The sequence below is a fragment of the Malus domestica genome, chromosome 12, assembly GCF_042453785.1.
Source record: "Malus domestica chromosome 12, GDT2T_hap1".
Classification (NCBI taxonomy): domain Eukaryota; kingdom Viridiplantae; phylum Streptophyta; class Magnoliopsida; order Rosales; family Rosaceae; genus Malus; species Malus domestica.
In genome coordinates, this window is record NC_091672.1 from 30,310,634 (window position 1) to 30,380,366 (window position 69,733).

At 38.2% G+C, this 69,733-nt stretch overlaps 8 protein-coding genes across 8 annotated transcripts in view; 4 read left to right on the top strand and 4 right to left on the bottom strand.

The window, feature by feature from the left end:
• Positions 1-6,670: 6,670 nt before the first annotated feature.
• Positions 6,671-20,504, bottom strand: LOC103451047 (myosin-11). The gene is made up of 39 exons (XM_008390474.4): positions 20,327-20,504; positions 16,959-19,171; positions 16,224-16,352; positions 15,938-16,081; positions 15,681-15,826; positions 15,431-15,587; positions 15,245-15,303; positions 14,940-15,099; positions 14,691-14,840; positions 14,470-14,606; positions 14,238-14,384; positions 14,013-14,114; positions 13,774-13,831; positions 13,499-13,600; positions 13,288-13,325; positions 13,036-13,162; positions 12,778-12,948; positions 12,477-12,608; positions 12,277-12,386; positions 12,093-12,153; positions 11,825-12,002; positions 11,485-11,690; positions 11,260-11,379; positions 10,905-11,003; positions 10,434-10,655; positions 10,087-10,226; positions 9,740-9,851; positions 9,616-9,663; positions 9,254-9,505; positions 8,996-9,151; positions 8,694-8,900; positions 8,445-8,588; positions 8,239-8,309; positions 8,045-8,144; positions 7,914-7,970; positions 7,781-7,837; positions 7,608-7,688; positions 7,388-7,470; positions 6,671-7,110 (listed from the first exon to the last, which is right to left on the bottom strand). Exons 2-39 carry the CDS (start codon positions 16,959-16,961, stop codon positions 6,987-6,989), a joined length of 4,590 nt encoding a protein of 1,529 aa, XP_008388696.1. The 5' UTR covers positions 16,962-19,171; positions 20,327-20,504; the 3' UTR covers positions 6,671-6,986.
• LOC103451049 (F-box protein At5g03970) lies at positions 17,927-19,144 on the bottom strand. The gene has a single exon (XM_008390476.4). It carries the CDS (start codon positions 19,142-19,144, stop codon positions 17,927-17,929), a length of 1,218 nt encoding a protein of 405 aa, XP_008388698.2.
• A 791-nt stretch (positions 20,505-21,295) lies between the features above and the next one.
• LOC103451050 (uncharacterized) lies at positions 21,296-23,555 on the top strand. The gene is made up of 5 exons (XM_008390477.4): positions 21,296-21,496; positions 21,596-21,668; positions 21,900-21,948; positions 22,668-22,791; positions 23,194-23,555. Exons 1-5 carry the CDS (start codon positions 21,479-21,481, stop codon positions 23,290-23,292), a joined length of 363 nt encoding a protein of 120 aa, XP_008388699.2. The 5' UTR covers positions 21,296-21,478; the 3' UTR covers positions 23,293-23,555.
• Positions 23,556-23,571: 16 nt separating this feature from the next.
• On the bottom strand, positions 23,572-25,304 carry LOC103451051 (large ribosomal subunit protein eL20z-like). The gene is made up of 4 exons (XM_017336088.3): positions 25,005-25,304; positions 24,693-24,813; positions 23,948-24,062; positions 23,572-23,847 (listed from the first exon to the last, which is right to left on the bottom strand). The coding sequence occupies exons 1-4, from the start codon at positions 25,084-25,086 to the stop codon at positions 23,788-23,790; spliced, it is 378 nt and encodes a 125-aa protein (XP_017191577.2). The 5' UTR covers positions 25,087-25,304; the 3' UTR covers positions 23,572-23,787.
• Positions 25,305-26,618: 1,314 nt separating this feature from the next.
• LOC103451052 (AT-hook motif nuclear-localized protein 14) lies at positions 26,619-30,571 on the top strand. The gene is made up of 5 exons (XM_008390479.4): positions 26,619-27,079; positions 27,894-27,946; positions 28,388-28,519; positions 29,516-29,668; positions 29,944-30,571. Exons 1-5 carry the CDS (start codon positions 26,704-26,706, stop codon positions 30,289-30,291), a joined length of 1,062 nt encoding a protein of 353 aa, XP_008388701.1. The 5' UTR covers positions 26,619-26,703; the 3' UTR covers positions 30,292-30,571.
• Positions 30,572-32,465: 1,894 nt separating this feature from the next.
• On the top strand, positions 32,466-36,477 carry ETR5 (protein EIN4). Its single transcript, XM_008390480.4, has 3 exons — positions 32,466-32,787; positions 32,889-35,027; positions 35,766-36,477. Exons 2-3 carry the CDS (start codon positions 33,282-33,284, stop codon positions 36,288-36,290), a joined length of 2,271 nt encoding a protein of 756 aa, XP_008388702.3. The 5' UTR covers positions 32,466-32,787; positions 32,889-33,281; the 3' UTR covers positions 36,291-36,477.
• A 25,733-nt stretch (positions 36,478-62,210) lies between these two features.
• LOC103451054 (AT-hook motif nuclear-localized protein 20) lies at positions 62,211-63,971 on the bottom strand. The gene has a single exon (XM_008390481.4). It carries the CDS (start codon positions 63,361-63,363, stop codon positions 62,449-62,451), a length of 915 nt encoding a protein of 304 aa, XP_008388703.2. The 5' UTR covers positions 63,364-63,971; the 3' UTR covers positions 62,211-62,448.
• A 3,577-nt stretch (positions 63,972-67,548) lies between these two features.
• LOC103451056 (uncharacterized) overlaps positions 67,549-69,733 on the top strand; it is a 2,381-nt gene continuing 196 nt past the window's right edge. Inside the window, exons 1-5 of the mRNA XM_008390483.4 lie at positions 67,549-67,865; positions 68,319-68,611; positions 68,713-68,802; positions 69,088-69,449; positions 69,559-69,733. The exon at positions 69,559-69,733 is cut by the window's right edge and continues 196 nt beyond it. Of these exons, the coding sequence (XP_008388705.2) occupies positions 67,619-67,865; positions 68,319-68,611; positions 68,713-68,802; positions 69,088-69,449; positions 69,559-69,733 (1,167 nt within the window). The 5' untranslated portion in view covers positions 67,549-67,618. The remainder of the gene's footprint in view (positions 67,866-68,318; positions 68,612-68,712; positions 68,803-69,087; positions 69,450-69,558) is intronic.

Sequence of the window (69,733 nt, forward strand, 5' to 3'; positions counted from 1 at the left end):
GAAGAGATAGAGGGGATGGGGTGGTGAATCTGGGTAGTACGGCGCTAGAGAGCGACTGGAGAAAAGGGGGAGGGTGGAGTCCAGAACTGGGATGAAGGAGAAAGAGAGGGTAAGGTTGTCATTTTGAAAAATTCATTTAATGGCAATGTTCACTCGTGTATTGTGATAAAAAGCTGGTTTTACAAAGCTAGGTTTTGCTGCTTTGCCTTTTTAGCTTTTTTTCACTCAAAACTATAAAAAAAATACTAATTTTGAAAGTTTACCAAACACAAAAAAACTGGGTGCTTTTTTTTAAAGTTAAGCAATACCAAACTGGTACTTTTTTTTTTTGAAAGCTAGGAAAGATTCATTCCAGGGCACAGAGGCCAACGAAGAAAACAAGAGAGCCTACGAAGAGGCAAACAGCCAACAAGCTCAAGAAGGAAGGCAGCGTAAGGAGTTACAAACAGAGACACAACAACTAAGCTGAAGCGTCACTCCCCACACTACCACCAACAGCTAATGTGGACACGGAAAACCATCATTATTTAACACGAAAACAAGCGAAGATGGAGGCCTATCGACCCAAATAACATCACACAGCTCTGCACAATCACGCGACGTAAGAGCATCTGCCGCCGTATTGGCTGTTCTTGGAACCCAAGACCAGCGACAGTTCTGGAAGGTTTCCCCAAAGAGCTTTACTCTTGCTAAAGTAGGAATAGCCTCCCAACTGCCATTCTTTATAGAATTTGAAAGGCAAGAAATCGCCTCGGAAGAGTCAGATTCCAGAATAACCTCAGATAGACCCAAAGATGCACCCAGTTCACAGCCCCGCAGCAAAGCCATAGCTTCGGCAGCTGCAGCACAGGGGGCCCGAATGTGGTAACGAGCAGCCGCAATGAAATGAGCCTCAGCGTCGCGTAAAACCACTCCCACAAAACCCGAGCAAGACGTCTTGAACCAGCTGGCATCAACATTTATTTTCGTAAAAGGGGGGGAGGAGGACACCACAACGGAGCACTGCCAGGAACCTGGCCGACACTCTCCCGAAACCGATCAACTTCAGAGACACAGGAAACAGCTAGGAAAGACCCCACAGAATTAGAAATGGCCAGAACAACATTTACAGGGTTGATACGCACCTTATTAAACACAAAAGCACACCTGGCCTTCTAAATATGCCAACAAGTATAAGCCACCAATCTTTGGGTCCATAACAACTCAGAACGATTACCAATATCAGGATTAACAATAGCATGCAGCCAACTAATCCAAGAGTTAATAGCCAGCCTGTTAATCTTATAACTCAAAGCCCTACCAAACCATACAGCTTGAACCCATGGACAAAGGAGGAACAAATGCTCAACAGATTCATCATCACACAAGCAGATAGGATAGGTGGGGGAAGTGGTAGACCGCCTCCTGTACAGATTCGCATTAGTAGCCATAATATTGTGCAGAGAGTTCCATAAAAAATGGCGTATCTTAGGTTGAACATCGATCTTCCATATACAATTCCACAACTTCTCCGGGATGGATCGAACATTAGTCCCCCTCTGTTTCCTCCCCTTCTCACGGGCACATGCATTGCAGTTCTAAAAAAATATGGATAAACCATTTGAGTAAAGTATAATTATGAAAAAATATGGATGATCATTTTAAGTTTTTTCCATGTTGAAAGTAAAAAATGAGTTACTCATGATTATTTAAGGAAAATTAATGAAAATGACTTCAAAAGTTTGCATTTTAACAAAAAACTACTCTATAATTTTATTTAATGATAAGGACAAAAAAAAATAATAATAAAAAATAAAAAATAACCTCACAAAAGCGCGTGTATTGCAAATTCTGTAAACTTACCATATATATTGTAGCAGCCCACACCTTTTATTATTATTTTCTTTAGTAGCTTCAAACCCTAGCCTCATAGCCCCACGTGCCTCCTTTGTCACATCCCAGACCGACTCTGTTGTAGCACGATATTGTCCACTTTGGGCTTACCATTATCTCACGGTTTTGTTTCTGGGAACTCATGAGCAACTTCCCAGTAGGTCACTCATCTTGGGATTGCTCCAACCCGAACTCGCTTAACTTCAGAGTTCCGATGGAATTCGAAGCCAGTGAGTTCCCAAAAAGTCTCATGCTATATGGAGGTGGGCATGTACATATAAGGCACAGAGGATCCACTCCCCTGGGCAATGTGGGATCTAACATCCTTCCTCTTTCTTCATTTCATGTTTAGGAGCTTTAATGATGATAGTTAGTACTTTCAATGCTCCCGTTCTCACCATTTTCAACAAAAATGTAATAAACTATCTCCCATAATAATCTTAATTGATGATTTCCTATTTGAACTTTTTGTGAGAATGGAATAGGCTCTCATCTTTCCTAAAATTAGAGAAATACCTGCTCTCTTTAGACTTAAACAACTAATTGCTTTGGAAGACACTTCCTGAAGATATTCGACCATCATAATACTTTTGATGACATTCTCGTGTATAGGATAATTATTTGGGTTTGCTATTCATTGTTAGAATGTTCATGACTCATCCATTAATTAGTATAACAACTAATCAGAAAACACAACTAATCATTTGTATTTAGTTAATGTTGATGACATGCCTTTTCCAAGTTTATTTTTCAAACCATTGGCCACTAATTTCTTGGCCCCCAAAACCATAGATGCTAGTGTGCATTTTCCAGTTGAGCTTCATCTGTTGTCCATTGTTTTCTCTACCATGGTTAATGAAATAGTGATAGTACTAGTGTTTAGTTTAAGAAATAGTTAGTGTTTAGTTTACGAAATATTGATAATATTAGTGTTTAGTTTAATAAATAGTCAATGTTTAGTTTACAAAATAGTGATAGTATTAGTATTCAGTTTAAGAAATAGCTAGTTTTCAATTTAAGAAATAGTTAGTGTTTTGTTTACGAAATAGTGATAGTATAAGTGTTTGGTTTAAGAAATAGTTAGTGTTTAATTTACGAAATAATGATAGTACTAGTTTATGAATTAGTGATAGTAATAGTGTTCGGTTCAAGAAATAGTCAATGTTTAGTTTACGAAATAATGATAATATTAGTAAGTTAGTCATTATTTGGTTTGAGAAATAGTTAGTGTTAAGTTCTAAATATAATCAGTGTTCGATTATAGAAATAATCAATGTTCAGTTGTAAAAATAACTAGTGTTAACATGACATGACACAAACTTAAATAATTGTCCGAACTAAAGATAAAATCACTATTTCGAAATTAAAATAAACATTGTTTATCAAACTGAAAAATGAAAAATTTTCTTTATTTTTTGTCTTGTAATATTATTACTTAGTTTGTTTAAAAAAAAATTATGAAACAATGATCAAATAAACACACAATAAAATAAAAAGTAAAAATTGTAAAATTTATGGAATGAGAGTAGAGTGATATGAGAGATGAGAGAAAAGAAAAAAAAGTTGATATGAAGGGGTGAGATGAGAGGAGAGAGAAATTTGATAGGAATATGTGAAAGAGAGGAGAGAGAGAGAGGAGCTAAAAACGGTGGAGGGAGGAAGAGGGAGGAAGGGAATATGTGTGTAACTGAGTGATGTGACGCGCGCATATTTTGATTTTGATTTTTTGTTTTTTTAATTATTATGTTAAACTTTTGTCATTTTTATTAAAACTTAAATCATTTTTATTAAAATTTAAGTTTTTTTTATTAAATAAAGTTAATGGATGATTTTTTTGTTAATAAAAAATTAAGAGAAGCTATTTTCATTAAAACTCCCTTAAAATTATTATTTTCTAATTCTCACAACTTCACCTTTTACCTTTGTTTTGGATAAAATTCGACAGTTGTCACTTAGTTTTCCCTTCAATGTGTCTTGTTTCTAGGGTAGACTCCTTTTCTAGGGTAAACCCTTTGCGTTTGAATTCAAACCTTTTCTCGTGAATAAGAATAATTTAGAATAGAACATCGTCTCGTCATAAACAGAATTGGATCCGCTTCGGATTTTACTGTCCAAAATCTAGGGATCAAATCATTTGGACCACTGATTGGTGTGTAAAAAAATCAGAGCCATTGGTTTTGTGTGATGAGCCAGAAAAATAAGTTAATGGGAACCGTTATATTCAATTTGTGTGGTCCAGATGAATTGATTTTTAAGCTCCGAACACTAAGATCCGAAGCGGATCCAATTCCGTCATAAAATGACGTAACAAATACAGAAAGCAAAGCAATTTGGTCACTTTGGACAAGGAGACAGACTTTAGAGGTGATTCTTTTTCCACGCAACACAATACTAATTGAACACATGCCAAATACTATGTTGTGGTCAAGCTATAATCTGCAGTCCTTGTCACAACACAGCACAAGCCCTTCTAGTCAAGTAATGCAGAGAATATCATGTATTTCCATCTTTGACTTTGTCTCTAATTAGGCAATCAATCATTGTAGCTAAAAAATAATATATATATATATATTAAATAAATAAATAACTAAACTAAGATAATATATAATTGTTTTAAGAGAAGTTTAATGAAAAACTCTTGATACTGTTCATTTTAATGAAAAATTACATTTTTACACTAAAAAATCAATCATAGTACTATTCACTTTATCCTTTATTTTGTTTTTATCATTAAATCTCAAAGTTTTCAAGCCATTTTCATTAATTTTCTTTTGTTTTAGGAGAAATTAGGTTCTCATCCTTCATTTTACTACTCTATTGATTAAAATCCTATTCATTTTCAATTTTTGATCAAGTTCCTTGGATATTAATAATATCATTAATTATTTCAATAAGAAAATATTTTTTTTATTTCTAAATATATTCATTTAATGTTAAAAATGTTACAATTAGTATATTTATATTTATGACTAAATTTTTTATCATATATTTTTGTTTTAGTTTGTAACCATTTTTTATTTGTACCAATTTTCTTTTCAATTTTAATTTGAACCCATATATTAGTTTCTTTTTGTGCCTATATTTTTTAAAGTTTGTTTGTATTTGTACCCATATATTTTGTTTATTTATACTTTTTATTTTGCTGAATGTACCCATGCTAATTATATGTACCCATTCATGTAAAACTTTTTAATCTTAAAATGTACTCATTCTTAAATATATCAATTTGTTATATGTAAAATGTACCATTTTTTTAATATAAAATCTATTCAATTTTTTTGTAATCTATTTTTTAACTTATATGGGTACATTCTTTTTTTCTTTGATTTTAAAATGTATCCATGTCAAGTTTAATCGAAGAAATTACTAATGTTATTAAGCCTAATGCCTTTTTTTTTTGTAATTTTGAAGAATGTACCCATGTTTTGATACAATAATTTTTTTGGTTAATTTTGATGAATGTACCCATATTTATACACACACACACACACACAATAGTATATTTATATTTTAATATTTTTAATCCCACAAATTATGTTTTTTATTTAAAATCTCATTTATATAAACAACTAAAATTTCTAATTTTTTTATTTAAAAAATATAGTAACGTACGTAGAAATAAATTATCATATTAATTTCGAGGACCTCGATCAAAAATTAAAAACCAACAAGGTTTCAATAAAAGAATATTCATAGCTAAGGACCGCATCCAAAGTCTCCATTTGTTTTAAAGCAATCCCCAATGGCCAATTAAAAGGGAAATGAATTTTCTCTGGATCTCTTCCTCCTAATCCATCAAGTTCGGAGATTCGGACCATTGAAATTTAATCAAACGACTATAAACAAGGGCTCACTTTAAAAGTTATAATAACTTTAACCGTTAGATCAAATTTCAATGGTCCGGATCCCCGAACTTGATGGATTAGGAGGAACGGATCCGGAGAGGATCCCTTTCCAATTAAAAGGAATTATCTAGATGGATAAGGACATGGATCATCTTTAATTGGGTCAATAATTTGATTCAGATTTCTTGTTGGTTTATCTTCAAAGGTGCTAATTTCTTGGGTTTCATCGTAAATCAATCAGTAATATAGAAAATAATTCAATTATTTATATGTATATGCAAGATCTCTTTTCATTTTTTATTTGAGATTAATACTTTTGCACATACCTCATGTGTGCAACGAATCCTCAAACCTAGCACATGGACAACATAATGACGTAAAGAATGTGGTCGTCAGGCTTCACACATAGTATAACATACTCCAATACCATAAAAGAAGTTGAAGTTATACTGTAAAACCAATTTGCTATAACCTTTGCTAATTAATTGTTCCTTTGTTTCATTTTCTTATTTGGTCTCAACTATAAAATCAATTGATGCTTAAATTTTCAGACCTCCTGACAAATTTTAATTAATTTTTATCTAACAGTTCAACATTCAAAGATCCAACTTATGACCAACATAAGAGTGAAGAATTTGATTAAAAAAACAAAAATATATATAAAAAGTGACATATTGATAAAATAAAATAAAAAGGGAACGGAAAGGGAAGAACATGCCAACGAGTAATGGAATCAATGGACAATTGAAATGGCAGCAATTAATGGATAAACGACGGGTCGTTCTCAAACTGAGCTCTCTCAGCTCTAGCCCTTTTCATGCACCCTGATTTTTTTTTAACGAAAAATGATTTCCGCACATTTTTTGTTCACTTTTTACACGGTATTCTTAGTTTTAGGCCTTTGATTGTCCTTTGATTTGTTTAATCTGATAATAAAAAGGGTACGTCGGAAATGAAGAATGTGTAGTAATCATTTTCTTTTTTGGGATTGTTGTCTTCATCATGGATGCGAAGATTTCTATACCAAAATTATAAATACATGACGAAGTTTTTGGATGAGAATTTGATGAATTTAATTGGAAAAAAAAATTCTCTAAGCTTTTAATTTCTTTCCCTAACATCAGCTAGTTTTACAACAAAAGAAGGAAAAATATATTCAACTTACATTACTAAAATGTAGATTCAAAAGAAAATCTGTGGGGCAAAGAAATGATGATTCATGAACAATGTACAACCCCATAGCTAGGCTCATCGTAGAGAGACCGAGACTCAATCTGCGCGCGGCAACAAGAAACTAAAGCCTGAGTTCTCGTGAATGAGCGGTGGTGGTTCAATGTCGGAGATGTCTATTTGCTCCATCGACTTTGATATGTCGTCAACGGAGAATGGAATGCTGCAGTGTAAAGTCTAGTGTCAGTCGAATGGCTAGGATTATAGGTAAACATGGAAGCTAATGTGTTTAGCGATGATAACAAGCACTATGAAACAATGCAGCGTTGATATACTGTCTCATTTTTCGGATACTAAATTTACAAGTAACCGAAATCTTAGAAAAACACGAACATATCAGTTTGACAAGGAAAAACTAATGAAACGGGATGTAAAGAAGAGGAAGAGTCGATAAAGAATGAATGAATAACGGCGAAGACATGATTGAATGTTGTCATAACCTGGAATCGTCATCCAGCAGGAAAGAATTACTGACTGCGTTGTTGGAATCTTCTGTCATCAGCACTCTCATATTCGATATAACCTGGATGTGCCATTGGAAAAAGGAATGGACAAGTGAGTTTGTGGATGCATGTTTGTCATTGTATTCTAATTTATTTTACTGCCTTGTGACGAAGATGACTCAAACCTAGTTGAGTAATGGCATCCATAAAAACTTACATCCGAGGACACACTATGCGTGCCATATTTGTCATCCCAGTACATTGTACTGATACGATATAGCTGCTGTATACTGAGGACCTGTTAAAAGAGTAAGTTGTGTCAAATGAGATTCGAGGGAGAGTTGATAGACTTTGAGATGTTTATTGTATCCTTATATACACATCACTTACCGGGCATAGGTCATGGCTAATTTCATCAAGCGTCTTTTTCGGTTTTTGATGTATGACCTGAGCAAAAAGACATAAATTTCAGGACAACTTCACCATTTGTTCATTTGTAGAAGTAGAATACAATGAAAGATACCAGGAATCCAATAGCCTGCCGAATATGCTTGAGTTCATCCCAAGCTGATCCTGCATACTGCATTTTCGTTTATTGGTATATCAGTTATTGAACAGTAAAAAGAGGAATTAAATTTAAGGTACGGTGGGTACCTCATCTGTTGCCTTATAGCACCAATGCTCCAGTTCAGCCAACCCAGCTTTAACATATTCACCATTACTAAACGAACAGCATTCTCGTCTTAATAGAAGACTGCGGGTATAGAAGAATACATGGAGGATATTACGAGTTTAGTGCTAAGTAGCATACAAACAAGACAACCTCAAATTTGGGCTTATGACGATACCTGTTGAATAGCTGAACATTGATGAAGGAGAATATTTGCGTGAACACCTTACGAACTAAAAATGGTGGTACCTGTAGAAAGGAACAACGCGTGTCTAAGAAAGGGAGAAAGATCCTAGGCAAAATACTTCACAAAAGTTGCAGAAACGAAAATCAGAAAGATCAAGTGAGTATGAATCTTAAGAGGAGGGGGGAAAGAGTACTAACATGATTTGCTTTTAAAGTATTTAAGAAGTTTCCGAGGCTCTTGACAATCCCCTGCCAGTGAGCAATCAAAGCTTTCTGGGCCTCAGTGTTGGCAACTGATCGCGACGATCCTTTGACCAAGCTTGCCCTGGATGTTCTTGGTGCCTGTTAAAGTTTACAGATTTAGTACTAAGTTTTGACAAATCATGGAAGCACAATTTTTCTCTCCGTAAATTGTTTTCTAGTTTGTAGGTGAACAATTTACTGGACCTGGATGCACAATCCAAGCAAAGGAGAAATCTCTTTCTTCAAATTATCTCGAATCATCCCGTAAATTTTTTCTACATATGCTGTAAGTTGCTGTTTGAAAAGCAAAGCTGGGTACTTGGCTTCAACTTGCCGTAAAGAGTCCACTCCGCCACTCATTCCACCATTGATTAAGGAAATATTAACACCTTGTGGCGCTCCACGGAAACTCTAGAGGAAAACAAAAGAAAACATGTGAAGCAACTGAAGAAATGAAGATTTATGACTAGAAAATATTCAATGTCTGATGAGAGACGATGAATTACTTGTGTCATCCTTCCAAACAGAGTAGCTGATGATGATCGACGTCGTTGGGGTGCCATTCCAGCAGCACCGCTTGCTTTCAGTGTGCGCTGGAGTAGTAATAGAAGTGTTGAGGCGTTGGATAGCCAATAGGCCAAGATATCGTTGTTATCCTGGGTCTAAATTCCAAGTGGTAATATTCAAGTTAAAGAGGTTCGTTTTGTGTTATAAAGAAACGGAAAACCAAAATACCAGAAGGGTTAAGGATGGGAGTTCCAAACCTCAATGGCATTCCCTATGGTCTGAATAATCCTATCGAAAATACTAGTCCGCTCAACTTCGAATGATCTCCACTGCAAAAGGCATTTGTATATGATGCAGGCAGCAATAGGCCTGTTCCCTGCAAAGCCCAGGTGTTGTGCAATGCATCGAATGAGCAACTCCTGGTTCTCTTGCTGTTTTTCATTTAGTGATTTCTGTGGCTTATCCTCCAATTCCGACTCCCTGTGATTTATTGAAGGACTATGCATTTCCTGATCCATTTTATTGGAACATTAGCATAAGTGAAGAGTTAAGAAAAAGCCTTTACTGCATCAAATTGCCTTTTTTGTAGGTTAATACTTGACGTTTAACGGAAACTTACCAGAGCTGTCTTTGCATCCCCTGGAATATGACTACTTTCAGCTGCCCTCTGCCAATTATCAAACAATAAGAAAATCTTAAGCATCTGAACATCATAGAAAACCATGGTTTACATTGAAATTTACCTGAATAGTTGATCTGGACCGTCCAGAAAGGAATTTATTAGGCGTCATGGACACAGCTTGTTGGCGTAAAACTTGATTTTCTGATTCTAAATTGGCAAGCTTCTCTTCTAGCCTAATCAAGGAAGTTTAAATTTTCAGTAAACAAACCATATCAGGAAAGTGAAAGTTGGTAATTCATTTCTCTCCAATATATAATTTTCGGTTTGAACTTAAATACTACATGAGTTTAAAACTTGTTCGGAGTGAGATATTAAGAACAATTTTGTAATTATCGTCTCAAATGCACATATGACGACGTGCATTTTGATGCTCTGCATCAGAAAACTCATGCTTTAGTGTCATATTACCTGGTCAAATTTTCCTGGAGCTGACTAACTTTTTTCTCTGTTTCTTCTAATTTTTTGCGTCGTTCTTCGCCCGATGTTTGAGCTTCATTATATTTTCTTTCATTTTCTTCTGCTCTTTTTTTCTCTGACTCCATAGAGGCCTGGTGAGGCGGGGACATGTTAGGTAGAGAAAAACCAAGGTCAAGAAGAACTAAATGAAAAGATCAAAATCTGTCGCTACATATATGAACAAATAAATGACGATAACGCATGATAGAACAGTCGAAACATGTTAAAAGTCTTTGCAAACACAGAATTATGTGAGACAAAGTATTATAGGTGCTAATTATTGGACAGAACATTTGTACCTTTAAACTGTCAACTTCTGCTGTTAGAGATTCAACTTTTTCAGTGTCCTCGACCATAACTTGGGTTTCCTGAACCACAGGAGGAGCCTCTTCAATAGCTTTCTTTGCAGCCTCTTGTTCCTTCACAATCAATGCGTTTGATTCATCAAGTTTGGTCTGCATTTCTTGCAATGAGTTCTGCAATTTCGTTATCTCTTGTGCCTTTGCTTCTTCTAGGTCAGTCTGCGAACATGACACAAGCTTTTAGCATGAATTTGTTTTGCATAAAATACCTAAATTAGAAGAAAATATTCAACGAAAATATTAAGATGGATGTTGAACAAGGAATTTTCTATCATATTCATCGTGGAAAGTACACCAATGCATTAGCATAATAGTTTTCGGCCATGGGACACGAGATGAAAATATTCATCAGACGTCCACAGCATTTTCTCTGCCAAACAAAATTGCTCTGAAAAACATTGAATTTACCCTTAAACGTTTTTCCAACTGTAGTCGCCAATTTAGTTCCTCCACTCGTTTTTCCAGTGCATCTTTTGCCTCCTTAAGTGCTCCTGTTTCCCTTGCAGCCTGCAGAAAATTGGAGATAATGTGAATATCGTAAAGAAAAAAGAGAAACATACGTAAGAAGAAGATTTTAAGATGTCAGCTTGAAAGGGAAAGTGTACGTACTATTATTTATGGCAATAATCTACAGTATTTGACAGAAACTATGCTCTGCCTGTACACACTAAATTTTATGTATTCCTCTCATCTTGGTTGCTAGCCTATGAATTTGATAATTTTTTCACAAAAACAATACCTATAGAGAGAGTTTAACGCTTACCATTTTTAGCTTCCTAAGTTCCTTCCTTGCGATTTTCCCCCTCATTTGGCACTGTGCGACTACTGAACCCCTCTTGAGCCTCTTAAAGTATTTGGCAGCTTTATGACAACGCCACACCGCCTGCAATTTTCATGTAGATTTTTGTTTGGCAATAGGAAATCAGTAAAGTTTCACATCGTTAAAACAAAACAAATCTTGCAAGTTACAACATATTTTGTATACAACCTGGACAACGGTTGCTGCTTTGGTTTGCCTTTTAAATCTGAATTCTTTACGTCCAGCCATTGCTCTTAAACCTGTCTGCACGACAAGAACTGAGACATGGAGCTTGTTGTAAGTTGTTCTGGCTTGGTGTTTACGTAGGTTCTTCTGAATTTTCACGGCAGCTGACTCTCTTTTCATGCCGTGGAAGACTTTGCCAGCCAGGCTTCCTGTAAGTCATACCAAACAAACATAGAAACAGTTTAAATTCGCCCGTTGATTGACGACCCTAAAATATTGTGTTAGAAAAGAAAGTGCTGGGAAACCATGACTAATCCTTCTGCTAAGATGCTCTCTGGCTCACCTCTGCATATCGATTGCATAACTATGGTTGCCTGTCGCAGTGCAATAAACCGTTTCCTAGCATAATGGGTTCGTACACGCCGCTGTATAGTTTTAGCTGCAGTACTGAGTACTTCGGTTCTTCGTGCGTCTAACTCAGCCATCTGACCAGCCCTCAGGAATACCTTTGTTTTACCTATCTGCAATAACAAATGTCTCTACCATCAGTGTGCGATTGGATGAAGACCATTAGCTATATTTACACCTATATGAGGAACACCTCAAGTTACCTGAAACCCTTTAAGACCCTTCTTTTCGAGAATCCTAGTGCATGCAACCTTTTCGTCGTAGCTGCTCAAAAGTAAAACAGGTTCAGAATGCAGATCCACAGAGTTTAATCAGAAAGTTGAAACGTTATGTCAAAAAAAATTTCTCTCCCCTCTCGAACTGAAAATCCTTAGAGATAATACTTACTTTCCTTCCAAGACCTCTGGTGCAAGAAGTCCAAATCTGTTTATGAATTCGAAAAAGGGTTTTCGAGTAGGGTAGCCAGCGCAGCTAATACGGATTGCCTCTAAAACACCCTACAAGGGGAACTGTCATCAACATCTGGAAGAAAAACATGAAATCTTTTTTTAAGAAAGTAAAAGGGAAAAGGAACACATTTTACTTACACCACAGCGCAGTTGCTGCATAATGTTGACGTTCTCAAACACGGCTGGTTTTAGAAAATTATTTGGCTTTACACATCTGACATAGTGAGGTTCTGTAGAGTTTAGGGTTTCCATTAACGATTGTAGTTGAAGCTGCACAATTTAAAACATACAAAATTTAAGTTTCAACTTCTTGTAGCATAAGTTGACATTCCAGAATATAAAGGAAACCACACGAGAGCTTTGCATGTAGCTTTAGGTTGATAGTTGATTATCCAGGGTTAAGTCGACCTTCATGCTCACCAAGCTAATATCAATGTACCTTAAAACGAGAGCCAATCGAAGAAAACTTGGAAGATTTGGCTGTCTCCTCTGGAAGTGGAGGGAAAAGGCCTGCCACGAAAGGACATTTGGAAACACCCAACAAATCTTGATGTTCAGGAACCACATAGTCCTTGTTTTTGTCCAAAAATTGGTCAGATTGATATTGGACCTGTAACAAAGTGTTCCCAAGTTAAAACCGGAACGTAAAAGTATCATATATTATATTATTAGAAAGTGTTGATTTCGTATAATTTACCTCTCCAGCATAATGAGCGATGGTAAAATCCGTGCGAGAAAGTTTTGGCTTTATAAAGCGCTTGTGAGTTTTGAATGTCTGATAAAGCTTATTTGCAAATGTTTCATGGGTTGACTTGGGAAACATGCTGGAAATAGAAAAGAAAGAAAAGCAGTTAACAAGAATGAAGAAAAGAGAGAAAAATAAAAGTTAAATGCAAAACGTTAACGGCCTTGCATTTAAGGAAGAATGAACAGATGAATAATAGCTCACCAAGCTTCATCAAGGAGAGCAACTATTCCGCCAGGTTTCTGTGAAAGGAAGCATCATATGTGAAAACTTGTAAGGATAAAATTGACTGTTGATTAATAGTACTGAATATCTGAATATTCCAGTAGTGATTGTGTGTGTGTGTGTGTAACTATATATATAGGTAGGTGATTGTGTATGTGGATGTATATGAAGGAATAGGAGAAGGAATAACCTTTTCAATAAGATCCAAAACGTCTTGATTATCGACAAACTCAATGTAGCTCCAATCAATCTGCTCTTTTGTGTATTCTTCTTGTTCCATCTTGAAGACGTGCTGAAAATATACAGGAAAAACTTAATTTAAATTAAAATAATAATAACAGGAACAATAACCCAAACAACAACAACAACAAAGCCTTTTCCCACTAAGTGGGGTCGGCAACAGGAACAATAACCCAAGAGCTAAAAATAGAGAAAGCAAGAGTTCAACATGATCTGAGCCATTACCTGATTGAAATGTTGCTGCAATTTCTCGTTTGTGAAATTAATGCAGAACTGCTCAAAACTGCACAGGTTGATAAGCTAAAATTAAGTTGTGGAATACCATCAACGCATGACGGGTGTTTGATATGAAATGTCTTCATTAGCGCATTTTCAGTTTCTTTTATACTAAAAAAGACACAGAATGCACGTATGTACAGAACTTCAAGTACTCTAAGTGCGGTATTATGCTGAATAGTTGTTACCTATTGGTCTTAAAACTTTCAAAACCATAGATATCAAGGACCCCAATCAGCGATTTCGAGGTAGCATCTTGTCCAATTGAGACATTAATTTTATCCACCAACCTGTATAAATTTAGAACCACATCAACATTTAATTCTCACTCCAATATGCTTCTAGTGGTTAATAGAAAATTTATTCATAAACCAGATGTTAATCTGATGATGTTTTAAGCTATAGTAACTAACCAATCAAACAATCGAGAATATACTGTCTTTGCTAAACCATCGCGGCTAATTGCTGCACTTTGAGGATCAAGACTTCTCTTGATAACTTCTTCAGGTGTGATCATGACACGCTTACATAATGCATCTTCCAATGCATCAGGGTCACACCTGAGGTAATGTTATTATCACACTATAACAATATGAAAACAGACTGGAAACAGATTACATGGGTAAAAGCACGAAGAATACATACATGAGAAGCTCTGAAGTCATCTTAAGATGGAACTTTGCTTTATCATCTTTTGGAACTGACGAATCAACTTCCGAGCCCTTGGAAAACTCAATATTTCCTAGATGAAGAATTGCAGCAACTACTCTAAAAATTGCTTCCTAAGAGAGAGAGAAAAAAGAAGGGGTGTGAGACGACGGTCTTTCTAGGTTCCACGTTAAAATGAAATTAAGAAGAGGCTGTACCTGCTCCTTAGCACTTATTCCAACAATATCCATAGCTCTCCTTGTGGCAAGATAGTCATGAGCATCACTTACACCAACCAGTTCGTAGCAACGTGACTGGTTAAGATAGTGAAATGATTTAGGATTTGCCAACTTGTATTTCTCAATTTCCTGTCAACATAAACAAATATTAGCTCGAAGTTTAAGAGCGGAAATTTGCAGCAATACTTTGATTGTTTTAATCGAAGTCTGGTTCCTACATGATCTTACCTCCTGTGGTGCAGCACAAAGAAGGTAGAAGCAGTGGTAGTTCCGTTCAGGATCAGAAACTTGGCAAACACGAGACCGTTCCAGAAGGTAGGTTCTAATGGCTGCTCCTGAGATTCTTCCTTGCTTATCAAATTGAATTTCAACAAATTTACCAAAACGACTGCACCAATACCAAACAAAGAGAATACCACGTGAATTTATCCGAACATGATAATAATTCAGGAAAAGTAATTTATGCCAGTAAAATGACTGTTCAAACTAAGACAAATTTGACACAAATATGTACTAGCTTGATATCGTCTTGCCTAGAATTGTTATTTCTAACAGTTTTAGCGTTGCCAAATGCTTCCAGAACTGGATTTGACTGCACTCAGAAAAGAAAGAACCATAAGAATTTCATAAGAAACTAATAGAGCTTGACATAGAGAAGGTAATATGGAGTTATCAAAGCTTAATATCAATGCTGATCAAAGGTAGGATAGAAATCGTACTTCAAGAACTTGCTGTTCAACTGTCCGTCCTTCAGTTGCAGCCCGGCCACCTAGAAATGCAAGGTACCTCATAAGCATTTTTGTGGTCTCAGTTTTACCTGCTCCACTTTCACCACTGACCAGAATTGAATTGCTTTTTCCCTCATTGATCATTGCCCTGGTTTTTTCAAAGAATTAACTTTAAATATTCGGTTTATTGATCTTATGGAGCAATACATAGCATAGCATGCACATAAGGAATGAAGGTAACCTATATGCAACGTCCGCAACTGCAAAAACATGAGGATTTAGTTCTCCAAATGGCGCGCCCTTGTATTGTTGCATCATGTGACCATCGTAGAGATGCGGCAGTCTTTGGAATGGATTAATGGCAATAAGGATATTTCCAGTATAAGTCTATCATGATAGCAACAGAGGCATATATTATTGCAGGATTATAGAGAATAAGAATTCCTAATTTGAATAAAAACTCCGTAAGTAAATTCAAATGAAGGGCAGAACATGTACATAGATTTCATTAAGTTCGTATCTAGTTTTTAAATTCTGCAAAACTCCAGGCTCATGCAGATAAGATAGCTTTGTCATGTCATCAACTCCAGCAGCAGGAGCTTCCATATCTTTTGGATATATTTTCGCCAATTTGACAACCATCTTAATAGCACAAAAAAGTGAACAGGAATCTCGTTAGAGTACATTTATATAATACTAGAAGATTTTCTTAAAATAAACAAATTTCAAAGACCAAAATATATATCCAGAAAGAAAAATATCAAATTTAGTAAAAAGAGTTTACCTTCTTCCCATTGCTACTCTCGATCTCAGCTTCTTGTCCAGTAATCTTTGACACTTGGCCATCAATCCAGGCCAATTCTGAGTCTTCAACCCAGACATGAGAACCTACAATGATATTCACTGGTGTTCCCTGTAGATGAAGATATTAAAGTATGAATAGGTATACGAATAAAGTGCCATAAAAACACACAAAATTCACTGATAACCATTTCTGAAGACTAATTTGAATGGCTTTTATATGAATTATGGCTTAATATGCGGCCAACGCCTTTGTCCTATTGTTGTTGCTTATCTATGAAGTCTATGTTAGCTATGCCCACCACCAAAAGTATAGTGTGATGGTAAGCGCACTTGTCTCTCTTGCACAATGCTTCCTTTGAGTTGTCTCATAAATTGTGCCGTTAGAGTTATCTCATAATTTGTTTCTTTCCCTTGAGAAGAAGCAACAGGTTCCCAGTCTGTTAACCACAAGCTAACACATACACTAAACGATTGTTCTGCTCTGTATCACAAACACTCAAATCACATGTTTGATCGAAAAGAAAACTTAATCATTTGTAATTAACAAACCCAATTTCTATATACCGCAAAACTTCTAATGAAGATGTTGTCTTAGACTCCAACAATCACTCGAAATTTCAAACTGAATCAGAGAACCTAATCTAATCCACAAATTAAAGCAAGAAACAAAAAAACTTTACAAATTTTATGAAAAATCAACCGAAACCGCACATACCATTTTTTCGTTCTAAGCTGCCGATCCAAAGCTCATCAATTCATTAAGCACTTTCATCAAACATTTCAGCTGCATGACATTACACAACCATCAGCTCCCAACTCCAGCTGAGAAGTGTTCCTCTCCACCAAACACCATAAGCGAAAGAGACCCCTTTTTCTCAAAAGCATCAGACTTTCCCTACGAAACACGGGGGTCAGAAATGTCCGATCAACGCGCCAGAAAGCTCCATTTTCCCGGGAAAATTGGCAAGAAAGTGAAGGAAAACCGAAATGGGGACGAGAGATGGATCGATTAGCTAGGTGGGAAACTTTTGTTTGTGTGATTGTTGTGCGTTGTGTGTGTGGGAAGTGAATGTGGATCGAGCGGATTGAGAGAGTGGACATTCTTCACAAGGGCCTCTTGTTTCGCTTTGCTTTCCGCTCTTTTCGCGCCAATTAGTGGCTGCTAACCAAGTCTTCTCCTTCTTTCCTTAACGGTCACATTTCTTCTGCCATGTCCAGGGGTCGTTCGAATCTTGTGTGTCCGGATGTATTGTAAGAATTTGTTACCCGTCGTTTGTGCCGTTGGAACTTGTTACCCGTCATCTGTGCCGTTGGATCGAAAAAGTAATTTCCACAAACTCATTATTTCTTTGTTTCTTTGTGTACATGCTGTACGTGTTTATTTTTGTCAGTTGATTCTCTCGTTCTTGGATGAGGAGTTGACCTCGTCAGAACAAAATATTCGTGTCGATCTTAAATTTTCGTGAAAAATAAATTTTTCTAATGTTCTACTTTCCATCACATGTTCGCAAACAACAACAAAGCCTTAACGAAAAATAAAAAACACCGTCTGACACATATACACGAACATCTCAAACCGCAGAACGAAAAATTCAAATGAAACCCAAGGCACGACAGGGATCCATTTGATACAGATTTTCAAACAGTTTGCTCGTCGGAAATGGCAATTCAGCAAGCCGTAGTCTACATCCAGGGACATAAAGAAGAGCGTGGCCAAGACGGTCTATAGAAAGGCACCACTGTGCTGTCATCCCATTGAATCGAAGGGTCACGACCAAGATATCGAATCTCTTTAAGCTTCTGGCTTTTCAGGTGGAAGAAATATATGTTCCATCCAGCTCTTATGAAGATATACTCGGAATTCTGATGAAGGAATGCCATAAGTTTAGCTTCTTTCGAATGCTTTCCATGGTCTGGATTCTGCTTCCACATCGCCTTGAAACCGAGTCTGTACCTCAAATTCCACTTCTTCTGTGACTGCACATTGCCTGTGCTGATCGATGAGAAACTACTTTCTCCGGCCTCGAGAACCCATATTTCCACGCCAGACGTACTGCTCTGACCATACTGCAAAAGCCCATCTGAAGAATGCCCAAGAACGCACTCATCATAATCTTGAGAAATCCTCCCTTCTGGTAATTTAAGCAGATTTATACGCCTGTTTCCAAGACGTGGATCATAAATGGCTAGGTTTCCCTGGGTTGCAAACCAGTGTAGGATACCATTAACTACAGTAGCCTCTCTCCAAGGACGCAATGCAAATGTTGAAGAGCAAGTGAGAGTGAAATGCTTCCATGTACCGCTGATTGAAGAGTAAGTCTCAATGGAGACAGTTTTAGATTCCCGTCTGCAGTTACATTTTGCCCGAATAACCTTGTAGTGGACTGCGTCATTAAAACAGTCATCTTCGACAGTGAGGAATGCCATGCACAAACTTTGATAGAACTGCTGAGGTTGAGGAAGTTTGCATAGCTGTTTGCTGACTGGGTTCCACACCGTATATGTCATTGGATGGCGGCCAAAAAGAAGTAGGCCATTGGAAGTGCCAAGAAAGTAACCAAGCTGTTTGGGTGCAGAAACCATTAGATTATCACCTTCCTCACAGGCTGACAAAAAATGAATTGCGGGCTCTGTTAGGGGCCGCCGCATGCCATATTTAGATATTCCGAGGTAAAGATGGTTGCACACAAAGAAGCCCAAAAGATGATAATTTACTTTCCATCGAGCATGGTAATCACATCGAAAAGAAGGGCTACATATCACATGAAGCCACCTCTTCGATACGAGTATTAAACTGAAAACAGATTTCTCTGGCAGACGGAGTAGGATCTCATGTAGGATGTCATCATCACAGGTGAATACTTCATGAGCATCATTTGCAGACTTCTTTTGACCCGTCATAATATCATCTGGACACATAAAAACGTGCTGAGAGCATGCTCCGCTGTATCAGTACAGTTCTAAAAATGTGTAGCCAAACAATAACTAAAGCACCTCCATTGACATAAAAGGATACAAATCTAAAAGTCACCGGTTGTCCATATTTAGAAACACTTAAAAGCTCATGTCAAACAAATACTGATAAACTAACGGAAACTAGAACGCATTTTACAAGGAGAACCAAGTAATGACACCCTAGCAATGACATACGTTAATTTGATCGATATTCACAATCTTTTACCAGAACCCCGAAAGCAGCATATCAATGAAACACGTTTCAAATTCATATTTTCACCTAAATTCTATAATTCCAAGTTTTCCCACACCGTGTAAGCAAAATATGCAATCTAAAAGCAAACTAAGAAATCCCAAGAGAATATCTGCTACAATAAGTTTCACATTGCCTATTCAGGAAAGAAATCGGGTTTAGGGGAAAAGAACAAGCTTGAACACATATGACCCCGCAACCATATATCCGAATTGCGAAAGGGTAGTGCTATGCACACACCCATTTTTACCTCCCACACACCCCTTTTTAATTGTTGTTCTTTGATCTTCTCCAATTCATTCGATCCAATGACTTAAAATTAAAGGTTGTGTGAAAAGTAAAAGCTTGAACACATATGAGCCCCGCAACCATATATCCGAATTGCAAAAGGATAATGCTATGCACACACCTATTTTTACCTCCCACACACCCCTTGTTAATTGTTATTCTTTGATCTTCTCCGGTTCATTCGATCCAACGGCTTTAATTAAGTGAAAAGTAAAAATAGGTGCGTGGATAGCACCGCCCTTGCGAAAATTGCAACAAATCCAAGTTCTAGACTTTTAAGTAGTTTCTAACAATTGAAACCTAGTTATCACCGAAACAGCGGAATCGTCTATAATCTGGTTACCCATTTGCATGCACTAAATTAATTAAGGAAAAAGACCTGAACCTTCACGAGAAAAACCCAACAAAAACACTTCCGACAACCTTAAAGATTTCATCTTGCATGGTCTGATAAGAGGACAACATAAAACACCCTAACCAATCGAATCGAAACGAAGGCGTTTTCCAAGCTGCCATTTTTGCCCCATTTCATCAAATTACAACGAAAGGAGAAGAGAGAGAGAGAGAGAGAGAGAGAGAGAGCTTACCTGAGAGCTTGAGCGTCTTGATGAATTCCGGGAGCCGCGAGGGCGGAGGAGGAGGAGCTCCGGCGAGTGATGTTTGGACTCTCACAGTGGCATAAAAAAACCTGTCGCTTTCTGATCTCACTGGTTGGGGGTTTTGGGCCACCTATTTATAGTAAGGGGTCCGATTCAAGCATGGTTCGGTAGGAATGTGACTTTACTCGGGTTATTTACACCTTTTAATTAAAGGTTTGAAACTGCCTCCAAAATACTACAGTCTCGTAGTATTTATCTTCGTTTGTAAGTAATAGGTTTAGGTTTGCTTTTCGTTAAATGCGAATTTGAATTATATTAGTACTAGCTTATTGTGAGGTTTACCCACTCCCCTTCCAACCACCAATATAGATAATATTGTTTGTTAAAAAAAAAAAAAAAAACAAAGGTTTGAAACTTTGAAGTGGTGTTGACCAAAGAAAAAAAAAAAAATCTTTCGAAGTGTTTTCAATTTTCATAGCGGAAAATGATATTTCAATTTTCTCATATTGTATTCTGATTTTCGAGTCGGCCCATTGAAATTTGATTTAACAGATGCAATTATTATAATTTTTAGAGCGACTCCCTGTTTGTAGTCGTTTGATCAAATTTCAACAGTCCGTGTGATTTGCTCAGAAGGCTCAACCTCCTAAGCCCAGGAGGGGATCCGGTTCCTTAGTTTTTATGTTAAATTGTTGACACAGTAGTTGTGAGATTCGTTTTGAGATGATGTAAAACTCACGCATATATTATTGGGGGTCAAATTGTAAGAGTGGTTGTGATCGATTAAGGATAAGCTGAAGATCCTATGTGGTGCAATTGCACCAAAAAGTTTTTTTTTTTGGAAACTTGCACGAAAAAGTTTTTGAAAGTTTACAACTTTCGTCGAACAGGACGATTGTGCTTTGTATTTGGTTATTTATTTGAAATAATGAAGGCCCATACGTTCAAGAGACGACGAAAGCAATGGTTTGACCCACTGATCTCTTTGGACCGTTGGTTGCACCAACAGGTAAGCCCATGTCCATGCCATAAAAGCTTCCCACTTACAGCTATGGAGATACAACCCAAGAAATCCCCCATCCCACCCACCCCGCCTCGGCAGATCAAAGAAAATACAAGAAGAAGAAGGAGAAGAACATCATGTTTCACTACAAAGAGGTAAAAGATTCAATTTTTATTTCATTTTTTTGGGTTTTTTTTCCCATGAAAAAGTTTCAATCTTTACCCATTTCCTGGTGGATGAATGCATTTTGTCAGGAAAAAGAAGCAAAGAAGGAAGCATTCAGGAAGTACTTAGAATCCAGTGGAGTTCTTGATGCCCTCACCAAAGGTTTGTTGAAGTTTCGGACTTTTCCTCATTTATTTTTGTGGGTTGGGTTTTTTTGTTGTTGGATTAATTTCATGTTTTCTGTAACTTTTTTCATATAATTTTGTGAATTGCTAACCGAAGATTTGACGCAAAACCGACATTCTATGATTCATACAGACGGCCCACTTGGTGGGAAAAAGGCATTATTGTTGTTGTTGTTTTATATAATTTTGTGATTTTTTTCTGGGACAGTTCTGGTTGCTTTGTATGAGCAGAATGAGAAGCCTTCCTCTGCACTTGAGTGAGTTCATTTCTTTGATTCTGTGTTCTAAAATTTATTTGAGCCTAGATCAAGTTTTAGATTTTTTGCTAGCTCAACTCAATTAGGTTAATTTCATGTGGATTTGTTGAATATTTGCTCAAGAATTCAGATGTTATTATTAGCTACATATTCTTCTACATCAAAAGATAGATGTTAGCTTTTACATCTCGTTCTCATTGCACATTTTTGCTTAGATTGTCAACCCCATCGGACCAGTTTATAATACACCTTGAGTATGTGTGAACCGTGTTGAGAATTGTGAGAGCCTTGAACATATGATGGTTGCTATGCAATTACGTGATCCTTGTTCGCGAGGTTTAGTCTGAATGCTATTTCAGTTGTGTCAATTCTTCGTGAGAAATGGTACTTTTCATTGTCAATTTGTTCTTTTTGCTTGATTGGTGGTAATTTTTCACATTATTGAGGACCTTGAGGATGTATAATCAATCAGTAATCATCGTATAAACTGAACCATGATGCTCATAGTACTTCTTTAAGTGTTTTCCCTGGAACCGAGTGATATAAATCGTTCATGAACAGAGAGAATTGTTGTAACTAGGATATTCCGCTTCCATCTACTACTGTTGCTGTCTTGCAGATGTTGGGTAGTTGTGCTTAATTGTGTTTTGCTGCTTAGTCTAGTTTGAACTAACAAATGTTAAGACGTACTTTGATTTTGATATTCAATTTTTTGGCAGGTTTGTTCAACAAAAGTTAGGGGGTCCATCTGTGTCTGATTACGAAAAGCTACAGGCTGAATTGTCCGAGTTGCAGAAAAAGTATAGCACACTTTCAGCAGCATACCAAGAAACATGCACTGAGGTAATTTCTGGAGTTTGTAATCCTCCTTTACTTTGAGATTAATATGAGCATTGGGTAAGAGGCATTGTTAAGTTTTGAACAACATATTGCCTATAGGGCGATAAGTTATGTTAAATAAAGTTGTGAAACCAAGTGTTAAATTGCAAAGGCAAGATATAGATATAATTCATGAACTCCGTAGATCTTACGATTATGTGATAATTGGGGGAAGATAGGCACCAACTCATTGGATGACCAGTAAGATGCAGGTTTCGCTCAATAACTTTGATAACTAAAACGTTCCTTGTGGTGGCATGTTTGAGATATGTATGATACTGATTGCATTGGCTTTTGATCTTCGTTTTAACTGTAACAACCTCCTGTTTCGTTATATAACTCACCAAATTATGCACCGTATTGCAGCTAGAGGGACTTAAGAGCTCACAATTACTTAACGTGGCCTCGCTTTCTATCAAAGACAAAGAGACCGCAGGCGAGGAGGCCCTAAAGGAGAAAATCTAGAAGTGCGGTAGATGATTGTGTAAATTGCTAAGCTACGCAAAACCTTTTCGTGTGAATATATCAAACATGTGACAGGAGCCATGGTTTCCTGGCTGTAGTATCTACAATACACGCCAGAACTTCGTACTCTCTGTGTATGTGCTCGCGTTAACTTGTGTTTGTGTCATCTCTTTCATCATTGTATGTGTTTGGTGTGAGTTCTATGTAACTGATTCCCATGAGATATCTTCAAATTTTAATGTCATTTGATATTCTTCTTTAAATTTGGGAATCGGGATGTTGTGCAAGAAATAGCGATCCTTGTTTCTTGCTCTATTCTGCAATGGTTGTCCAGCATAATCTTGAGACAATGAAAACTCAAACGACACAAACTTGAGATCTACTTTTGAAGACAGTCACTAAATTGTTACAACAATACCGTCGCAAATGATAAGATTTGCCAACAATTTGTGGCAGAAATTCTATCCTTCTCTTAAAATGACATAACACCAGCTGCTACTGCAAGCAGAAAACAACGAGTAGAGCAACCGCGACGATGACCGAGCAAATTAAAGCCTGCACCAGTGCAAGTTTTCAGCACAAGAGGAAACAAAATGTCAACACCAAACATCAAAAGACAAAAAAATTGTAGGAAAAAATCTGCATAATTTCTTACTGCAATGGCAGATGCTGCAAGGCCAGGTCGTTCCCTGGGGTCTTTAAGGTGGTTCCCAAAGTAAAGGACTGTAGCATAATACCATAGTGGTGGAAAGGCAAATCCCAAGAGAAACCTGTCACAAGCATCGATCCTATAATCTTTAGTTCTGTCTACAGGACAAACACGCACTCAACAAGAACACATGTATAACATGTCTAGTTGTTTAAAACCACTTCTAAGAGTCCTACCAAACCGTTTGATTGATTTAGTACACCATATTATGGGTCGCTTAAGTATTGGTATTAATTCGTGTTTGTACCCTAGAAAAACCGCAAAAAAAAAAAAAAAAAAATCTCTAGCATCCTTCAATTCAAATTAAAAGTGAGCATCTTAATCCTAACACATATTCATCCATCAGTCTCACTTTATGCTTGTACTTAATGGAGGTGGATTGTGTGCCCTCCCATTTTCATACTCTTCACATTCTCTCTTGTCTGTGTGGTTACGGTTAAGCCACGTCAACATTTTATATTCTTATTACTTTTTATTTTATTATTTTTATAAGAAAATCAATATAAAATGTTGACGTGATTTAACCGTTACCACACAAACGAGAAGAGATGGAAAGAGTATAGAAATGAGAGGACAAACAATCCACCTCGTACTTAATAGATGTTTGTGCTCTACAAAACACGCAAAACATCAATCACTATCGTCCCTTAAAAAGAAAGAAAAAAGTAAGAATCTTGAACTAGAAACTCACGAGAACCATCCAATGCCACAACCGAAGCATGAAAGTGGCTTATCATACATCCCATCAAGCAAATCTAATTCTCCTCCATCAACTTCAAGTTGCACCATTCCTTTACTTCCATGATCTCCACCTGTACCAACACATTATGCCGTGAATATCTACGTTGCTCCAGAGTATTCTATACTTCGTAATTTTTATCCCTCGAGCGATAATCTCCGACCCTCGCAAAGCAGGGAACTTGGGGTCGCTCTTATAGCGAAAATCCCTTAGGTATTTACTACAACGCCAAACAAGGGAAGAGAGAAAAATCACAGTACTGACCGTATTGCTGCTTCAACGATGTGATCCCAGTGTTGTTCTTCATGCTTGCTCCTTCTACCAAATCCGTGCTGCTCTCATGCATGATCAAATCGCTGTAGTTAGACACAGAAGTCTCGAAATTTATCGACGTTTCGAAGAGGATCCATGCTGTTATGTGCGGTTTTATGTTGACAAACTGCTGGAGAGAAAACCAGAAAACGAAAAGGTTTCGAAAGGAGGGAGAAAGAGGAACAAAAGGATTCACTTTTTCGGTTTCTTCTTGTTTTGAATAAAACGGTTTCCCTCTTTTTAACCGAAACAACTGCCACTTTGCTTTTGGATTTTATTGAACAAAGCATGTCACTTCATCATTTACTAACCTCTTTCCGCACGCGTAATTTTCTTTTCTTTTTTTATGTTATTTTTACTTGTAATCTTATTTATTTTATATATTTTTATTTTTACTTGTAATTTTCTTTTCTTTTTTTATGTTATTTTTATATATTTTTATTTTAAATTACGAATTATTTACCTTTTTGTCTTCCGGTTATATATATATATATATATGTGTGTAGATATTTTAAAGTCTAAAATATACTTTTTTCACTCATCGTGATTCATGTTGTGAAATTTAAGTATTAAAACTAAAAGATTCGTCCATCGAATGCATAATTTTACTAAGGTTGATTGATCAAACTCATATGTGCTAAGAGCAATTATAATTGAACTATTTTGACCAAAAAAAATTATAATTGAACTATCATTATTCGACAAAAATAGCATTCATATCATTGTTCTTGTGGTGTACAAACCAAAAAAATAAAATAAAAAAGTTGATATTCAATTTGCAAATATTTCAACAAACACTGATAATTAGTTATATCAACTTTTGAGCATATAGCCCCACTAACAGGTAGGTATCTTTTGGAGAAGCAACATAAGGTTGGTGGTGACTGGTGAGGTGCCAAATTAACTGAAGTTGTCCCACCCAAACATTAATTGGGGATTGCTATGGCTTTCTTTTTCAATCTACTATTTATTTTTTCAACGTAGATTCGTGCAAAATATTATTTATAATAAAAAAAAATGTATAATAAAAGTAATTTTTGTAAAGTTTTGTGGACTCGATCTAACATTAAGATGACTTATATGTCGAGCACGTCAACGACTTACAAAAGGTCACACTTGTAATGAAGAAACAAGAGCTAAAACTCGACAAAGGGCTCAATATTTATAAAATATGAATTTCTTATGTGAGTTACACTAGTTGGAAAGATAGTAAATTCGTGTTCTTATACTCGATTTTGCATCGTTTTTTTGTTTAATTTTTTTATACTGCTATAATTTACTCTAAAATTGATAGAAACTTGAATTAAGTCGCACAATAAGATTGACATAATGTGGTATTGAATCTGCTGAAATCTAAAACCTTTTAGTTACAGATGACGAGTAACACTAGTTTGTAGTTTGTAGTTTAAAATAAAAGTTTATTTTTTTGTTGAAAAAAAAAAATGTAATTTGTGAACTTGTTGACTGGAGTCTAAATGTCAAATCAAACCTAAAACCCAATCCGACGGCCAAAATCACACCACACAATTAAAAGCGCAAACCAAGAAAACCAACCAAAAATAAAATAAAAAGAAGAAAAATAAAATAATTATTTTGTTTATTCGACACAGACGCTCTCTCTCTTTCTCTCTCTCTCTCTCTAAAACTCCGAATGGAACCGAATGAAAACCAACTGAGCTCCTACTTCCAACACCCCACCACGACGACGGCCCCCGCCGCCACTTCCACAGCCGCAACCACTCCCTCTCCAACCAATGGGCTCTTGCCCAACACCCACTCAACTTATGGGTCCCACATGTTGTACTCTCACTCGGTGCCCTCCTCGGCGGTGACCTCGCCACTTGAGCCCGCGAAAAGGAAGCGGGGGCGGCCCAGAAAGTATGGCACGCCGGAGCAGGCTCTGGCGGCCAAGAAGGCAGCGACGACGTCGTCTCACTCCTCGTCCTCCAAGGAGAAGAAGGACCAACACGGCGCCGTCTCGCCTTCGTTTTCTGGGTCGACCAAAAAATCTCAGCAGTTTTCTCTCGGTGGGTCGCAAATAAATACCCTTTTAGAATTTTTTTTTTGTTTTTTTTTTTTTGCAATTGGGTAGTGAAATTCTTCAATTTTTTTTTTTTTTGCTAATTTCTTCAATTTCGATTTGGGTTTTAAGTTTTTGGTAGCATTGCTGTGGAAAGATTGAAACTTGATGGTTATGAGTGGGTGTTCTGGAAATACCCTATTTGTGTTTCGTTGTGAAATTTCGTGTTCTCGGTGGGTTGTTGCGAATTGCTTCGATTTTATTTGTGTTTTTTTTTTTATTTGCTATGTTTCGCAGTGGCTGCCCTGTTTTCTGTGTTTTTATTTGTTAATGGTTTATTGTGAATACGTTGCAATTTTAAAGGTTTTGTTCCGATGCTTAAATTTATAAGTGTTTTCGATTGCATTGTTCGGTGTTCTCACCTTTTGGTAGTGTTCAGTTTAATTATTGCTAAATGGTGGGCATAGTTGGCTGTCAATTTTAAAATTGGAGTAGAATAACTTCCCCATCTGTTTGAATGATAAGCTTTTGGGAAGTAAAAAGAGAAGATAAGGCAATTTGGTAACTTTAATTTACATGAACCAAAATCTTCCGAGATCACACTTTTTGGAGTGGAAACTTTGGTTAGCTTGATAGTAAGTTATTGATAAGAAGCTCTTATGTTTTTGCTTTTGAAGGATAGTTACCTAGTGTTTAGTTTCGGTAATACCGAGTATAGTTTTTAAAGTGATGTCAATACTGTAGTCCAAAGTGGCTTGTTTTGTGGTATAAATAATCATAATTTAAAACACTCATGTGGTACTCTTAATTGGTTGATGCAGGCAATGCAGGGCAAGGTTTTACACCACATGTTTTAACTGTTGCTGCTGGGGAGGTATGAATTTCCTAATGAATTCTCAAAGAAGGAATACCATGACAGTTTAATTCATGTTTTTCCCCTTCAATCAAGTGTGTGTGTGTGTGTTTTTTTTTTTTTTTGTTTTATAAATTGCAGATTCTGGAATATAGCTCTTTCTTATTTGATTGCATGAATGGATTTTTTATTTTCACATTGTTTTAATGTGTAACGGGCTGATATGGGATATAGAATATTTCCTTGAGTTTGTTTGTGGGTTTTGTGAACAACCTTGCAGAAGTGGTTTCCTTTTTCCTTTGGGGCAGTTACTGTTGTATTTTTACTACATCCATAGTTGCCTGAACTTACCTTGTTTATCTTGCCCAAACTTACTTTTGGTGCAGTAGTTATACAGTTTTCCCGTTATTGTGTTTTCTTTATTTGTTATGTGCTCACACAGTTTAGTGAAATGTCTAACAGGATGTGGGCCAGAAAATCATGTTTTTCATGCAACAGAGCAAGCGTGAAATATGCATTCTATCTGCTTCTGGTACCATCTCAAATGCATCTCTCCGCCAGCCAGCTACTTCGGGAGGCAACATTACATATGAGGTAATTTTTGTCTTCAGCCTTTCCAAGTTTCAGAAACATTAAGTATCTTGGAATATATTGTATTTGTGCTTTTGGAGTATCATATTCAGTGCTTTGTTCAAGGTATGTGTATATGAGTGGATACTTGTGTCACTGTGATTATAAAATCAAATGGCAACGCTTTGGACTAGTGAACCTCCCAGGTGGTATTAGATTCTCGGTGGACAAAAATAGGGCAACTGTAACTTAGTTGCTCACTATTGGCAACTAACAGGTGTAGTTATCAGTGTGGGTTCAGATGGAGGTTAAATGTACAAGTTCAGCCATTATTTTTTTGTGTACATGGATTTTTTTATTGGTCCGTTCATTCAGCTAAACTGAGATACGGCAAAGCTGCGAGCCTGATAACAATTCTCACTTGCTTCTAATTTATTTTTAGACGTATCTGAATAAAAAAATCTTTTAAGTAAAATATATTTTGACTGTATAGTTCTTATAGTGCCCTGTATATTCTACACATGAAGCCATCGTATGATTGATGAAAAAGTGCCATCCATAGTGATAGGTGGCTGAATTTTGATTTTAGTAGTGTCCAAGTTATTCAGGTAGAGTTCATTGCTACAAATTATAGTTGTGCAATGTGCCATTGCTCTATCTCTGTGTGTGTGTAGTTAGGCAGGAGAAAAGGGAGGAAATGACGACGTCAAGATTCCTTTCTTTTGATTTCCTTTTTTGCTTGGCCTAAAGTGGTTTATGTGGAAATAAAAAATATTAGTTTCAAAATATGCCTATGCTTTTCTATCTTAGAAATTTTGGACGTGTGAAACAAAAATTTAAATTTCTTAAAGGTCTGCATATTCTTGCAAAAAAAATATTTTGTTAGTTCCTCCAAAGATTAATATATGTCTGGCTAAGTCCTTTATAATACCAGACAACTTGACGGATGGAACTGTGGCTTCTTGATCATCTCCCTCATGTTTAGTTCATCAAAGTGTAATGGTTTCTTTCTGATGTTAGGGTCGCTTTGAGATTATTTCGTTGTCTGGATCTTATGTACGTACTGACCTTGGAGGGAGGGCTGGTGGGCTCAGTGTATGCCTATCTAATACAGATGGGCAAATCATCGGCGGTGGAGTTGGTGGGCCCCTGAAGGCTGCAGGCCCTGTGCAGGTAATATTTTAGCAAGTTCACATTTTGTTGAATAATGTCTGTAATATTGTTTGAGTGCACAACTGTGGCATAAGATACTAGTGTCTTATGTGTCTCTGCATCGAAGCAGTAGGGGGTTTGGATGTCATCTGATGCTCAAATTGATTTTTCCATGTTATTTGGCATTGGGGCATTTGAACCCTTTCTTCTTAACTGAAATCTCTGCTCGTTTCAGTTAGCTTGTTTGAAAATTGGTTCTGCGGTATCTATGTAACACTACTTCGTTGCACCCACAGGTTATTGTCGGAACATTTCAGATTGATGCCAAGAAGGATGCGACTGCTGGTGTAAAAGGTGATGCTTCTGCTGCCAAGTTACCATCGCCAGGGGAAATGATGAGCGGAGGCTTCCACCCAACACTCGACCCTTCTGGAAGACCTCTCGTCAGGGGGAATGAAGATCAGCAACCTATGGGGGGAAGTCACTTCATGCTTCAGGGCATGCATGTCGCACCTTCACGGCCCACAGATTGGAGAGGTGGTCCAGATGCTAGAGGCACCGGTGCTTACGAATTGACAGGAAGAGGAGTTCGTGCACCACATCAATCTCCAGAGAACGGGGACTACGATCAAATTCAAGATTAGGGATTTCTTTTGGGATTTGAGAAGCGGTTTTTTGTCGTAGATAGATGTATAATACATACTTTTCGTCCGCTAACTCTGTTTTTAGTGTGCACCATACATTAGAGATGATGGCTCCATACCTGTGACCTCCACCCTTTGAAATATGTTGCTGCCTTCACTTTTGCTCATGGTGTATGTGCATGGGGGTCGGCGGCTGGTTTCTGTTCTATACTTTGCCTGAATATGGTTGTCGATATTTATCCGTTGGGGAATTAATCACAGTTCTGCATCTCTTTCGAAATCTTTTCGTATGAGTTGATTGATCCTTGAATGGTTCTTCATCACCTTCTTGGCGTACAGAGTTCGAATCGCGGTTGCCTGAAAGTCTGCTGAATTTTCTTTCAAGGGTACGTCAATGGTTGGCAGAAGAGTCCATAGTGTTTGTTTGGAAGTGCTTCTTTAGAAAGCACTTCTGTTCATGAGTGTTCTAGTGAAAGTGATTCTGTTAGAAGTGTATTGAAATTTTTAATAGAACTGCAGCACTTGAAATGCTTTGTTTAGGTGCTGCTTCTGGAAAGCATTTCATTTACACTAAACCTTTTCTGGCAACCTCGTTTCACCTGCTGCTAAGGGCTCGCTTGATAATGTTTTTAGTTTGTGTTAAGACGGAAAAATGGAGGCGGGTGGTGGAAGGAAGGAGAAATGAAGAGTTTGTATGAAAATAAAAATGTCGTCGTAAGGTCGTACCCAGTGCACAAGGCTCCCGCTTTACGCAGGGTCTGAGAGAGGTGAATGTCGGCTAGCCTTACCCCCATTTATGGAGAGGCTGCTCCCAAGTTATGAAAATAAAAACGTGAAAGTGAAAAATAAAAACGAAAAGCAAATTGGTTATCACATTCTAAATTACTTTAGTCCACAAGATGAGATATTTGAACTTTGTTCTATGTGTGAAATACAACGCCTTGGCCTTTTGACAAAATTCGATCGAATAATTTAATAATTTGGGATTTTATTTTATTTTTTATACGTCAATATTTTACACTACAATTGATGAGGATTTAGACTAATCGAACAAACTATACAGTGGTATTGAGCTTACCATCCACGAAAGTCAACACCTAAAACTTCTATTCACTTACGAGCGAAGAGAGTAACACTAGTAGTTAAGATTAAATATTGAATGTTCACAATGTTACAAGTTTAATATAAAATTGATCCGACCCTCTACCTTAGACTGTTGATGAACCTTGTCTCAAGGCATCTTAAGGTCCACACGTTAACTAAAAGTTGTGCATTGGCTGATCAAGACTCAAAAGGCATAAATCAACCAACACGATATTGACATTTCCATACTTGCAAACTCCAATTTTCAATTTCCAACCTAAAAAGTTGAAACTAGGGTTTTGAATTATGCAAAGTTTAGTTGGTCACGAACATTTATCTTTTTGTCTGAAGTGTTAAGTTCGACTTTTTAAAAAACTAAGTTGAACTTAGTTAACTAATTCGAACTTAGTTGGTAAAAAAACACTCATCTTTCTCCTTGAGACTTCGAGGTGTTAAGTTCTATTTCTTTCCATCCTAAGTTGTTTTGAACAAGAAGCGATAGAGCGTAACATTATTAAGAATAACCAAATACAATAGGTGGTGGATGAGTATATTGTTTCCAGTAACCAATTTTGTTGATATGGAGATAATTTGCATTGAACATAAATAATTTTAAAACTCCTATACGATTACCACACAAAACCACAAGAAGCAAGAGTCTCAAAACAAATCTATCAAAACAAATGTGATCGCAAACGACCTTATCACACAACTTATTGTTGCAACACAAACAAATTACCGAAGCAACACATAAACCCTACTAAATACTTAAAAGAACTAAAAACCAAACCAATGACGTGTCCATTGAGAAGATCCCTCCCTAAGCACATGTATCACATGTTTTTTTTTGGTCAAAAAATAGATTTTGTTAGATTTGTTGACTCCAACATCTGAATCAACTAATTCAAGTCAACTTGCAACCACCAAACCTCCCGACGGACAAAATCTACTCAAGATCGGACCCATCCAACGGTGGAAACACTAGGATGCACCACATCTACCACATGCACCCGCCCACACTATACCCACAAAAAAAGTAAGAGGAACAACCTTTTTAACGAAATAAATAAGGAAAGAAAAATAATTTTATTACAAGATGCAATGAATAAGTTACCGCCTTTTCCGTGCGAGAACGTCCAGGTTCTCTTCACATCACACACACTTGCGGGCCCCACGGCCTCCCCTTAAAGGCTAAAAGTTAAACATCGCATTCCTCACCACCGACCCAGCTGCTGGTCTGCAATCTGCATTTGGGTATTTGTATTTTGGTTTCTGGGATTCGTTTCTGCTACGAGTTGGTGGAGAAAGATCGAGTCTTTGGAGGTGATTAATGGTGGGGTTTGCATAAAAAGTTGGATTGAGTAATAAAGTTTCCGACTTTCGGGTTTTGATTTGGACACGGGAGGCACCGAGGTGTGTTCTTATTGCTTACTTTTTTTTTTTCCTGATTTTTTTCCTTCTGCTCTTGTTTTCTCTGAGATTTTGATTCACTGAAATCAAACTTTTGCTTGTAGTTTTTGAAATGAAAGAAGGGTTTTAGAAGAACCGGGGAAAAAACAGCAGAGGAGTGGATTGTAGGAAGTTTGGAGGGCTGTTTTGATTGGAAAGGTAGAATTTTGATTGGGAAGATAGAAAGTTTAGGAGTTTTTGGCAGATGGGAAGGTTGGATCTTAGGAGTTTAGAAAGTGGTTATGTCAGTCACCCTCCAACAATCCAGGTGTTTTTCATATCTTAGAATACGGGAAATGTGTTTTGGGATTCGTAATTTGGGATTGAAGTGATAGAATTCGAGTGGTTTTCGTTGTTTTTGGGGTGTTCGAGTGAGTTTGGTTGTTCCGGAGTTTGAAAGATTGAAAGTTTGATAGAAGTGGAATGATCTGAACAAATTCATCACTTGGGCGGGTGCAATGTTCAGAGCATTAGCAATTGGATTGTTGGTTTTGTGTTTCGTTACATTAGTTTCGGGCAGTGATCATGACTTTTCACATTGCAATTGTGACGAGGAGGGTTTTTGGAGCATACCAAACATTCTGGAGTGCCAAAGAGTGAGTGATTTCTTGATTGCAATAGCATATTTTTCAATCCCTGTAGAACTCCTTTACTTTGTCAGCTGCTCGAACGTTCCATTCAAATGGGTCCTCCTGCAGTTTATTGCCTTCATAGTTCTCTGTGGGTTGACCCATTTGCTGAATGCGTGGACGTATTATGGCCGCTACACGTTCCAGTTGATGCTGTCCCTCACCATTGCCAAATTCCTCACGGCCTTGGTCTCTTGCGCAACCGCAATAACCCTTTTAACTCTGTTCCCTATGATTCTCAAAGTAAAAGTGAGAGAATTGTTCTTGAGGCAAAATGTGATGGAATTAGACCAAGAGGTTGGGATGATGAAGATACAGAAGGAAGCGAGTTGGCATGTTCGAATGCTGACCCAGGAAATTAGAAAGTCGCTTGACAAACACACCATATTGTATACAACTCTGGTTGAGCTTTCAAAGACACTAGACTTGCATAATTGTGCAGTTTGGATGCCGAATGAGAAAAGAGGAGAGATGAACCTGACCCATGAGTTGAAAACAAGTTCTTCGCAACAGTATCGCCGTTCTATCCCAATCAATGACCCAGATGTGTTAGAGATAAGAGAGAGCGAGAGGGTAATGATCCTGAGGCCTGATTCGGCATTGGGGTCTGCAAGTAGCGTCGAGTCTAGTGAATCAGGTGCTGTAGCAGCAATCCGGATGCCAATGCTTCGGGTTTCAAATTTCAAAGGAGGTACACCTCAGTTGGTTGATACGCATTATGCTATATTGGTTTTGGTTCTTCCGGTTGCAGATTCTGGAGGTTGGAGCCATCATGAGCTGGAGATAGTGGAAGTTGTGGCTGACCAAGTTGCCGTGGCTCTATCCCATGCTGCTGTACTTGAAGAGTCTCAACTAATGAGGGAGAAACTGGCTGAGCAAAATCGAGCGTTGCAACAAGCTAAGAAGAATGCAATGATGGCTAGCCAAGCAAGGCACTCGTTTCAGAAGGTAATGAGTCATGGAATGAGAAGGCCAATGCATACGATTTTGGGTTTGCTCTCAATGTTCCAAGATAATTTAAGTTTCAAACAGAGCATTATTGTGGACACAATGGAGAAAACTAGTTACGTTATCTGCACTTTGATAAATGATGTGATGGAGATGTCGGTAAAAGATAATGGAAGGTTCCCGTTGGAGATGAGGCCTTTTGAACTACATTCTATGATCAAGGAAGCTGCTTGCCTTGCCAAATGCTTGTGTATGTATAAAGGCTTTAGCTTTGAAATTGATGTTCAAAGCTCATTGCCTAATCAGGTGATGGGAGACGAGAAAAGGACTTTCCAAGTACTCTTGCATATGATTGGGTACCTATTGAGTACCTATAATGGTGGGGGGACTGTCGTCTTTCGGGCTATTTCTGAGAGTGGTACTGATGGCCTTGATGATAGATTGCAAGGAATGTGGAGAATGGGTATTCCAGATGAGTACATTTGTATAAAGTTTGAATTTGAGATTAGTGAGGCAAATTCTTATCCCGGTGGATTAATAGCATCGACACACGATGCTTGTAGGCAGCACAACAATGATGCAATCAAGAAGGGCCTGAGCTTCAGCATTTGTAAGAAGATTGTCCAGGTAAGCACAACAATGTTTGTTTGTGTTATTAATATTGTTTATTCTGCTGCTTGATGCTGTATAATTTGCTTCATTGTAATTTGTGACCGATCAATTGAACTGTTGGTATGCTCCCCATGAAGTTGATTATTGCCGTCTTGATCCGTGCATTCTTAATATGAGTCTATTTCAACTGCATGTAGAAGGTCTTTGTGAGAAATGAGTAGTCAGAGTCCACGGTCTCAGAAGTCATGCATGTTGGTTAACTTGTTTCCTTGCTTTTTAGTCTCACTTTCAAAGGATATCTTATGCGCCTTTAAATGAACACGGCACCACATTCTCTCCACACCATATCTCAGGCAACCTCTAGTTTGATCGGCGACCTATTTCTACTGTATTTAATTTGTAATATTGTTGGTCAAATTGTATTTTCTGCTCTGAAGTTAGAACAATATATTGGTCAAGGACTATATAAGTCAGATAGTAACAGTCTTCACTTTTATGTCAAATTTTAGGGTCATGGATACAATTTCACTGTATAAATACAGGTACAGTTTTGATCTGGATTGTTTTCTTCCAAAATATATGTTTCTACAAGAAATGCTAATAAGATTTAGAAAATACTTACCGCAGCTTGCATCGCTAATTATTTTGTGCAGCTCATTTATAGATTTTGATTTATGCATTGATATGAGAAGGCAATCAAAATATGAATAATGTTAGAAACTTATGGTTCTTCGGTAATAAATTTATGTACAGATGATGCAAGGCAATATCTGGATATCCATGAACCCAGTGGAATTTGCAGAAAGCATGACACTTGTTCTCAGGTTTCAAATCCTGTCATCTATGGGAAGAACTATACGTCCCCTGGGAAATAATTTGGAGCAACCAAATTCCAACTCGCAGTTCAGAGGCCTTCGGGTTATCGTAGTGGATGATGATAACATAAACCGGACTGTGACCATTAAGCTCCTCGAGAAACTTGGCTGTCAAGTTACTGCTGTGTCTTCCGGGTTTGAATGCCTGAGTGCTCTTACTGCCTCCGAAAACTCTTTTCAAATTGTTGTATTGGATCTCCACATGCCGGAAATGGATGGGTTCGAAGTAGCAATGAGAATCAGGAAGTTCCGCAGCCGTAGTTGGCCATTGATCATAGCCATCACAGCAAGTGCGGAGGAGCATATATGGGAGAGATGTCTGCAGCTGGGAATGAACGGATTGATTCGAAAACCAGTTCTTTTGCAAGGGATGGCGGATGAACTTCGTCGAGTTCTACAATGAGCAGATGAAGGTTTGTGGAGATGAAGCAAGTGAAGTAATGTGGTGTAGTTTACTTTTGTTTCCTTACTTCTTTCACAACTTCTTTAGGTTTCTCCAATGAGCACAAGTTCTAGAAAGATGGAATCCAACTTAAACATGTTAAACTTAGTTTTACTCAAAAAATATAGTAATTATATATTGCTAACCATATCCTTCATGTCACAAGTAATATGTACTGAATAATGAGAGTTTTTTTTCTTTGTTGATGTTAAATGCGCAAAATTGAGCGCAATGGCATTATAAGATTCATACTGCGACTCCACTTAGTGGGATAAGACTTGGTTGTTGTTGTTAGTGTTAAACCAAGGCTACTCATATTCAAGTTAAGGTGACAGTAGCTATATGATTGTCCTAACTATAACAAATATTTACTCCAATCCAATGATTATTCACCTATTCAAACAAAATGCTTCGCAAAACTTATACACACCTGTAATGTCAATATGTGCGTAATTGGCTTGTAATACCCATTACAAATGCTTGGCAATCAATAGAAGAGTGGAATTGAAGATTGAAAAAGATAGTCCGAGCAGACACCATATATATGTTTGATTAAACCAAATTTAAATACCGATTTGTTGTGGCCTATATTTAACTAACAGGGAGAGGGGGCCGGCAGCACAGAGAAAATATAGAGAGAGAGATGTGTTTGTAGGGTTGTGTAAAAGATGTGTTATTCTCCATACGCAATGCCTTTATTTATAGTAATAAGAGAGAAGAAATCCTTCTCCTCCAAGGAATACAAGTCCTAATAGGGAAGAATAACTAGAATAAAATCTAATCTAGTATTTACACAATCACACTTAAATAAAAAGTTTATAACACTCCCCCTTGAGTATGCAAATATCCAAGTAGATTCGGCATCATGTAGAGTTGAGGAAGTCGACTTGTCAGCACTGATTTTGGGAACACGCTAGTCTCAATAAGGTAGGAACTTGCATAAGAAAATAAGTCTAAAAAAAAAACCCTAAGGCTATGGTAAAAACCCAAGTAGGGACAAAATCCGTAGTCTAAGGAAAAATGTGTGAGTAATGCAAAGTCAAATGAAACGTCTACGGGACATCATCAGGGATATGATCAACCCAAGGTAGGTGTCTCATCAAAACCTCGTTAAGTAGCAAAAACCCAGTGGGAAAAATGCTCTTAATCGTAAGGAATAAAAGCACATTAAGATCAAGCAAGTATACTTCAGGATACTCCCCCCGAGTTTGACACAATTCGAAAGAGAACTAACAATGGTACAACTCAGAAAGTTTACGCATACCAATTCCTTGAACAAGCTTCTGAAACGTTGCCCTCGGTGGTGATTTGGTGAAAAGGTCGGCCATCTTGTCTTGTGAATGGATTTGCGTGACTTCAATCTTTTGATGTTCTTGTTGTTGATGTGAGAAGAAGAACTTTGGCGCAATGTGCTAGGTGTTGTCTCTTTTGATGTAACCCTTCTTAAGTTGTTCGTTGCATGCTATGTTGTCTTCATAGATCGTCGTCGGGACGTCTACGACGGGGTAAAGATCGCATGAGCTTCGAATATGGCCCACAACTACTCTCAGCCAGAAGCATTCTTGAGTTGCTTCGTGTAGGGCGATAATTTTAGCATGGTTAGACGAAGTGGCAACTAAGGTCTGTTTAGTTGACCTCCAAGAGATTGCGGTGCCTCCAACGGTAAAGACATAACCTGTTTGAGAACGCACCTTGTGCGTATCAGATAAGTATCATGCGTCGGCATAACTATGTTTGTACCATACTTGACCAATCCCGAAACTACTGAGCACCAGTTAACGTTATACCGTCAAGGACCCAGAAGAGTTTCCCTCAAACCAGGAGGCCAATCACAGCGCGACACGTGTCAACATCAGAAGCCAATCATATCGCAAAAGTCTCAACATCAGAAGCCAATCACAACACGACACGTGTCAATGTCAGAATGAAACTAGAAACTCTTTTCTATAAATAGAGATCATTCTTTCACAATATTTCCTAATGTCATTTGTACTAAATCATTCACTAGTACTCACTAAAGGAGAGCTTGAACCTATGTACTTGTGTAAACCCTTCACAATTAATGAGAACTCATCTACTCAGTGGACATAGCCAATCTGGGTGAACCACGTACATCTTGTGTTTGCTTCCCTGTCTCTATCCATTTACATATTTATCCACACTGGTGACCAGAGCAATCTAGTGAAGGTCACAAACTTGACACTTTCTGTTGTACCAAAGTCATCACTGATTTTGTGCATCAACATTTGGCGCCGTTTGTGGGAACGACACGTATTCCCGCTCTCTTCAGTTTTGTCAAGGTGGTTTCCACCATTCGTACACTCTCTTTTGACTAGACATCCCTCTCTAACATGGGGAGCAAAAGAAGCCACAACACGCATAATGACACCCCTCTTGCACCTGGTGCGAAGCAACGAAGGAATGAACAAAAAAAGTTTGCTCTTCAGGCTAAAGTCGATGAGCTGGAAGTTCAGAACAACAAGATAGCAATGAAGAATGAGATCCTCCAAGAGCAGTATGAGAAGGTCTTTGAGACGCTTCACGAAACTAGGCGTACTCAAACACGCGAGCTCATTACCTTTGTGGACATCAATCATCATCTGGGTGCCCCCTTCGACATGGGTATCCCTGATGAGGAGCGAGCTAATCATCAAAACTTTGATCAACATGAGACTTTTCTCAACCCAGCTGCTTTGACCTGAAGTATGAGAAGTGGAGGAAAACACCTCCTTACAGAAGAAGTGGAAGGATCAAAACTGTCTTTCACGATTGTCGAGATTTCCTAAAGCAATGTTAAGAAAATCCCATCCATGTAAGCTTAAAGATCAATTACCCAAGGGTCTCTGAAAGACTCAGTCCCCTCCCATGTCCCAGGCCGGCTACCAATTTGGGGAAGGGGCAACAAGTCCTAGAGAAACACGAAGGTATAGGAGACTCAGAAATGTTCCGACAGACATACCTTGGAAGTCAGTATGGCGTCCAGGGAAAAATCACATGCTCTTGATCAAACCTTCATACTTCCAAGAGGAGATGAAGATTTACGAAAGAAAACTCCAGTGGTACATGACTCCACTCAGGACCCTCTTGTCCTACAACTTCTTAATGAAGTAAACAAGTTGAAGGCCAAACGACAAGCTGAGATATCTGATTGGAACCAACCTAGGCCTGGCCCTCTTACAAGGAGGATCCTCAACACCCCTCTCCAAGCAAAGACAAAGCAGAAGCTTAGCTTGCAACTCTATACTGGAAAGGAGAACCCGATTGAACACCTTAACCTTTTTGAGTCCACCATGGCATACTAGATGCACACCGATGAAGAGCGATGTCTTTTCTTCCCCTCTACCCTCTCTGGTAGAGCTCTAAACTGGTATTGTCATCTTCCACCTAAGACGGTAAACTCATTTGAGGAATTGAGGAAACTGTTTGTTTCTCAACATATTTTCCAGACCGATCGCTTGCACTCTACGAATGACTTGTACATTATTCGCCATATGCCAGACGAGTTATTACGTATGTATGCTGGCCGATTCTGCCATAAGTATTCCCGTTGTGCCAAGGCAGATGACAAGACTGCCCTCAAAGCCTTCACAGCAGGCCTATATGACTGTTTCTTTAAGTACATGATCAATGCCAACATTTGGAAGACTTACTCTGAGGTGATGGCCCAGACTTATAACCATGCCTCAGCCGAGGCAATGACATACCAAGGGAAACCCCCCACAGCCACCCCTTATCAGCAAGTAGGGAGTGGAAGCCAAATCCAACCAAATAAGAAGACCTCGACCTTCCAAACAGCAGCGGTGCCTCCCCTGCCTTACTTAATACTTCGCCAAGTCAACAGACGTATCAATCTCAGGGCAAAAGGAAATATTTACATCCTCACCAGTCTCATTTTAGTAAAAGAAGTAAGGGACATTATCGCGATAACCAAGGGTATCACCACGATAATGCCCGCCCCCAGGCAGTCAACACAGTGGGCTAAGCATGTGTCAGGACATGCCCTACCTCGAGGTATGAGACATACACACCTTTGAACGCCACATGCATGACCATTTACCCCAGCATAGCACACCTAATACTGAAGCCAATGTCGAGGCAGTTGAGTTACAAGCCCATGAAGAACACGGGCACGTTTTGCTGCTACCACGAGCATAACGGCCATGACGGCGAGAAGTGTATCACCATTCGTGATCATATTGAAGCTTTGGCACGTGAAGGAAAAATTGATCAATTCCTCCTTCACCCTCCAAGGGTAACCGTAACCAACGCCAGGTGAATGTGATATATTTCATAAGCGACGGCACACCCATATCCGAATCTTTCAATAGAGCCATGAAAAACAGCGAACAAGCTTTAAAGCCTGGCCACCAAGTGTTTCACGTGGAAGACATCAAATGAGGCAAGTATCAAAAGCCTAACTGGGATCCAATATGTTTCTACCCTGAGGAAGAAAGAGGTATCATCTACCCTCACAACGACCCACTGATCGTGGAGGCTCACATAGCCAACTTTGAAGTAAGACGAATCCTGGTAGACACGGGGGTTTCGGTCAATATCATGTTTACTGAAGCTTTCAGGGCACTTAATGTAGCTGAACACTTGCTCGATCACTCGATTTCTCCTCTGATAAGCTTCTCCGGTGATATCGTGCAACCTATAGGGATTATACACTTACCTTTCACCATTGGTACATACCCTTACACAACTACCATTACCACTGATTTCCTGATGGTTGATTGCCCAACGACATACAATGTCATCTTTGGACGCACAGGTATCAATGATCTCAAGGCCATGGTATCCACACATATGTTGTTGATGAAATTTCCAACCCCCTATGGCAATGGTTACATCAGAAGAGATCAACTTAGTGCACGGTCATGTTATAACACTTCGGTCAAGCAACATCACCTGCATGTGCCCAAGGAAACATTTTCTATACATGACCAAGTCATAAAGACTAGCCCAGACGAAGCCAACTTGGATTTTCACGGTGGCAACAGTCAACTTGACGATCTTCGAGATGACTATTTCACCCAGCAAGCACAACCCACTGAAGAGCTGGAGAAGGTTTCTATCTCAAAAGATTATCCAAATCGCATGGTTAAGATTGGCACCATCTTGTCACCACCTATTCGGTTGGCATTGATCTCTTTTTTGCAAGAGAACACTGAGGTCTTCGCCTGGTCATGTTATAACATTGAGATCAACTTAGTGCACGGTCATGTTATAACACTTCGGTCAAGCAACATCACCTGCATGTGCCCAAAGAAACATTTTCTATACATGACCAAGTCATAAAGACTAGCCCAGACGAAGCCAACTTGGATTTTCACGGTGGCAACAGTCAACTTGACGATCTTCGAGATGACTATTTCACCCAGCAAGCACAACCCACTGAAGAGCTAGAGAAGGTTTCTATCTCAAAAGATTATCCAAATCGCATGGTTAAGATTGGCACCATCTTGTCACCACCTATTCGGTTGGCATTGATCTCTTTTTTGCAAGAGAACACTGAGGTCTTCGCCTGGTCATACAAGGACATGCCAGGCATCTCGCCCGATATCATCTGTCATCACTTAAGTATTGACCCCAAGACTAAGCCAGTGAGACAGAAGCGAAGATCTTATGACGCTGAATGGTATGAGGCAATGAAGGCAGAAGTTGAAAAAGTCAAAGGCATAGGCTTTGTCAGCGAAGTCAATTATCTAACGTGGGTAGCAAATGTTGTCCTTGTTAAAAAGAATCCGACCAAGGAAAGTCTCCTGCTCCAAAAGGTCTTGTGGAGATTGTGTGTCGATTACACCGACCTAAATAAAGGATAACTTTCCTCTTCCTTTCATAGACAGACTTATAGACTCTACGGCAATGTGTGAACTCCTGAGCTTCATGGATGCTTACTTAGGATACAACCAAATTCTCATGAACCCTCCGGACCAAGAACACACAACCTTCACTACTGATAGGGGACTATATTGCTATAAAGTCATGCCCTTCGGCCTAAAGAATGCAGGAACGACTTATCAAAGACTAGTCAATTCAATGTTCGTCGAACAGATTGAGAAGAGCATGGAAGTTTACGTTGATGATATGCTAGTCAAGAGCAAACATGCTGACCAACACATCGCTAACCTATCTGAAACTTTCACCATTATGAAAAGGTATCAAATGAGGTTGAATCCCAACAAAAGTGCCTTTGGCATAGGCCCTGGCAAATTCTTAGGCTTCATGATAAGCCAACGAGGCATTGAGGCTAATCCCGAGAAGATTAAAGCAATCATCGACATGAAAGAACCGGTAACTTCAAAAGACATCTAAAGCCTTACTGGTAAGGTGGCAGCCTTAACTAGGTTCATCTCTAAGGCCACAGACAGATGTACTCATTTCTTCAAAACACTTAATGGAAGTAAGAAGTACATCACATGGACTGTTGAATGTGCCGAGGCATTTAAGAACCTCAAAGACTACATGGGTAAAACCCATCTGCTCTCCAAACCTGAGGTTAGTGACACTCTCATTATCTATCTATCGGTATCGGCTTCAGCAGTAAGTTCTGTTCTCATTCGAAATGATGGTAATGTCAAACAGCCTGCCTACTACGCTAGCAAGGTCTTACAAGATGCAGAGACACGATACTCCAACATTGAGAAATTGGCTCTAGCATTGGTCATGTCTGCTCGAAAACTTCGCCCTTACTTCCAAGCACAATCCATTATTGTGCTTACCAATCATCCTCTTCAACAGATACTCCAAAGTCCTGACACTTCAGGGCGAATGATAAAATGGGCGATAACATTGGATGAGTTTGACATCTCCTACCAACCAAAGCCAGCTGAGAAGGGCTAAGCAGTGGTAGACTTCATCGCCGACTTTACATATCCTGTTGACATTGTTTCTACGCCTAAAGAAGTGGTTTGATTACCCTCAGAAGCTCAGAAAATAGAACCAACAGCCCCATCATGGAGTCTATATGTTGATGGCTCGTCTAACCAACAGGGTTGTGAAGCAGGACTAGTCCTTACGACCCATGACAAAGTGGTGATGGAGTATGCTCTTCATTTCAAATTCAAGGCATCGAACAATGAGGCCGAATATGAAGCCCTCCTAGCAGGCTTACTTTTGACCAAACACCTTGGGGTTAAACGAATTGATATCTTCAGTGACTCCCAATTGGTGGTTAACCAGGTTATCAGCAACTTTGACGTTAAAGATAGCTCCATGACAGCATATTTGGCACAAACACAATTGTTGCTCAAGCATATCCACTACCAGATCACCCAAATTCCTCGAGCAGCAAACAGTCATGCAGATGCTTTGGCTCGCCTCGCCTAAGCGGTGGAAGACAAGATTGGGAGAAAAATTCAGGTCGAATTGTTGGCAGCACCAAGCACCATGGCTGCGGAAGTGTGCAACTTACAACAGTGGGATAGTTGGATTACCCCGATTTATAGATTCCTTGCTCATGGCACCCTTCCAAATGACAAAGTCCAAGCTAAGCAGATTCGATACAAGGCTACCCGTTACTTGATCATTAATGACCAACTCTACAAGTGGGGTTTTAACCTACCATACCTAAGATGCCTTACGCCCGCATAGGCGGAAACTGTTCTTCGGAAAATACATGAAGGAGTCTGCGGAGATCATGCTGGATCTCGATCCCTAGCACACAAGGCTTTTCGCCAATGATATTACTGGCCAACACTCCACCAAGATGCCATCAGAATATCCCGCTCATGTGATAACTGTCAACACTACGCAACTATTCCTCACTCCCCTCCCGAGCCGCTTACTCCTATGATCAACCCTTGGCCCTTCACTCAATGAGGACTTGATTTGATCGGCCCAATACCTGCAGGGAAAGGCAAGGTTCGCTATGCAATCATTGCAGTTGACTACTTCACAAAGTGGGCCGAAGTAGAACCCTTGGTAACCATTATTGAGGCAAAAATATAAGATTTCGTATGGAAGAACATCCTTTGTAGATTCGGCATTCCCAATGAGATAGTCACTGACAACGGGTGACAGTTCGACAACAATAAATTCATAATGTTCTGCTCTAAGTTCAACATCAACTTATGTTTTACCTCCCCAGCTCATCCCCAGTCTAATGAATAAGTTGAAGCCATCAACAAAATAATCAAGCGAACTTTGAAAACCAGCTTGGACAAGGCTAAAGATTGTTGGCCAGAATTTGTACCCCAAGTTCTTTAGTCATACCGCACTTCGTATCGGACATCAACAGGAAAAGCCTCATTCTCACTTGCCTTTGGTGCAGAGGTAGTTGTCCCAGCTGAGCTTGAGCAAGCAACGTTTCGAGTCCAGAACTACGTGCAAAGCGAAAATGACAAACAACTTACCCTCAACTTAGATCTAGTCGAGGAACACAAAAACCAGGCTCACTTGAAGAATGTCGCTTACAAGCAGTGCATCTCCAACTACTATAACTCAAGTGTCAAACCTCGTTCTTTCAAAGTGGGGGACTGAGTATTGAAGAAAAGATTACTCTGCGACAGAGTCCTAAGTGAATGAACACTTAGTCCAAACTGGGATGGACTGTTTGAAGTTGTTGGCATTAGTCGCCCTGGCTCCTACAAGCTTAGAAGCTCCTACGGCAATATCCTTGGCCATCCATGGAACGCTGATCACTTGAAGTACTATTACAAGTAAACTCACATTGTACAATTGTTAAGCTTCAGCCGTTCGGCATCCTATGTAACGAAGACTATTTGGCATGAATTCAATAAATAGGTGATTTAGACAACTCAGTCCTAATCCTCTTACATTCATAGCAATGAAACACTCTGGTTCAAAGCTTCAACTCGTAGAAAGCTTCACACACTCTTGATCAAGACAGTGTGAAGCAAAACCAATTTATGGTGCCAATAAGAGCTTCATCATAGGAGTTCAACCATAATTCTCAAAAGCTTCACACACTCTTGATCAAGACAGTGTGAAGCAAAACCAATTTATGGTGCCAACAAGAGTTTCATCAAAGGATTTCAACCACATTCTCAAAAGCTTCACACACTCTTGATCAAGACAGTGTGAAGCAAAACCAATTTATGGTGCCAACAAGAGCTTCATCAATGGACGACAACGACAATTCTCAAAAGCTTCACACTCTTGATTAAGATAGTGTGAAGCAAAACCAATTTATGGTGCCAACAAGAGCTTCATCAAAGGAGTTCAACCACAATTCTCAAAAGCTTCACACACTCTTGATCAAGACAGTGTGAAGCAAAACCAATTTATGGTGCCAACAAAAGCTTCATCAATGAAGGGCAACTATAACTCGTAGAAAGCTTCACACACTCTTGATAAAGACTGTTCGAAGCAAATTCAATTTATATGGTTAATCCAAACCCTCGACTACTACAAGGTGTGGCTTGCATCACAATCTCTTGCTCAACAATGTGGAAGAAAAATTTGTATATGTTGTCTCTCCCACATTTTCAAATTTCTAGTTTTCCAAAAAAAATAAAAAAGAGGGAAAATGGGAAATTCAACAAATTTCTAGTTTTCCCAAAAAAAAAAATTGGGAAATTCAACAAAGCTTCATCAATGGAGGACAACTACAAATTCTCAAAAGCTTTACACTATCTTGATCAAGATAGTGTGAAGCAAAATCAATTCATGATACCCAACAAAAGCTTCAACTCCAAAGCTTCACCTACAAAGCTTCAACTCCAAAGCTTCACCTACAAAGCTTTAACTCCAAAGCTTCACCTACAAAAGCTTCAACACAAAAGCTTCACCTACAAAGCTTCAACTCCAAAGCTTCACCTACAAAGCTTCAACACAAAAGCTTCACCCACAAAAGCTTCACCCATAAAAGCTTCACCCATAATAGCTTCACCTACAAAAGCTTCACCCATAAAAGCTTCACCAACAAAAGCTTCACCCACCACAAAAGCTTCACCTACAAAAACTTCACCTGTAAAAGCTTTACCCATAAAAGCTTCACCAACAAAAGCTTCACCCACAAAACTTCACCCACCATAAAAGCTTCACCAACAAAAGCTTCACTCACAAAAGCTTCACCCACTAGAAAAGCTTCACCTACAAAAGCTTCATCCATAAAAACTTTACCAACAAAAGTTTCACCCACCACAAAACCTTCACCTATAAAAGCTTCACCAACAAAAGCTTCACCCACGACAAAAGCTTCACTCACAAAAGCTTCAACACAAAAGCTTCACACTATATTGATCAAGATAGTGTGAAGCAAAATCAATTCATGGTACCCAACAAAGCTTCACCTACAAAGCTTCAAGACCAAGGCTTCACCTACAAAGCTTTAAAAAAAAAATAATATATATATATATATATATATATTTTTTTTCGGAAATTCGAAAATTCAAAAATTCGAAAAGAAAAAAAATTGAAAAAAAAAATTGCCCAGACCTTCTCTTCTTTGGGCCTAACAACTTTTATAACAAATATATATATGAAAGAGGAGTTTTGGGCTACCACTTAGAAGGAAATGCCTCATTCGTCAACTCCCTCGACCGGAGACTTGGGGGACTCCTACCATATGCTACTGCACCTTGATACTCGGAAGTCTCATGACCACTCAGTGACTTGGATTTTTCAAGTCTCCAACCGAAAAGTTTTCCTCACTCGGGAAATTAAGGGAGCATTACCTTAACCTACATGCTTCACTCACAAAGCTTCAACATACAAGCTTTAACAAAAGAAAACAAATTCAAAGAACTTAGCGAATGAGGCCTTGGTGTATTTAACACAATACGTTGAAATGAAGCAAAGCTTATTTATTGATATCTCTGATAAGTTACAAATATGTACATATACATGAATCAAAATAAACAAACAAGAAGGAGCCTTCACAAAGGTTGCTCATGAGAAGTCTCAGCAGTCGGCAGAGCTCCAGAAAGAGAAGGCACCAAAGGGTGATTATTCGAAGCCTCAGTACTAGGCAGAACTCCATAAGGAGGAGGCACCGAAGGTTGATCATTTGGAGCTTTATTACGTGGTACAGCCCCAGAAGACGAAGGCAATAAATGCATTTGGAACAAACCCACAAACCTCTGATGATCAAGTAAAATCTGACCATCAGATTTCTGCAGTTGGTCGAGCTTCCTCTTCATGTTTGTAGCATAGTCATGTGCGAGCCTGTGTAACTGTTTATTCTAATGTTTGAGCCCTCTGATATCCTGTTTGAGACTTATCACTTCAGCCGCCAATGATTCAACTTGGTGGGTTTGAGTAAATAGGCGTTGGGCCATATTAGACACAGAACCTGCACACTGAACACTGAGAGCCAGAGAATCCTTAATAGCCAACTCATCAGACCGTTTGGAAAGTTGTCTGTTATCTTTGGGAGTGAGAAGGTTCTGGCCACCACCTCAGCGGTCATATCATTTTTCATCACAGAGTCCCCAACTGTAAAAGGACCAGTAGGGGATAAGAATGATAGGCGTCATATGTTGTCTTGAGAAGGCATGGCTGCCTCTTCACCAAAGTTCAAGTCAAAACGACAGTCGGATGGGCCATACATTCTCAGAAATGATGAAGGAGAAATAAGGTGCAATAAATCTCTAAAGTACAAAAATAAGGGGAAAATTCCTATAATCAATAACTCTCTGAACGTACTTCTTGCACACAATTGGTGCCCCTATAAAAGAAAGGGCAACAGGGCTGTTGGTTCAAAAATCAAAGAGGTACCACTCTCCGAATTTCGAGAAGCAGATTTTCCTGAGTAAAATATGTCGACAATCCCTACACGCATCATCAACTCATCGGGTACCACAGATAACTTTACCAAAGATCTCTGACAAAGTTTAGACACATAAATTTTAAAGGTCCAGCTACCCTACCATTACCCACAAGGGTAAAGGAATAGCACCACTGCTTGATAACTGGAAAGTCCTTGTGTGTGTCAACCTCCGTGCTATGTGGCAAGGCAGAATGATAAAAATGCCCAACCTTTACTCATATCGAAAAAACACTCCCAACAGGATTACTTGCTCAAAAATCGAAGAGGCACCGCTCCCCGAATCTCGAGAGCCAAACTCCCACCAGGATTGTTTTCTCAAAAATCGAAGAGGCACCGCTATTCTACTCTCGAGAGCCAGACTCACAATAGGATTGCTTTCTCAAAAATTGAAGAGGCACCGCTCTCCGAATCTCGAGAGCCAGACTCCCAATAGGATTGCTTTCTCAAAAATCAAAGAGGCACCGCTTTCCGAATCTAGAAAGCCAGACTTCCAACATGATTGCTTTCTCAAAAATCGAAGAGGCATCGTTCGCCAAATCTCGAGAGCCAGGTCCCTGACAGGATTGCTTGTTCGAAAATTGAAGAGGCACCGCTCTTTGAACTTTGAGAGCCAAATTTTCTGAACTTTGAGAGCCAAATTTTCTTGGATAAAGCTTATCTGCAACCTTCACATGCAACATTAGTTTTTCAGATACCACATACCACTTTTTCAAAGTGCTCTGACAAAGTTAAAACACGTGAATCTTGCAGCTCCCACTACATTGCTATAACTGATAAGGGTAAAGGAACAACGTTACCACTTGTTGTTGGGATAATTCCTATATATGTCGACTTTCATCCTTCACAACCAGGCAAACCTGCAAATAAAAAAAATGCTCAACTTTTCTTCACATCTGAAAGGGCACTCTCAGTAGACTCTCTCGAAATACTCAGCTTATTTTCCCCCTGATAATACCTCTGCAAACAAGTCACACCAGAGCCAGAGTATCTCATATCATCAGGGTTAAAAGCAAGAGTATCTCATATCATGCTTTTTCCTTGTCTTTTCCTTTGGCCTTGTTCTTACTTGCAAGACAAAGAGAAAGAGAGCAATCAGTCAGCACTTGGAATCAAGCTTCCAGTCAGGAACTGACTGCCTGGAACCCTTTGCCTGATTACTTACCTGACATTGCTCTCGAGTACTCATCTACAACATCTTATGCTTCCAGAAAAGATACTACATCTGCCTGAGGAACAGATAGGGCAAGTGAGAAGGATACAAGGAAGCATGTGGAGACAAGCGCAACAGAACACGTGCCGATTCGTCTATTACTTTGTCAACAGGAAAAGTATCCCATATCATCAAGGTCGAACGCACTCTTGATTTGATGGACTTGTTATGACCCTCAAATTCTTGAGTCGGCCTTATACTTTGGAGGAAACCAGAAAACCCTCCAGCCTAGTTCAAGAATAAGCATGTGGAAAGTTACTTCTTCAAAAGCAAAAGTATCTCATATCATCTCTTCTGCATTTGCTTCTCCTTATCCTTGTTGCTGTTTACGACATAAGGAGAATGAGAACAATTAACCGGAAGCCGAAGTCGAACCTCTAATCCAGGTTGCTTGCTTGGAAGTCTGATTGCTTACCTTGTCTATTACCTCTTTCAGCAAATCTCCTAGCTCGGCAACTTGGGGGACTCCTACTATAAGGTTTGTATCACACTTGACCAAGCCCGAAACTACAAGTAAGCTTTAAGTGAAATTGATACATTACCTTGTGCATCTTCATCAGTTAAAGATACCACCCCTAGATGGAGGAAAAGTACTTCCAGAGAAGATGCCACATCTACGTATGAGACATATAAGGCAAGTGAAAATGATACCACACTTCGGTACTTAGAAGTTTCGTGATTACGCAATGGCTTGGATCTTGCAAGTTCCCAACCGAGGATCTTCCCTCACTCGGGAACTTAGGGGAGCACTGTTTGTACCATACTTGACGAATCTTGAAACTACTGAGCACCGGTCAACGTTATACCGTCAAGGACCTAGAAGAGTTTCCCTCCAACCAGAAAGCCAATCACAGCGCGACACGTGTCGACATTAGAAGCCAATCATAGCACGACACGTGTCAATATCAAAAGCCAATCATAACACGACACGTGTCAATGTCAGAATGAAACTAGAAACTATCTTCTATAAATAGAGATCATTCTCTCACAATATTTCCTAATGTCATTTGTACTAAATCATTCACTAGTACTCACTAAAGGAGAGCTTGAACCTATGTACTTGTGTAAACCCTTCACAATTAATGAGAACTCATTTACTCCGTGGACGTAGCCAATCTGGGTGAACCACGTACATTTTGTGTTTGCTTCCCTGTCTCTATCCATTTACATACTTATCCACACTAGTGATCGGAGCAATCTAGCGAAGGTCACAAACTTGACACTTTCTGTTGTACCAAAGTTCTCGCTGATTTTGTGCATCAACAAACTAACAAGGCGAGAATCGACTCGAGATAAGGGGATGTGGCATCACTCGAGGATTCGTAGGGATAGAATAAGCCCAAATCCGTGGTACCCTTAAGGTAGCGTAAGATGTCTTTAACACCAGTCCAATGTCTACGTGTTGGTGCATTATTGTATCTAGCTAAAAGATTAACAGCGAAGGGGATGTCCGGTGTAGTGCATTGAGCTAAGTACAATAAAGCGCCTATCACACTTAGAGAAGGAAGTTCATGCTCCAAAATCTTTTCATCATCCTCATTCGGATGGAATGGATCTCGTTTTGCATCTAGCTATCGAACGACCATATGAGTACTTGAAGGCTTCGTTTTATCCTCGTTAAAATGGCACAACACAGGTGTAGTTCGATTGATGTATTAAGATTTCATCCGAACGGTGCTCTATCTCGAGACCGAGACAATATCGAGTCTTTCTTAGATCTTTCATCTCAAATTCCAACTTCAGGTGTGCAACAGTTCTGTAGAGCTTTTTAGGAGTTCCGATGAGATTCATGTCATTAACATATACTGCAACAATCGTAAAATTGGAATGTGACTTCTTAATGAACACACAAGGGCATAGTTCCTTGTTCACATATCGCTGACTAGTCAAATACTCACTCAGATGGTTATACCACATTCTTCCAGATTGCTTCAAACCGTAGAGTGAACGTCTCAGCCAAATTGAGAGTTTGTTCCAGGGTTTGGAAATATTTAATCCAGTTCAGGAACTTTCATATAAATTTTCATATCAAGATCGACATAGAGATACGTAGTCATTATGTCTATCAGCTGCATACTCAGTTTTTCAGAAACTACCAAACTGATAAGGTAGTGAAAAGTAATAACATCCATAACGGGTGAATAAGTTTCGTCATAGTCAATCTCGGGGCGTTGTGAGAAGCTTTGCTTAACAAGACGAGCTTTGTAATGCATAATTTCATTTTTCTCATTACGCTTCCAAACAAAAACCCACTTGTAGCCAACGAGCTTCACATGTGGAAGAGTATGAGGTACAGGTCCAAACACCTTACGTTTCGCAGGCGAATCGAGTTCGACTTGGATTGCTTGTTTCTAGTTTGACCAATCGGTTCTACGTCGACATTCATCAACAGAACAAGGTTTAATGTCATCGTTCAACATGATCTTAGTAACTACTACATATGCTAATGCATCATCGACGATCATCTCATTTGTACACCAAACATCATCCAAGTTAGCATAATAGACCAAAATCTCATGGTTCTCAGGAGACGGATTCATCTCTTCAGGGTAATTTTCTAAAAAAAGGCCTAGGCAGCCACCTAGGCGCTGGGTGGAGGGTGGCCGATGCGTTAGCTTGCAAAACGGTGGGAAAAAACGGATGGGCTCTAAGTGGGCTAGGCGGCCTAGGCGTTTTTTTTTAAATTGAAAAAAAAAATCCTATCTTTATTCTAATTTTCTAAGTTCCCGTTCCCTACATGCGCCTATGTTTATACCTTGAAATTTTGTTAATTTTATAGAATATGTGTGTATCAACTTAAATTCTAGGATGTTAAAGACAATTACTATATTTCCTCCTATTTTTCATTTTATGTGGTTTTAAATTGTGAACTTGTTGTACATGGGTCATCCTACAATACTCTTCACTATGGTTATATGGCATATATGCTTGATATGTTTTTAAATTTTGGACTTGTTGGATACTCTTTTTGCATTTTATCGTTCTTTTATTATCTTATCCTTAGATTTCATATAAGTATAATTTTTTGTAAGTGTCAATATACATTTATTTACAAGAAATTTACCTAAATCCGCCTAGGCGCTAGGCGCTAGCCCACCGCCCGATTAGCGCCTAGCGTTTTTTAGAACCTTACTTCAAGGATGCTTCCGTAATCTAGAATTTTCTCATGAGTTGGATAGAATAAGTAGGCGACATTTAGATTCACGGTAGGCTCTTCAGGGGCCTATGTCTTGGGTTTCCTTTTTCGGGGATGTGAATCCTTAAACCAAGTGGTTTGCCATGCTTGTGTGCAGGGCTAGATGATTGGCTAGCCGCTAATGTACGTGGATCGGCCAAAGTGAAGTCCTGGGCCTCTAGGAGGGAAGTCCATCGTACAATTGGTACATTTATCTTTGCATGCATATTTGCAGTTGGAATATGTGATCTTGTCACTTGCTCTAAATTGGTGAAAGCATCTAGCATGCTCTGAGCTACGCTCTAAAGATCTAATATGCACTGCACTTCAGTCTCAGACTGAGTGGTGCGAGGATCTAAATGAGACAAAGTGGGAGTCGTCCACAATAATTCGCATCGTTCTTCAGGAACATTGACGTTATTATCTCCTCCTAACGATGGGAATATTGTCTCATAGAAGTGACAGTCCGTGAAATGAGTGGTAAATAGATCGCCTATCAAAGGTTCTAAGTAACGAATGATTTAAAGAGAATCATATTCGACTTAGATTTACATTCTTCGCTGAGGCCCCATTTTTGTATGTAAGGGCGGCGAAATCGGCACATAGACTGCATAATAAAAAATGCGCAGATGCGATATGTCATGTTCGTATCTAGTAACCAACTGAAATGTGCTATATGGTTGGGTCGCAACAGGCATCAGGCAGACTAACATGGTTGCGTGCAATATTGCATGGCCTCCAGCAGCAATCGGGAGCTTAGTATGTATGACCAACGATCGAGCAATCATTTGTAAGTGCTTAATGAATGCCTCTGCTAGGCCTTTCTGGGTATGAACATGGGGTACTGGATGTTCAACTTTAACCCTAACCGACATGCAATAGCCATCAAAAGTTTTAGATGTGAATTCTTCAGTATTATCCAATCAAATACATTTGATTGGATAATCAGGGTGGTCCCTGAGCTTGATAACCTGAGCCAACAGTTTAGAGAATGCAGCGTTCCTTGTGCACAACAAGTAAACGTATGACCAACGTGTGGAAGCATCAACCAAAACTATAAAATATCTAAATGGTCAGGAAGGGTGAATTGGTCCACAAATGTCCCCCTGAGTCTTTTGTAGAAACATACGAGGATTCGAGCGAATCTTGTCATAAGAAGGCTAATAATAAGCTTTCCCATGGAGCATGTTTGCCATGCGATTCCTTGAATCGAACCTAAACTTCAGGTTAGTGGATGCCTATGTGATGATTTGAAGATACGACGAATTGCTGTTCGTCCAGGGTGTCCCAAACAATCATGCCAAAGTGTAATTTCGTGCGCAGTCCTAAAGGTAGGGCTGGACACATAATGGCTTTCTATAGGGCGTATGGTCGTAGTTTACAAACCACTAAGGATATGCTCCATATTCTCTAGAATATGCTTCTAGCCATATTCGTAGAAAGTTATGCACATAAATTAAACTCCATTTTCTACATAGGTTTCAGCATGGTAACTATTATCTCTAATGTCCTTGAAACTCAACAATGTTCTTCCGGAATGCGGAGAATAAAGTGCCTCGTAAATGGTCAAGATTGTACCATTGGACAACGTTATACGTGCTTTACCGTATGCTTTGATCATGTTGGATGGTCCTGAAAGGGTTGTCAGAGGTGCATTCTTAGGTATGAAGTTAGTGAAATAGATGCGTTCATGCAAAACGGTGTGCATGGTTGCACTATCTACCAAACAACTAACTTTCCCACTAGTTACCTAGAAATAAAAATTAATTTGAATTGGTCACATGCATAAAAGTTCTAAAAACAGATATGCATTCAAAATAATTTAAGTATTCAAGGATGGTAATTAATAAAAACTTAATATCCAAAAACAAATCACCAACAAATAATCCAAATATAAAGGAAATTGTTCAAAATTAAACCAGAAAACAAGGGGGGTTCGGACACTAGGTGGATTTCAGCCCCCAGGGTTCTAAATTCAACTAAAAATAGTTCATGTCTAAGATTCTAATCTTTCATAGGGGTGGTATCCTCCTGAATGTCAGAAAGCTCCATCTTGGTACTCTCTGGTTCTTCCACTTGCACAAAATTTGATTCAAACTTCTTACGATGAGAATGATATTCAGCTACAACCTTCTGGGGAGCACGGCAAACATGGGACCAATGGTCCTTTGAACCACAATGATAACACATGTCCTCATCCATGGTTTTAGGTGCTTTGCTCTTATTCTTGAAGTTTGGGGCCTTGGGAGCGAGGTTAGGGCGCTTCTAGGCTCGATTTCCTCCCTTAGATGGGCCTTGGCTTTGTTGTCCTTGACGGGGGCTTCTAACCGCCCCTACCACGCCTATGTTGGCGTTTTGGGCGTTGGTTCATGCTATAGTGTGCTCAGGCACAATAGTTACCCCAGTAGGTCGTGCTTGATGATTCTTCATCAACAGCTGATTCTGTTTCATCTTCAATGACGGGACGAAAAATTATTTGCAATGAGTTGGAGCTTCACATCTTGGACCCACTTGAGGTAGTTTTTTCTAGAGACCTCTAAAGCAGTGAAGTTGAGTTTGTTCAAATTCGACATGTTTCCTATCACAAAATAAATGGATAAGATGTGGTTAGTGTAGTGGAGAAAAAATCAATCCATTCACATAGGAGTAAAACATTCAGGTTCTAATAGATATGAATTGGTTTAAATTTATATGAAAAAGCTTCGGGTTTTCATCGGTGATGTTTTTAAGGAAAACTTCAGGTTTTCAAACAAGGCATGTTTCTAGAAACTTCAGGTTTCAAAAAAAAAAAATTATGAACTTCAGGTTCATATGTTCCAACAGCAAAACACAAATATATATATATACATATATATGCAACAAGAAAATATGCAAATAGATATTCAAGTCTAAAATTATAATTGAATTAATTATTTGGACTTCGGGCCAAAATTGAAGTGCGGGTGAAAAAATTATAAAACCAAAATTGTCTATATAAAAAACAATTAAGCTCGGGGGCCAAAAAATATGGGCCAAAATCCACAGGTAGGGATGATAATTCTAACCATTAAACCTGATAACCGTGGATAATCGCCCGAATGGATTGGATTTAGGTATGAAAATTTGGGTATATTTTGGGTATGGGGAAAAACAGTGAATATTATTCGGTTATGGTTTTGGATATGGTTATAGGAGTCCCCAATCCATATCCGTACCCGAATCCAAACCGAATAATATATAATATAATATATGTATATATATGTTTTTCATTATTCACCGAATCCATTACCTTGAAAAATTCACGAACCCTAGAAAAATTCACTTGCATCTTCCCCGTTACTACAAGAAAAAGAAGAAACAAAAAAAAATGGAAAAGTCTGAAATCCCATCGCATTCAGGTGAGATCGAATTGACATTCCCTTTGCTTGTCATCATAACTCTGATTTTGGGATTGTAATCGCTAATGTATATCTGAACAAAACCCTAACAACCCTAACCCTAATGCCCTGGTTAGTGGTACTCGATTGTCCGGAGGATACCAGCATTGCCGACCATGACACTGTATAAGTCTCTCTCTCTCTCTCTCAATGCTATGGGACCGAGTAGCCCAATCAGAAGGTGCAGTTTGTAGGGTTTGTAGGGTTTTTAAGGTTTTTTATTTTTTATTTTTTTGAACAAAGGTTTTTGAAGATAATATCCAAAGCAATAAGACAGACTCCAACCTTTGAGTAAAACTCCTTGGACAAAAAAAAAAAAAAACTTTTGAGGAAAACTCCAATTTTGGGTTCTAAATTTATCCCAACTTACTCCAACGCTTGGGGCAAATATGAGTTAAAACCCAAAACTCATTTCTGAGACAAATTTAGCCCAGGATTCCCTTATGGGTTAGTGGGGCTGGCCCACCATATACGTGTATTTTTTTAGTTTTATATTTATAAATTCATTGAATCCAACAGCTAAAATCTAATTTAATCAAATCTAATGGTCCAAATTTAAATCCAACTGCTAAAGTAATTTAAAAAATGATTTTATGTGTTTCATATTCTTTCGTAGTGTTCCACGAGTTTCATGGTGCTGGTTTAGTGAGTTTTCAATATTTATCGGAATCTAAATATTTTTAGGTTAAAATATTCATAAAATTAAATTAGGATAGTCCACATATTTTTTTTAAAAGAAAATTACTTTTAAAAAAATTATCCTAAATTCATTCTTTAATAATCTCGGATTAAAAATTTAACCCATAAGGGTTGGAGGAGAAAAAACTATTTCTGGGTTAAAACCTAAATTTTCTAGGTTAAATTTTTTTGGTTTTAACCCAAGGATTTGGATGGTCTAAAGACCGAGTGCCAAAAACAAAATGCCCTGATTGGAAGGTTAATTTAGAGATGTTAAACTGGTACCTTGCCACAGTCTCTAGTTTTGTATATTCTGAATGTGTTTTAAATTAAAGGTAGGAATTTTACATAAAAGTTTGATTATATTACATTAATTACTGAAAAAACAATTTGACATGAGGGATTTAGGCTTCATTGATGATAATTTTTCCATATTTTGGGCATTAGGTTGAGATGGAAATCTTATGATGAAATTTTTGTTTCACTCATCGACATTGCACTCATCTCCTGTTCTTGCGTGTAGTTCAGTTTGCGCTTCTCGTCCTTATTCTGGCTCTTAGAAGCGTGCATGCATCACGCTGAGCACTGAGCAATAGTAATTCAATCTAGTATTTGAGGCAGGTTAGTCCAGTTTGAAACCCTATAAACCTAGTAATAGTAATTCATTCTAGTACCAGAGGCTCGACATGCCCGTACATCACACTGATGAGGGTAAAACTAACCTCTTTTGTCAACCTCGTTTCCCCTATGCTCATTTGAAACCGAATATGGCTCCAACTTCTTTGCTATGCAATGTTTTCTCATTTTTCTTTCTTGGAAACTTAGGGGCAGTGAATATGTACGAATGCCACGCCTAGAAAACTGTTGCATTCACTTCAAATTGTACCCGTTCCTAGTCAGGAAACTTTCATGGAGTACAAAGTGATTTCACCAAACTAATTAGTCATTACCATCTTCACGACACCAAAAACCCATCAATCACCACATGGGCACCTTCCTTACCCGTGGCTGGAAAAAAAAAATAAAAAATTCTTCATTAGTTTTTACCCTAGAGAAAATTTGACCAAACAAATTCAGAACTGATAGAGGCAATTTTGGCTGCAAGTAATTGTGTAGACCTTACAAGTTAATTGAAGGACAGGATAAGCAAAATCCGGCAGTTCTACAGGAGACTAGGACTAAAAGGACCACATCATACACGTACAATTCTGAGCCCTCTATGTGTCCAAGTGATCCAATTCATAACCCTTGGTCAGTTCCTTTGGCATTTAAGTACCAATTAAATATGCAAACCAATCCTTTTGTCTTTCGACACGATTGTCTTGTGTGAATTCTCAAGCCTCAAAAACAAAACAAACTGAATTTCAATTTCTACTTCTGTTTATTCTAGAAGAAGCAATAGTACTATTAAAGAAAAGATTATAAAATTTAGGAACAAACCATTCTCAACACAAAAGTTGATAAGATATGGAGAGAATAACGCACAACCTATCATAAATAAAGGGGTGTGCTATCCACACATCCCTTATTAATTTATGTCCGTTGATATTCTTCAATTCATCCGATCCGACGGCCAAAAACAAAAAATATGTGGGAGAAGTAAAAAAAAGTGTGTGAATATTACACCCCTAAATAAAATCCTAATTCAACCAACGGGTCCGCAATTGGATGGATGCAGAGCTCTAATTCTAATGTTGGTTTTTTTTTCTTAATTAGTTTCTTAGTTTTACTGTTCGTTTCTTCCTGATCAGCTTCACTAGATTTATAAACTAGTGACGACTAGACAACGGTAATACTTTCTGAAGTTAGGTTAATTTGAAAAGCTAGATATAGCTTGCCCTGAATAATCAATATCTTAATTGTAAACTGAAGACCTAAGTAATTTATTGACACAAAAGCATACAGTCACTACTGCACCACTACTATATGCAGATATTATAATTTTATATTGGCTTCAGAAAGCATATAGAAGAATATATAGAATATTAAAAAAAAAAAGGTAATCCCATGATTAAAGAAAATGTTCTATTTCTCTAGTGAAAGCTTTAGATTGTTTGATAGATCGCCTTATAAAATGAGATCCAAGAGCTGGTTTGTCAAGCTGTCATTCGAACTGCCATCAGTTCGATCATTATATAACTATTAAGTTAATTAGGTTTAAACTTCAAATATAAAACCATAATCTCAGTTTACGGCTGGAAATGCATGAAGCACATCAATCACAAAACCGCGCCTACATCTATTTTATCTTTATCGATAATTAGGTTTAATTAATTAATTGTGATTTGAACTATTGCACTCGCTGCAATGGATATGAAGCATGGTGATTAGCCAATAGTGATGAAGAATTTTTGGAAGTCCCAATTAACAAGAGAAGACGCATGCAGTCCAATCGAAATTTTTACAAATGCAATCAAGATTTAATAGTAACTAGTAGCCTTATTTGTCTGATAAATATTTGTGACGTGTTTAAAATGTAATTTATATGTTAAATAAAAACTTGTCACAATGTGAATTAAGAACAAGAAAGTATATCTCCACTCTCTCATTTGAAAGTTATAAGAAATTTTTCAGTGCATTCAAAACAATACTAAATACTAAATATTATTATACAATTAAAGAAAAGGTTTTTTTTTTTCATGTGTCTCTTCAAATATTTAATGAATGTTATTTCATCTCATATTTTGAACACACTAAAAACTCTCTCGAAAGTTAGGTCAACGTATGGAAGAGCACCTAATAATCCAGCCAAGGACAACGTGTAATCCACGGTGGGTGCATGCATTCGAAAACAACTTTAAATTTTAATTAAATTTTTAATTGTGTTTGCGTCATCATCATCATCATTCACACATTCATCGATCAGAGGTTGAGTTGGAAAGTGATAATATGCTCTCAGAAGTTTTTTTTCCCACTGGTGATGTACCTCAATACTTAATTAATGAATTATTATTTTTTTGTCGAAATTAATGAATTAATTAGGTCTGTAGTTTTCTACTAACTATTGTTTATAATATGCAGAAACTTCAACTTTATTGGGTTGTCCTCATTTCCTTAGTGCAGGTTTTACAGATTCCCCTTCAAAGTATTATAGTTTAGTTGGCTTGTTTAAACATTAAAAAATAATTGGGGCTTCAAATGTTGGTAAAACTACACCAGCAAAGACAACTACTGGTGCACTAAAAGGAGGTTTCATTTGTGCGTGAGTCTTAGTCCGGATATTATTTTAATTAATCAGGCTGCTTTAAATATTAAACTCTTTGAGGGTGGGCTCCGTGATCCTCAACGCAAAGCTGCTTTACCATTATAAATTTAGGACGAATGTTGTATGCAAATTATTACTAGGTAATAGACAAATTAGGGTTCATTAAACAATGACACGTGAATCCATGTGAAGAGGGTCCTTCATGTTTCTATACTATGCTAGGTAAACTTATTTTTTAAGCCAAAATTTTAATTTATGTAATGTGTCATTAATAAAAAAATGAGCATATGTTAATCAATTTTTGAGTAATAATTCAATAATTATCATCAACCACATCATATAGTTTACAAAATATGATTTAAATAAATGATCTCATTAACATTACCCAAATAAGATGTATCCTTTGAGTGTCAAGGAAACATCCTTTTGGTGACAATTTTACATAATTAGTATTGTATGTAACATAGAAGTTATAATATTAATGTCACATCCCGGGATGGGCCCCATCACATCCCGGGCTTGACTCCGCTGTAGCACAATATTGTCTGCTTTAGGCCCTGACCACGCCCTTACGGTTTTGTTTCTGGGAACTCACATGAGAACTTCCCAGTGGGTCACCCATTATGGGATTGCTCTCACTCGATCTCGCTTAACTTTGGAGTTCCGATGGAACTCAAAGCCAATGAGCTCCCAAAAGGCCTCGTGTTAGGTAGAGATGAAAATATACATATAAGGCTTACAGGATCCACTCCCCTAGGTGATGTGGGATGTTACAATCCAAATGTCACATCCCGGGCTCGACTCTGCCATAGCACGATATTGTCCGCTTTGGGCCCCGACCACGCCCCCAGGGTTTTGTTTCTGGGAACTCACACGAGAACTTCCCAATAGGTCACCCATCATGGAATTGCTCTCGCGCGAACTTGCTTAACTTCGGAGTTCCGTTGGAACCCAAAGCCAGTGAGCTCCCAAAAGGCCTCGTGCTAGGTAGAGATGGGAATATACATATAAGGCTTACAGGATCCACTTCCCTTATATGTATATTCTTATCTCTACCTAGCACGAGGATTTTTGGGAGCTCACTGGCTTTGGGTTCCAACGGAACTCCGAAGTTAAGCGAGTTCGCGCGAGAGCAATCCCATGATGGGTGACCCACTGGGAAGTTCTCGTGTGGGCGTGGTAGGGGCCCAAAGCAGACAATATCGTGCTACGGCAGAATTGAGCCCGGGATTTGGTGGGGGCTCGGGCCGGGATGTGACAATTAATGTTTAACTCTTTATATCCCTAGTACCATATATAGTCATAGCATGGATGGGAGATGAACGTTGTGCGTGTGAAAGACTATTGATCATATATCTTTAAGATCCTTAATTTTTAGATTTTCCATATTAGTTATTCTTGCAGGAAAGAAATTTTCAGTAATGGTAGCATTATTCTTAGTTATGTATCTAACCAAGTCCCATCATGAATCAAAATAAAACTATTCTCTAAATAATTAGGGTTTCTTATGATGATGTGAAGCACATATATGACCTTTGAGCTTCACATATGCGCTAATATGCTTTGATACCATTAAAAAAGTTACAGTGTCATGAGAAATCAATTGACAAATGAGATATAAACAAACGCAATGTTTGATAAACTTTCGATTTAAAATATTTCTGCATACTCCTCCTCACTTACTTTATATATCTCGACGGAGATGGCATTGTTTTGTACAATTTTATGGTCAATTTTTTCAACAGTAATGGTCTTTCGCTTAACATAAATAAATTTTAGACAAGCACAGTAGCCAAAGTCGACCAGCAATATTGGTCCCATAAATTAAACTAGCTAATAAAAATAGTTAAGGAAACAACATGTGTATTGGTTTCATAGAAAAGTAGACTTAAAATTTCACCTAATAATATATAAGATATACAGATGAACATCTAAGACGAAAGAAAAGCGTGGATGTCGCTTCCAATTTTTCGTATTTCTTATGCTCATTATATGTTAAACTAATTTCCAATTTAATAATTCTTCATAACATTTCCGGTTAACACATTATTAAAAAGAAAGATCACTGCACAATACACATAATTAATTAAATCTACCGATCACACCACTTAGACAATATAATATAATAAAACATAAAATGAATGACCAAATCCAAGTAGCAGCTTAATTAGACTTGGTTCAAAAGATTAATTGGTAGTTTAATTAGAAGAAATAAATTGAAATATCTCAGAAAGATGCAAGGGGATTATATCCTATATATATTTATGTATATACATTTAATTTTAATTTAACTCTTCCATCAATATTATTTATGATTGGTTTCTTTCATGTTTTAGTCATTAACTAATATATAAAAATACTCATTGTAAAGCATTCACCTAATTTAAAAGGGAAATTCTACAGCTGCACCAGATGAAGAAAACGGAGCACCAGCTCAAGCAGTACAAAGCACAACACAGATTAATGAAGTTAAAGTACCTCAATAATTTCCAGTTTCATTCTTCCTCTCAAAGTGAGTTAATTTCAAAGAGACTACCACTACAACAAAAGAAGCTATCACTGGCGAAGCAAAAACCGACATCACCCATTGACACAATAAGGCCCTTTTTAATAGTATACTACTATTAAGCACTCACTTCTCAATTTTATTCCTAATTAATTCACAATAATCCATAAACCCTAAAATTATTAACTTGATTTAAAATGGAGGCCTACCACCACCTTGACCATGAGCCCAAGATGAATAAGCTGCCTGCTGATCAAGGCTCAACTGTGCCTGCCCTCCATTTGGAAGCATATTCGATGGCAAATTATAAATCCCTGCCAATGCCGCCGGGTCTCCCATCCCACCACCTCCAATCCCCGGCGGCGACCCCGCACCTCCCGCTGCAGTCCCCGAACTAGTACCCCCTCCTGTTTGCTCTTCTTCCTCCTCCAATGGCAACCTCTCATACGTCGCATTAGAAAACGTTGCCGCGATCACCATCACGGGCCCTGAAGCCACAAGGGGGCCAACCACACTTCCTCCAACAACCTGGCCCTGCCCGCCTGCCAAATATATGGTCAACCCGGTTGAACCAGGCAGTGCAGGGCCAGGCAAAAACGCTCCAGTCAAGAACAAAATCTCGAACCTCCCGTGAAGCGCCATGACCGCGCCGGGCGCGGACGGCTGCCTGAGCGTGACGTTGATGACGGTGCCGCTCCCACTCATGACACAGACGCCGCGCTGCCTTCTCCTGGCGAACTGGGCGACGCTGTCGGCGATGTCGGCCCCGCTGGATATCTCCATGACGTGGCTGCGGAGGGCGTTAGGGCTATCTCTAGTCACAAAGATTGGGGGTTTGGGCTTGTTTTTGGAGCCGGGCGGACGGCCTCTAGGTCGTCTCGTGGCGACTTCGATGGCTCCTTCCTTGGGATCGTCGCTGTTGTTGTCGTCTTCGTCACCGCCGGATCCTCCGAGGCTGCTGGTTCCGGTGGTGTTCATGGAGATCCCCAGATCTGGTTTCATGAGGTTTTTCATGGGGGAGCTGCCGGCGGCTGCTACGGCTGAGGTTTCGTTCACTACTCCTCCTCCCGGTAGACCTACCTGTCCAGCCCACCACCGGTTCGCCATGATCGATTGAAAAAATGAAAATGAAAAGTAAAAAAAGGAGGAGGGAAGAACGAAGATAGTATAGTAATTTATATAAATTTATAAAATAAAGGAAAAGAGACAAGTAGAAGACTAGAAGTGATATAATTAAGCTGGTTGATTATATAAAGAAAGTTTGATCTGTATAAACAGGAAATCTAGATATATAAGAAGAGCTTGAAGAGGTAGGGTAAAGAAATGGGGAAGAAAATTCAGAGAGCCCTAGCTGGACAAGTAACAAGAGTGAAGTGTAAGAGAGATCTGATCAGGTACGACCAAGATATAAACATCAAATGGGGAAGAATTTACCTAAAAGTTGGGGTTTTTTGGGGTTAAATTAACTTGGGTAGGGTTTGGGTGGGTGTCAAGGTCAAATACTGTCTAGGGGAAGCTAGCTACCTTTGGGTTCCTTCTCTCCTTCTTTCTTTTAGTTTCTCTCACTACAAAGTTCTCTCTGTCTTTCTCTCTCTGAAAAATTAGATGTGATGAGAATTGGAGATAGAGATGAAACGAAATGAAATGATGAATGGGGGAGGTGGTGGTGCGTGGTGTCGGTCTTGGGAATTAGGGTTTTGTTTGGGTGGGGTCGAGTGCGCGTGATGAGAATGTGGGATGCACGTCCTCCTCAACTCTGATCTCCTCTTGTAGCAAAGCGTCATATGGTGCCCTACGCAAGAAACTTGACAAGAAGATCGATTTTCATGTGAAAGTAGTATCATCAATAATGCATAATTACATATAACCCAACCACCCTAAGTTTTTCAATTGTTATTTTAGCAAGAACTTCCGATTTTTACATGCTGTTTTTCTTTTCATGTATATTTCTGTTTAATTTCAGTATTTAGATTGAATAAAGTAAACGCGAATCAAGAGCATCAATAAACAAAGTGTGCAGATGGACAAAAAATAGTGTGTATAAATTATATGTCAAAATTAAGTAACTCATTTAGAATTGCTTTTTTAAAGCACTTCGGCTTAAAAGCACATCTATTAGAAGCACAATGAAGATTTTTATGTAAATGTGAGTGCTTCCTGAAAAGCACTTCTAACTTTTTATACCTAGTTAACATAATCTGAAACGTTTTTTATAATCTAAAAATATTTCTAATTATTTTAAAAATACTTTCAAACATGTTCTTAATTGTTTGAACATATTTTTTCATGTATACATTCCCTCTTTTGGATCTCATATATTATCACATGTATACACTCATTCATAACTCCAAGATGTAATTTGGGATTTTGTTTTTGTTAATATTTTACTCCAAACAGATGAGTGAGCACTGAGTATGGATTTCTCATGCATGATCATATCATATAAAGAAAAGGAACTACGCACATACGTACGCAATTTTGGAATGCAGTACCAGTGCTTTTAGCTCAACTTGTTCCTTTCCTATGCTTTCTAATTAGCATTTCCTAGTTTTTAGCATTTTCTTCTATTCTATAAGAAAAACATATAATAATTTGAACAAAAAATTAAGCTTATAAGCTGGTAAATTAACATAAAAGCGACCATTTGATGAAATACTATATAATATTTAACTCTTCAATACTACTTTATTAAGTCGTTTGGAAGTGTTTTTAAAATAACTAAAAGCACTTTTAGATAAAATGTTTGTGGATTCCAAAAAGCACTTGAAGGTACCACTAGTTATGTGATTCTTATTAGTAGCACTAGTTATGTACTTTTCAAAATTCACTTACACTCTATTTGGATGAGGAAATTTAAGATTACTAAGGAATGTTAAATTGACGGAAATTGAAACGATGGAAATCTATTTTCTAGAATTTGTGAATTTTCTAGCATTTGTGAATTTTTTTTATTTGGTTAACCTAAAAGAACAATGGAATTTGTTATTTTTAAACTCTCACTCATAGTTGTGAAATGACACCTATTTAAATTGAATTTAAACTTGGGAAGTAGGGGTCCCAAATTTCAAGTTTTTTTTTTCCACGCAGAAATTCTAAATTTCTATGTTTATGAATCCAAACAAGGGAATTGGTGCATGTCAATTTATAAATTTTGATTTTTATCCAAATTCCAAGTTTATTCCCTCATCTAAACATAGTTTTACACTTTTACTAAGAATTGGTTCTAAAAGTATTTTAACGAAAAATGAATTTGTCATTTTAAAAGCACTTCCACGAGTCTTGTATCTCTACTTGGGGCTGAGCTGGCTAGTCCACTAGAAAAGGAGGGGGGGGGGGTGTTCAAGAAAACCAAACCATTCAACTTTTACTCCCACAATCTTTTCATTATTGTCTCTATATAACTCTAAGTTTGTTAATGTAAATCTTCGATATTGTCTCTTGTAAAGAAGCATGGCCATGTACATGTCTTAATTTATGACCACTCCACCATCTTTGCATGCTTCCATTTATTTTCTTAAATTTTGAAACACACAATTTGCTCTAACGAGGGTACGTAGTATTCTCATGTTTTTTTCCATACTCTCAAACGATTAGTAGCCCTTATATCTTATTTAGAGTAATTTTTTGATGGATCGGATAGCAAACCAGATTTTCATTTCCAATCTAAAAAGATTAAATTGGAACAAATTGTGGGAATCGGATCTTGTCTCTCAATTTTCTAAACATAATTCGGATATTTCACAAATTTTTATATAAGTTTTCAAACTTTTGTGTACATGCAATTTAATATGCTTTAGCTTTGTATGTATTTGTATATGTTTCTAATTAATTATATAGTATATAAATATGTTTTTAAAAGTGAGACAAGTCACTTCATACTATGTTTCACCGTATAAATATCGTATATAATACCCTTAACTATTAATTAAAGAAAGGCTCTTGAATTTGAATAAAAAATTGCGTTTCCTTAATGATTTTAGAAAATACAAATTGATAAATAACCAATCAAATCAGTATTTATTTTTTAAAAATCAAAACTCTTCCCAGTTTTAACTATAACAACAATTATGGGTATTAGAGGTGCAACTTGGGTTGGGCCAATCTGAATCCGCCCATGTCTAGTCTGATTTTAAACCCTAACAAGCGGGTTTTTTTTTAGTTATAACCCGTCCGAACCCAACCCAATTTCAACATGTTCATTGATTGGGTTGGATTGGGTTGATCATTTGCCCAACTCAACCCAACCCGATTAACCAAACCCGATTGGGTTGAGCTGTGCAACATGCTTCTCAATGACCTCTGCACCTTTGCACCTTCATGAGAACCTACTGATATAATATACAATTTGACATGAAAGGAATCATATTAAGTTTATTCTGCTTTTCACATCACATCATGTAGAACAACTTCCTTTATTAAATTAACTATTCGACCTCTCTTTGAGATCTGCTTCACAACTTGAGTTGTCATTGTTTCTTATGTTGCTTTCTTGTGCCGATTCAGACGAAGCAGGCTATTAAGCAAGTAAATTTGAGGGAAAGTGATTTTAAGGTCAGTTGTTTGCTAATACAAATAGGTTGATGTCTTTGTGGATGTATGCATGCCTGTGCGGGTGCTTTCAGAAACATAGGATTTAAAATTCGATGCTAATGCCTGATTAAAACTTGAAAAAGTTGGGCAATCTTAACCCAACTCAAGTAAACCCGAAGCCGATTAAACCCGAGCCCGAATGAACCCGATTAAAACCCAACCCAAAGCCAATCCCAAATTGTAAAAGTTGGGTTAGGATTGGGTTGATCTTCCAACCTGCCCGAGTTACACCCCTAATGGGTATACGTAAATCTCACTTCATACTATGTTTCACCATACAAATATCATATATAATCAAAAAATTTATTTTCTTAATCATTAATTTACAAATATACACTAAAAAATTAATCAAATTATAAATTCATTCATTGTCCATTTTTGTTGAACAATCGACAGTTTGGATATATTTATTTAAAGAATATAGAGGGTTGTAAGTGGTAAATTGCCCTGGTGATTAAGCCTTTCTCTTCAACGCACTGTATTTCGAATTTAATCTCTCACCCTTTTCTTGATATAGCTTAACATAGTAATATTGCCAAATAAAATGTCATACAAATAAGAAAATGACTAGAGGGTTACTCAGATGGATAGTTAAATTGGGGTGGGTTTGAATAATCTTACGGGCCCAAGATGCATTCATATTTACAACGGGCTTGGATTAAAGCCCACGATCAGAGTTTCATATCCATTAAATACATAGAGATCCAATCGGGTTGGAACTCCTCCCCGTTTGGACAAGCTCCGAGCCAGTTCGATCGAGAGGGAGAGGGACATGGCTGACGACCTGTTTGAAGGCCTCCCTCCGCCATCTGCAAACCCTCCTCCTCCTCCTTCTCCTGAAATCCAACTCCGGCAACAGCTGCCGGAACCACAAAAGCCACCAAAACCGCGAAAAACAGCTTCTTTTAGCTGCGACTCTTCTTCTTCCCCTGCTCCTGCTCCTCCTCCAGTTGCTGCCCCTAAACCAATTCTCAAATCCGCCCTCAAGCGGCCGAATCCCGCCGAGTCGACCCCAGAAGGTATCTTTTTTTGGGTTTTTGGATACATTGCTTCCAAACCCATTACTTGTAAATTCTTGGATTTTATTTCCAGCAGCTATAAAAAAAATTGCCTTATTAGGGTTTTCGTTTTACATTAATTTTCGCTGTTGAAGAACCCTAGAAACAGAATTGAATTCATTTAACTATCAGGGTTGCATTTGTTTTTAGTTATTGTATTCCCTGAATTAATGTACTGAAGTTTTGCTCTCTGTGAATGATTAGTCTTTTCAAATAACTTTGGGAATGCAGCTTTTCGTAAAGGAAATGTGGTTTCTTACTGTTCGTTTCTTTGTGTTGGAATTCTTGCTAGAAATTAGTGTTGACGATTTAATAAAATTTGATTCTTGTTTATTTCTTCATGTATGCAACTTGTGTGAAATACCAATGTTTTGATTTGGTCAAATGAGCTAATATTTTGGAACTGGATTTTAGAAACTGTGCCGGAAAAGAAAAAGTTGAGGTTCAAAACCACGACGGATGCCTCAGAGCAACAGGTGATAGAGGCGATGCAGAAGATAGCTTCGCATATAAAGACTCCTGCGAAGTTTAGTAAGGCTTCAAAGCTTGCCATCCAGCTTATTCAGGCGGGAAGTGTGAAAGCTGAGACTAGTGATTACTGTTTTGCTATACTAGAAGCCGCAATGGAATCTCCTACTTCTTGTACGGATCCTTCCATGCGAGCTGATTACCATGCATTGTTTTCAGCGGCACAAGATGCCTCTGAGGTAAGACTGAAAGTCTGCATGTAATGCACGATAATGTCAGTGTTGGTTCATGAAATTTTTATTTGAATACTCAACTTACAAGGATTAAATTTTTGTTTCAGTGTCTCGATAAGAAGCAAAAGAATCAATTAACAACATGGACAATCAGGGCAGTGATGGCAAATGAATTATTCACCGACGACAGCTTCCTGGTGAGAACTTTTCCTATGGCAATTTGTGATCATAGTTTCTGAATCATGTAATGAATAGCTTCTTTGGTATATGATTTGATGAGAAGGATGAACCATGCAACCGATTTGGATACATATGCATTCTAAACTAATATTTTTCATTTAATATTATCTACTAATAAATTTCAGCGTAGAACTACCATTTGTTTTTGTGATATCTTCACCAACCCTGACTTACCTTTTTTCTGTCTTTCATGTTCTTCCTCTTTTTCTCGTCATGCATTTGTTATGTGAATGTTTACACAGTTTTCAAAAGCAGCTGGACGATTAAAGGAAGCCATATCTAATCTGCCTGTTGCAACCGAGGACGATGACAGAGAGGAAGCAGCTGTGCTGGAAGATGGAACAAAGATAGCAGATGAAGATGATCAGACGAAGCAGGATGTGACTTCAGCTGCACCAGCGGAAAATAATGATGAGTCATCTGATCCGTTTGGGCTTGATGCATTTTTAACTCCTGCCTCTACAAAGAAAGATGATAGAACAAAGGAAAAAAAAGATAACAAGATCACGAAGGAGGAGGAAGAGACCAAGAGATTCCTCAGATCAAAAAGAGAAGCCTTGGTTCTTTGTTTAGAGATAGCTGCTCAGCGTTATAAAACCCCGTGGTAAGTTCTTGAAAACTTTAAATTCTTCGATGCACTCTTCTTATTATCCAACCTATTACCATCTGGAGAGCTAGAATTTCTTATTTTATATTGTACTTATACTTTGCAGGTGCCAAACAGTCATAGACATATTAGCAAAGCACGCCTTTGATAACATAGCAAGGTTCACATTGAAACAAAGGACTGCCATTGAGAAACTTTGGGTTTCCATACGGGAACAGCATAATCGTCGAAAACAAGGGAAATCGATTACTGGGAAACTTGATGTCAACGCTTTCGAGTGG

Excerpts from the sequence above, each read along its gene's own strand:
- LOC103451051 (XM_017336088.3), bottom strand. The coding sequence starts at position 25,086 with ATGCATGAGAGCAGCACGGATTTGGTAGAAGGAGCAAGCATGAAGAAC. Across the intron at positions 24,814-25,004 it reads ATCGTTGAAGCAGCAATACG|GTGGAGATCATGGAAGTAAA; the intron begins GTCAGTACTGTG and ends GTGTTGGTACAG. Across the intron at positions 24,063-24,692 it reads TGTGGCATTGGATGGTTCTC|GTTTCTCTTGGGATTTGCCT; the intron begins GTGAGTTTCTAG and ends TGCTTGTGACAG.
- LOC103451047 (XM_008390474.4), bottom strand. Across the intron at positions 15,827-15,937 it reads ACGAACTTAATGAAATCTAT|ACTTATACTGGAAATATCCT; the intron begins GTACATGTTCTG and ends CTATCATGATAG. Across the intron at positions 14,115-14,237 it reads TATTCTCGATTGTTTGATTG|GTTGGTGGATAAAATTAATG; the intron begins GTTAGTTACTAT and ends AAATTTATACAG.
- LOC103451050 (XM_008390477.4), top strand. Across the intron at positions 21,669-21,899 it reads TCTTGATGCCCTCACCAAAG|TTCTGGTTGCTTTGTATGAG; the intron begins GTTTGTTGAAGT and ends TTTCTGGGACAG. Across the intron at positions 21,949-22,667 it reads AAGCCTTCCTCTGCACTTGA|GTTTGTTCAACAAAAGTTAG; the intron begins GTGAGTTCATTT and ends ATTTTTTGGCAG.
- ETR5 (XM_008390480.4), top strand. The coding sequence starts at position 33,282 with ATGTTCAGAGCATTAGCAATTGGATTGTTGGTTTTGTGTTTCGTTACA. Across the intron at positions 35,028-35,765 it reads TTTGTAAGAAGATTGTCCAG|ATGATGCAAGGCAATATCTG; the intron begins GTAAGCACAACA and ends ATTTATGTACAG.
- LOC103451054 (XM_008390481.4), bottom strand. The coding sequence starts at position 63,363 with ATGGCGAACCGGTGGTGGGCTGGACAGGTAGGTCTACCGGGAGGAGGA.
- LOC103451052 (XM_008390479.4), top strand. The coding sequence starts at position 26,704 with ATGGAACCGAATGAAAACCAACTGAGCTCCTACTTCCAACACCCCACC. Across the intron at positions 27,947-28,387 it reads TAACTGTTGCTGCTGGGGAG|GATGTGGGCCAGAAAATCAT; the intron begins GTATGAATTTCC and ends AATGTCTAACAG. Across the intron at positions 28,520-29,515 it reads GAGGCAACATTACATATGAG|GGTCGCTTTGAGATTATTTC; the intron begins GTAATTTTTGTC and ends TTCTGATGTTAG.
- LOC103451049 (XM_008390476.4), bottom strand. The coding sequence starts at position 19,144 with ATGACGGGTCAAAAGAAGTCTGCAAATGATGCTCATGAAGTATTCACC.